General features: G+C 32.9%; 3 protein-coding genes across 4 annotated transcripts; 1 reads left to right on the top strand and 2 right to left on the bottom strand.

Moving 5' to 3' along the window:
* Positions 1 to 9,113: 9,113 nt before the first annotated feature.
* Positions 9,114 to 10,586, top strand: LOC145956413 (uncharacterized). The gene has a single exon (XM_083072008.1). The coding sequence runs from the start codon at positions 9,114 to 9,116 to the stop codon at positions 10,584 to 10,586; it is 1,473 nt and encodes a 490-aa protein (XP_082928134.1).
* Positions 10,587 to 19,916: 9,330 nt separating this feature from the next.
* On the bottom strand, positions 19,917 to 24,780 carry LOC109804832 (auxin efflux carrier component 4). 2 transcript variants are annotated; one of them, XM_020366707.3, is made up of 7 exons: positions 23,482 to 24,780; positions 23,189 to 23,447; positions 22,659 to 22,930; positions 22,440 to 22,525; positions 21,566 to 21,723; positions 20,600 to 20,676; positions 19,917 to 20,511 (listed from the first exon to the last, which is right to left on the bottom strand). In XM_020366707.3, exons 1-7 carry the CDS (start codon positions 24,510 to 24,512, stop codon positions 20,445 to 20,447), a joined length of 1,950 nt encoding a protein of 649 aa, XP_020222296.1. In that variant the 5' UTR covers positions 24,513 to 24,780; the 3' UTR covers positions 19,917 to 20,444. The 2 variants fall into 2 exon arrangements, with proteins under 2 accessions (XP_020222296.1, XP_020222295.1); XM_020366706.3 differs by having other exon boundaries at positions 22,659 to 22,947; positions 23,204 to 24,774.
* A 7,445-nt stretch (positions 24,781 to 32,225) lies between these two features.
* On the bottom strand, positions 32,226 to 34,232 carry LOC145956412 (uncharacterized). The gene has a single exon (XM_083072007.1). It carries the CDS (start codon positions 34,230 to 34,232, stop codon positions 32,226 to 32,228), a length of 2,007 nt encoding a protein of 668 aa, XP_082928133.1.
* Positions 34,233 to 53,186: the final 18,954 nt, after the last annotated feature.

The following is a 53,186-nucleotide window of genomic DNA, read 5'->3' as shown; positions in this document are numbered from 1 at the left end:
ATGGTGTCACATTTACATCAAATTGGACAAGTGAATTGAAGGATTGGATAATAGTTCTCCAATTTTTTCCACATAACCTTTAGCTCTGTGAAATAATTTATAACCAACATGGATCCTTAGTTGAATTGATAAACCTTATATATGTTACAACTTCGCAACACGCACAAGATCTGCTTGAGTGAACTTTTCCCTTAAATCCTTCTAGACATCAACAAATCCAATGTATACAATACTTTGTGCTATCGAAGGAGAAATTGAGTTTAAGATCCATGAATGAAAAATGTTATTACACTTTTCTGAAGCATCTTAAATTGGATCGAATTAATCTGGAACATTTATGAAACCATCAAGAAATTTGTACTTATTCTTGGAAATCATTGATCTCTTCATCCATCTTGCCCACCCATGGTAATTGTTATTGTTAAGCGGAGGATTCACAAGAACTACAGTGAGATTTTTTCCTGGATGAATATAGTATGAACTCATAGGATTTTGTGGGTCCATCAATGCCAACACTAGTGTATTGCTAATCAATCTTGAACCGTTTCTTGTCACAATGAAGAACATGCAACAAAACTCAATGATACCATATTAGAAAGTGGGTTTAGAGCCTAATTCAAATTTACAAAACCGACTTATAAGGTGAGGATTCCTCCTCACTTATATATATTATTATGACCTTATTCCTAAACGATATATAATCTCCAACAATTTTACAACGTGACAAATGAAGAATCATTGCCTACATAGCAATTTCTGAACTTATATAATTATAATTTTAAATAAAATATATTAAAAAATATTGAAAATCATGAAAATGTTATATTTATAATATTAAATATTATAAAATATTCTAACAAAAGTATTAGGAAATTTAGTAGTCTTTAACATGTACAAAATATTAATTTAAATTTTTTTATTATATAAAATTAATTTTGATGTGAAATAATTATGTTTGAATGTTTTCATTTAATAAAATTAGTAGTAAAACACTAAAACACAATATAAATATTTTTATCTACCATAAATATTACATAAATTATTTCAACACCCAAATCATATTTGAATATAAAAATAATTTCTAATTATGTACTATAGTACTAGGCCAAATGTGAGTATTTATCTAAAATACAGTTTATTTTAGCCAACAATTCAACATGATTTTTGTTGGAGATCTTTCCAAACTTCAAAAGTATTGTCAATCTAAATAATGTTGGTAGCAATGTAAGGAGTCATTGAGTTATTCAACCATCAAAGAACAAAAACATTTCATCTTTTCTAAGCAACAAACAAAGGATTTGTGGATTGTGGTGCTAGAAAAGAACCATCAATGAACTCATACTTGTTCTTCATAAGTGATAATTGGAACCTTCTAGGATTAGAGAAAGAAGAACAATAGATGGATTCCCATTAGGGTGAATATAGTAGACAGTTAAAGGATCTTATAAGGAAGAAGATGATGCCATATGGATGACGGAGAGAGAAGAAAAGGTTAGAAGAATTTTAGAGGAAGTTCTAAAACTAATACCATATTAATAAACTAGATTGGATCCTAACTCAACCTTACATAATTGGCTAGTACAGTGAGGATCATTCCTTATTGATATACACTTTGTTGGTCTTATCATTAGTCGATGTCGAATCCCCAATACCTCCCTCCTGTCGAGGACTGGACATCTTGAGTATGAAGTTTGCAAAACTGGACATCTGTAGTTAGTTCAATAACGATCTGATAGTGGATAACTTGATAAGCCCAACAATCACTATGCCAAAAGCGTAAATAGATAGCATTATTTAGAGAGTGCTTAAATAAATAAGCACTCTAAATGAACACATGAAAAAAAAAAGAGCACTTTAGAAAAAAAAAAAAAAAAACCGATGAGTGTAGACAATTTATAGAATTAGAGAGTGCTTGGATAGTTAAGCGCATTGTATTGGGTTTAGAAATAGACAATGCTTAAATAAAAAAAAAACAAAAAAAACACTATCTTTTATTTTTTACATTTAAAAAAAAAATAAAAATCCTAATGCTTTCTTAAAGATAAAGAACACTTGTTTGGCCAAACGGCTTCTATTCATACAAATAACATTACGCGCCTATTCTACACACTCATTATTCACAGTCAAGTTACTTCATCTTCTCTTCTTCTCTTCATCCACAGCAATGGACACCCACTGCATGTGTTTCCTCCAAAATTGTTTGCGACTGATTCTATTGTCCTTGCATATCCTCCACCGTCGTTCGCAACACTACAAGGTTCTTGGGTCTCTTCCACTGTTCGCACCCAGGTTTTTACGACTTCTTTTGCCGTGTAGTATGCCTTTAGCTTCTCACATTATCTTTGTTTAGGTTTTTACATTTTTGTGTTTTTATTATGCCTCACCAATGCACCCAAACTTTGTGAGTGTTACTGTCGAAAAGTTTTTATTTTTTTGTTGCTCTTGGAACTATCATTTGGGTGTTCCATAATCTTGATTCGTTGATGGTTGGAAAAAGCTAACATGGGCTTGATTAGCTGTATTGATTGATTCTTGATATTCCACATAAAGTGATATACATTGTTGAGACTTGCTTAGATGCATTAGTAATTGAATCTTAACAATATTTTAGATGCACCCAAAGCAGGTTAGGTCACACGTGTCCTAGTTTTAAAACCCTAAAAAATGATTGCCCCCAAAATTCATCTAAACCCCCCACCCAATGAGCCTAACCTGGCCCCCTTGTCTGAAACACACTTGTCTTCTTCTAATTTTCTTTTCTCTTTTGTTTGTCCTGCTACTTGAAGGTTGGCTCCTTATTTTTGTTGTTGGTTTGTGGTGTATACTAGTTGGTGAGTTTTCAGCTGCTAGGTTGAAATGTTGGGTTGTGGTGTTCCCTTGTCGGTTTGTGTTGGTCCCTTGTTAGTTCCTTGTTTTTGTGTTGCTGGAACAAAGACAAATGTGAGTCCTAATACCAAGTGGTTTGGATGATGTTAAGGAAATACTTTTCAAACACCTGTGTATATTAAATATAATCTTTAACTTGAGACGAGGAAAAAAAGTAGAGAAGGGAGATTCCTATGATCCCATTTGCTTGTAGGATATTGAATTAGATGACGAATAAATCATTGAAAAGTTGAGTGTTTTAATGTTGATGAGGGAGCCCCAAACAATAAAAGGAAGAGATGTAATTATTTATATTTTGAAGTTAGAAATAAAAGTAGACTTTTATTCTTTTCTTTTAATTATATAGGTTCAAGAAACTTAAATGCCAAGACTGATAAGGAGGAAAAATTCATAATAGTTTATAAGGATGAAATTGAAAACAATGAAGAAGGGGAAGAACTTTTGATATTGGAAGATGAAGATGACTTGGAGTGATGTTGATCTTGGGGATGATGAATGATCTTTGATAGGAGTTTTTTGTTTTTATTTTGAGGTTATACTGCTAAATTTGTGTGGTAGCAACAACCATTATTTGCTGAATTTATGCAAGCAACAACACTAGTTTTTTGGGGTGGATATATTGTTGAATTTGTTTAGAAAAACACCATCATTTTAAGAATTTATGCAGCAACAACACTGGGTTTTTTTAGGCTTTATTGTTGAATTGTGCAATAGTAAATATGTGTGTATGTTTTCATTTTTCATATGTTTCTTTATGTTAAAATGCTCCTAGGTCCTTTTATTATTCATCATGAATCTTATGTTATATATATATATATATATATATATATATATATATATATATATATATATATATATATATATATATGCTATGTTTTATTATTCATCATGAATCTTATGATTCATGGAACAATTTGATTAATTATTTAGAAAATAAGCTTTTCAATACACCATGTGTATCCTGATTCAACTACCATGTTGAGAAGGAAAGACAGTTCATGAAGTGCAGTTTTGTTTGCAAGTTTGCATGTTACGAAGTCTAACTCAACCTTACAAAATTAGTTTGTAACTTGAGGATTACTCCTCACTTATAAACACTATTTTGACCTAATCACTAGTTGATATGGAATATGCAACACACTTCCCTTATGTTGAGGATTAGACATCTTGAGCATAAAATTTATAGGATTGAACATATGCAAGTGGTTCAATGTGGAACCTACCAAAATTTTAGTTTCAATGTAAACCCAAACAAAATCTTAATAATAATGAATTTGATCATTCTATAAGGAGAAGTTCACTTTTAAAATAAAATGATAAACTATAATTCTAAATTTGAAAATTTTTGATTAAGAATATGATAAAATACATGTACATATTTTATAAATTATATATTTATTTAGATCAAGGGTTAATTCCTTACTTTATTCTATAAAGAAAAGTAAATATCTTTTAATCTTAGAAGAGTTAAATTTTACATAATACTTTCATACACACGTTTGTAAGAATTTATATTTGGATATACTCACACACTTTTATTTATTATTTGGTTAAAGCACGTGTTAAAAAAAATAAAGAATTAAGTACTCTTAAAAGCTTATGTTTTAATAACAACAAACAAACATTTTTTAACATATAATACATTAGGCAATTTATATATGAGACATTAAGTTTTCACTAAACAACCAAAAATGGTATGCTTTCAAAGCAAATGAAACATATTGTCTATAAGATGATAACATTTATTACATTATTAAATGTTCCTACAAATACAATTGTATGCCTTTATTGTTTGTATTAACAAATCATTAATCCTCAAACATCTTAGAGATCAACAAAACCTTTAAAGAAGTTGAATGAATTTCAAACAAAATAAGATAAAACTCTCTTTTGAGAAACACATGCTCATAAAAAGATAAAATTAACTCACGTATATGTTTTCCACAAAAGGCATGATTTTCAATTTTGAAAAAAAAAATGAAAAGTAGCTCCAAATATTAGCTAATAAATGACATTTTGGTAAAAAAATTAATACAAACATTAATGACGCTAACAAACACTTCTTTAAAACAAATAAAATAGACTAAATAACCCTACAAGGATAAATTGAACGACTTTCAACAATCCTCTTCTAAAACTATCTATAAATATGAAGTTTGATCAACAGAGAAGTATATAACTATAATTTTCAAAATGCCAAATCTTGTGTTCATTATATATATATACAATGTTTTTTTTTTCAACTGTTGTATTGCGTCTTAAAGAAGATGAAACCTTAGTTACTTACCCTTTATTAAACTTTGTGTTTAGTTGGGAAGTCTAAAAAGGTTTTAAGTTTAAAGAATACTTGGATGCCTGATTAAGTATATTTTTGTGATCCCTAGTGACCATGAGATTATGAAGGATATTTTTCTTTACTTCTTATGATGTATCTCATACCATTTTGTAGCTCAACAATTTTCTGTCGAGATTTTTCATGTTTTTAATATGAACCTATCTAAGTAGGATCTTGCATAATCTTATAATGTATACTACTCTTTCAATTATAAAGAACCTCAATTATGAGAATAGGAGTTACTTATATTGTATGTGCTTCAATAGAATCAATATCTTTGATCTTGCTCACAATAGATTTCTTTCAAATAAGCCTCACTTTGGGAAGCTTTTGGGTGTTTCATAAGTCAAATTTTTTTAGCTCGTTCTACTAAGTTTCTAAGTAGTTTATGCTAATTAATCTTTTGATTAAAGCATAATGATTGTAGTTATTTGATGTCATTCCCTTTAGCATACTTTCATTTTTTTTAATGTGCGTTCTATTAAGAAAACTTAGAAACTAGTTTTAAACCTGATAAAAAAATATTATCAATACTATTAAATATCTAGAAAGTGAAATTGATCATGAAAGTAAAAAGTTAATAAAATCCTAAAAAAGTATCTTAGAAACTTGGGGATAAAGGTCTGCTATTAAGAACTTATGGTCGTAAGTGTCCTTAATCCATATCAATAAAATAAAGATTAAAGTTTTGAATATAAAAAAGAAAGAAAGATGGTTGATCTAAAGTGATGTTAACACATTTAAAAAAAAAATTGTCTTATAGTGACACATATCCTATAATAATATAATACTAGTTGCTAAAAACTTCTTATGTTGGTATATGTTAGTAAATATATTCTCATAAATGTTAAAAAGTGTAAGCACAGGCTATAGTGACACACAATATATGTCATTGAATTGCACTCAATATCAACACTAAAATTGTGTATGGGTAGATGTCAAATTGATTTTGTACATACATATATTGTATCTATAGAAACACTTTGTATGTTACTATAAGTAATATTTTTTGTAGTGATATGCAGAGAAATCTACAAGTTTGTCAAAAACTTTTTTAAGGCCTAATAACTCAAATAATGTGGTAAATGAGATAAATATTGAACTCGACCCATTGTTAGATGCAAAAGAAAAACATATATAAAAAGAAAAAGAAATTCATTATTCGTATTTATTACAAATATCTTAGTGTGTTTGATTACCATTTTGGAGGCTCTAAACAGTCGCTTACATATTCCAATGGAGAAACAAAGAAGTGTGTTGTGTTATATTTAGTTGAATGTTGGTCTACTTCAAAATTAGTTATATTCCAAATACATTGTTAGTGAGATAAATCCTTGTAAGTTATCGAATCAAGCATTTATTGAGCCTATTGACAATTTTTTTTTGTCCTCCTTTCTTACCAAGTTTAGTTGTATGACGCCTAATAAGACCTACATACAAGAACAATTAAAAGAATACTTTGAAGAGACAAGTGTAAAGAATAATTGACTTGAGAGAAATTAGAATTTCCTTATAGCATCTATGTTTCTAGTGAAATTTTTTAATTGAAGTCAAGAAACAAAAATAGTCTATGTTAGGGAAAGAAACCAAAATAAAAATCTTATGTCTAAAACTCTTATCACTTTTTTTCTGTTTTATATTTATTTTATACCAAGCCTTAAAAGAAAAAAATAGTTGAAATTATTTCTTAAATTTTTTTTAAACCGAAGGTTTTAAATAAAATCAAATTTTACACCATCTGACATTCTACATTTAAAATATAAGATAATATTATACATATCATTACATACAAGTTGTTGTATTATTTTAAATAACATTGTATAAATTTTTATACATAAGAAATACTACAAAAATTACAATATAAAAAATATTTGTATTATTTTGACTTCACAAACCACAATATAATTGGTGTTAATATATAACTTTCAGTACTAGATTTTAATCCTTTAGCAACATTTTCTTGTTTACATTTGTTAAAATGTTACTATATATTAAATAAATATGTTATTTTGTAACACTTTTTTGAAAAATGTCATTATAGGTAGAGTAACATTTTTTATTCCAATATTATTCTTTCTAATTGTTTTCAAAATCAAAATCCCATATTGAGTAAAAAAAATTTACATAAGTTATTTTGCAACATTTTTTTGAAAAATGTTACTATAATTGCTTCTAAAGTCAAAGTCCCACATCGAGTAAAAAAAAGTATATTTCTCTTATATCTAATTGTAACTCATAATTAAAGTCCCACATCGAATAGATTAATGACTCATAAAGAGTATATATACTCATATAGTTATTGTACTGACCGTATCGCGAAGCCGAGCTCCAAGCTCGGCATCACAGTACCAGATGATCTTGGGCACGCGTCATACGATGTCAGCTCGGCATCACAGTGCCAGATGATCTCGGGCACGCATCATACGACGTCAGCTCGGCATTCAAGTGAATCACAACTGATTCCCGAGAATCTCGCCCATACGAGATCCATTATCCAATCACTGATCACCGAAGATCTCGCCCCAGACGAGATCCGCTATCATATCTTATCTCAGGCCCAGAGCCCAAAGCAAACCTAATTCACTCCAAGGTACGTGCATTACATATACGAGATTATTACTCATACAAACCCTAACTTTAGCATCGGAGTCTCTTTTACAGGTACCACCCCCATCTTGGAGCATCAAGCGTACCAGCGAAGGAGGCTCACCAATCTTACTTGGAAGATCGTCCCTACGACAAATTTCGGTAAGAACATTTGGCGCCCACCGTGGGGCCGATTGAGACAGCTCTTATCGGCCACCCGTATGGTATTCACCAGAAGCCACAACAGACGTGCAACAAAGGACGCTGAACACTCAGTCACCATGGACGGCGATGCTGCAACCTTGAGAAGGCTGATCGACCAAGTCGAACAGATGCGCCAGCAACATGACATTGACCTGCGCAACATGCGTGCCAAGCACGAAGCCGACCTGGCCGCAATACGAACCACTAATGAAGTTGACCTAGCGGCTCTGCGCGGAAAACAAGAGGGTTCGCGCTCAACCCCAGCGGCAACACTCTGATCGCCCCTCCGGCTCTCAACTCAACCCCGACGGAGCAATGCGAGGCGAGGTAAACCAGGAAGCAGAATCAACTCCCCTGCGGGGAGTAGTCAGTACAATCGCAGGAGGTTTCGCAGGAGGGGGCGCCAGCAGCTCGGCCCGGAAAAAACACCTGCGCAATGTCAACCGCGTAGACTTCACTACCTCTGCTTCACATCAGAGCTCGCCGACGATCACTTTCACCGACGACGACTATGCCGGGGTCAACCCCAACCAGGATGACCCCATGGTTATAGCCGTGACGTTAACTAATTGGGAGGTTCACAAGACCCTGGTCGACCAAGGGAGCTCGGCCGACATCCTATATTGGCCAACATTTCTCAGGTTAGACATTCCCCACTCTCTCATACAACCTCACACAGAACCCCTAGTCGGTTTTGCAGGAAGGAGCGTTCACACCCGGCGATACGTGGACTTACTAACCACTTTCGGAGCACCTCCGGATTCAAGGCGGGTCATGGTTCGGTACCTCCTCGTGGAAGCCGACGCCTCCTATAACATCATCATTGGTAGGCCAACCTTGAATCAGCTCGGAGCGGTGGTGTCTACCCCGCACCTCACCATGAAGTTCCCAGGACATGATGGGAAGATTATCTCCGTCAAAGCAAACCAAAAGGTGGCACAACAATGCTATACTGAAAGCCTGAAAGTTGCCCCACTCGGTGAACAATGCAAGAGCAACACCACCACTACAGCTCACACCAGCCACGAAGAAGTCTCCGACCTTGATCCGAGATCCGATGCTCACGACGAACGAAGTATTCGCCCAGGTCAGGAAGCATAACATGCGCCTCAATCCGGAGAAGTGCGTCTTCGGTGTCCAAGGAGGTAAGTTCCTTGGCTTCATGATTACGAGCAGAGGGATTGAGGCCAACCCCGAGAAATGTAAAGCCATCATCCAGATGCAGAGCCCACAAACGGTGAAAGAGGTCCAACGCCTAGCCGGACGGTTAGTATCGCTGTCCCGATTCATCCCCAAACTCGCGGAGAAGGCAGGACCAATCTTCACCCTGTTAAAAAAACCAAAGGGTTTCCTGTGGACAGATCAGTGCGAAGAGTTCAAATCTTTTCTCACAACCCCACCGATCCTACAGAGGCCAGATCACAACACCGACCTCCTCCTCTACCTGGAAGTAGCCGAAAACGCCATTAGTGCAGTCATCGTACAAGAGCACCAAAAGGTACAGACACCTATCTACTTCATCAGCCGAGTTCTCCAGGACGCGGAAAGAAGATACCAAATGATCGAAAAACTGGAATTGGCGCTTGTCACCGCGGCCCGGCGGCTCCGACCTTACTTCCAGAGCCACCAGGTGGTAGTCAAAACTGATTATCCCATCAAGCAAATCCTGCGAAAGCCCGAACTCGTCGAACGCATGATCGCCTGGTCAGTAGAACTATCCGAGTTCGGCATCCAATACGAAAGTCGCGGACCCCTGAAGGCCCAATGCTTAGCCGACTTCATAGCCGAGCTCACGCCAACTACTGCCGAGGAACCCCAGGTATGGACTTTGAATGTTGACGGGTCCTCCAACTCCAAAGGTGGTGGTGCAGGTATCATCCTAGAAGGGCCAAACCAAGTCGCCTTGGAGAAATCCCTCAAGTTCGGCTTCAAGGTGACTAATAACCAGGCGGAGTACGAGGCACTTCTTGCAGGCCTGAGGCTAGCTCGCAACCTCGGAGCTCGGAGAGTGAGTTGCAATAGCGACTCAAAACTCATGGTGGAGCAGCTTAGTGGGACGTACCAGGCAAAGGATACTATGCTACAGCGGTACTTTCACACTGCGTCCCGCCAGATCTCATCCTTCGACGAATTCACCATAAAACACGTGCCGCGAGAGCAGAACACCCGCGCAGACCTCCTATCGAAGCTCGCCAACACCAAAAGACCCGGGCAGCACTGGACCATCATCCAGGAAACCTTGCACTCGCCCAGCCTAGACGACAAAATCGTTGGTGTCAGCAACAATGAAGTCCTGCCCGAGGATAAAGACGAAGCTCGGAAGATAAGGATGAGATCAGCCAAGTTCATCATTATTGGGGATGAGTTATTCAAGCGTGGCATTTCCTCTCCACTGCTCAAATGCCTGACGGCGTCTCAGGCAGCCTATGTCATCAGGGAAGTTCACCAGGGGATATGCGGCATGCACTCCGGCGCGCGCTCAATGGCGACTAGAGTACTCCGAGCTGGGTACTACTGGCCCACCCTGAAGTCGGACTGCCAAGCCCACGTCCAAAAATGCAAGGAATGCCAGTAATTCGGCAACGCACACCGACAGCCGCCTGAAACTCTCCACCACATGATGTCGGCATGGCCTTTCTCCCAGTGGGGAATGGACATCCTCGGGCCATTCCCCCCCGCGAAGGGCCAACTAAAGTTCCTCTTGGTAGCGATTGATTACTTCACCAAATGGATCGAGGCATGCCCACTCGCCAAGATCACCATCGAGAACGTGCGGAAGTTCACCTGGATAAATATCATTTGCAGGTTCGGAATTCCCCACGCCCTCGTCACTGACAATGGCAGACAGTTCATTGCACAGAATTTCGAGGACTTCCTCCGCGAACTCGGGATCAAACACCTTGCGACCTCGGTGGAACACCCCCAGACCAACGGTCAGGCTGAAGCTGCCAACAAAATCATCCTCCGGGAGCTTAAAAAGCGACTGGGAAACGCCAAAGGGCAGTGGCCCGAGGAACTCCCCAGCATCCTCTGGGCGTATCATTGCACCCCTCAGTCAACCACGCAAGAGACGCCCTACCGGCTGACCTACGGAGCCGACGCAATGATCCCGGTAGAAGTCGGCGAAGCATCCCACAGACGCCAAGTCTTCAACGGCGAACAGAATGCCCAAGAACTGGCAGCCGACCTCGATCTAGTGGACGAGCTCAGAGACGAAGCTCGAATCCACGAGGAAGCTTGCAAGCTCCGACATCCCGACGATATAACACCCGAGTAAAACCTCGATCTTTCCGAGCAGGCGACTTGGTGTGGCGATTGCTAGGCGAAGCACGGAAAGACACGACAGATGGGAAGCTCGCACCCACTTGGGGTAGCCCGTTCCGAGTTACAGAAGTCCTGGAGAATGGGGCCTACCGACTAGAGGAGCTCAGCGAAAAACCTATACTGTGAACTTGGAATGCTACGCATCTCAAGTTTTATTATAGTTGAACTCTGTATGAATGAGATGTGCACTCTTTTCCCACCTCAATCTTTTGTCCCAAAAAATAGAAAGATGGGTTTTGGCTGAGAGGGTTTTTAACGAGGCACATTTACATAATCAATAAAATGACTCATTCCATTCAACTTACATCTTTTTCGCATCATTTTACGCCTAACCTCAAATGAAGGTCGAGTCCGAACCTCGGTTTATTAAGGTCAAGTTTGAACCTTCACGAAAATCTAAGGTCGAGTCTGAACCTCGGTTTATTAAGGTCGAGTTTGAACCTTCACGAAAATCTAAGGTCGAGTCTGAACCTCGGTTTATTAAGGTCGAGTTTGAACCTTCACAAAAATCTAAGGTCGAGTCTGAACCTCGGTTTATTAAGGTCAAGTTTGAACCTTCACGAAAATCTAAGGTCGAGTCCGAACCTCGGTTTATTAAGGTCAAGTTTGAACCTTCACAAAAATCTAAGGTCGAGTCCGAACCTCGGTTTATTAAGGCCAGGTTTGACACTTCACGAAAATCTAAGGTCGAGTCCGAACCTCGGTTTATTAAGGTCAAGTTTGAACCTTCACGAAAATCTAAGGTCGAGTCCGAACCTTGGTTTATTAAGGTCAAACCTTCACGAAAATCTAAGGTCGAGTCCGAACCTCGGTTTATTAAGGTCAAGTTTGAACCTTCACGAAAATCTAAGGTCGAGTCCGAACCTCGATTTATTAAGGTCAAGTTTGAACCTTCACAAAAATCTAAGGTCGAGTCCGAACCTCGGTTTATTAAGGCCAAGTTTGACACTTCACGAAAATCTAAGGTCGAGTCCGAACCTCGGTTTATTAAGGTCAAGTTTGAACCTTCACGAAAATCTAAGGTCGAGTCTGAACCTCGGTTTATTAAGGCCAAGTTTGAACCTTCACGAAAATCTAAGGTCAAGTCTGAACCTCGATTTATTAAGGTCAAGTTTGAACCTTCACAAAAATCTAAGGTCGAGTCCGAACCTCGGCCTCATTACAGTAAAATGTAAACCTTTACGTAACAAATATATATATATATATATACAAGCAAAATTCCCAGGATTCAACACTTGAGTTCAAAGCTGAAATAAATTACGATTACAAAATTAGCCTACACAGAGGCATTATCGCTGGAACTATCCTTAATGTCGTCCTCCTGGACCAGCTTCCCGAAGCGAACTACCTTCTTCACATGCATGCCGGAGAAGTCGAATCCTGGTGCAAGGAGCCTGGCCTAGCGAGCAGCCTTGAGGAAGCCCCTCTTATGCTCCATCACGATGGAGCGCTCGACCTCCTCAAGTCTCCTCTGCAATGCCGCCTTCGCGGCCTCCAGCGACGACAGGTCTACTCTCTAGGCAGCAATCTCCTGCTCTTTGCTGCCAATAATAACCTCGTCGCGGAGACACTCCTCGGTTACCGACACCAGCTCGCCCATCAAAAATGTGACCTCATCTTCCAGAGAGCGAACCTACTCCCGAGAAGACATCATCTCGTCCTGAGACGAGGTAACCAGCTTCTGCAGCTCGGTTCCCTGCATCTTCGCTTCACCGAGGGCAGCAGTCAGAACCTCATTCTCCCCCTTCAGGACTTTATTCTCATCCTTCAGAGACTGAACAAGGCTTTTCAGCTTCGTCATGTCCTCCTACTGCCTCGACCACTTGTGTTTCCAGTAATCCACAATGGTCGTTCCTCGCTGAAGGAAGATCTGGGCAGCATCAAAACTTCCCACTGTCCTGGCCGACTCGATCATCGCCTGATCGGCCGTGCTCAACGACCCCCTCGGAAAGAACTTTTCCGGAGTCACTGCGACGCTCAACAGAGAATCGACCTCCTCCGACGCACTCAAGTGCTCCAGCCACATGGGCGCGCCCTCTTGCGCATAGCGATACGCAAGGTACGGCCGCTTCGGCCTGGGGACCGGACCAGGGGTAGGGAACCCGGGGCTCGATCCCTCCCTACGAACCTCGGCAGAAGAAGGCGCAGATACCCCAGTGCCACTCCCCGCCTGCGAAAAGAAAGAGCACTCTTCTAAGAACAAAAGTATACAGAAGGGTAGAACGCCACATACCACAGAAGGACTAACGACCTACCTCGCCAACAGGAGCAACAGGTATTGCACCCCGGACCACTTCCCCGGCGACATCCCCCGCCTATGGACAACAACCTCAAGTCAAAAATGACGAAAACAGAAACAAGCCTAACAAAAGAAAAATACTCACCACGACAACCCGCCCAACAGCCCGAGCCGGCACCTCGCCGGGTTGAACGACTGGCTCAACAGCCGGCGCCACCTCTTCGGCAGCCACACGATTGACCCCCTCCGACCGCGGACTCCCAGCAAGGTACACCACCCTAGCTTCTACAACCTAGGAAGCAACCCCTATCTCATGAGGGGCAGAGGTCCCCCCGATCTCTCCCCCACCCCTCTTTCGCTTTCGGTTGACTTTTAGAGGGGAAACTTCCTCCTCTAGAGGCTCGGAAACCTTGAGCTCGGTCACGTCGAAGCTGGGCTTCAGCTTGAGCCACAAGTCTTTTCCTATAAGGCCTACAGACAGAAAATAAGGCACGTCAGCAAAGAAAGACTACACGAACCTCAACAAAATACCAAGATGTAAAACACTCACTCTCCAAGCCCCTTTCCCTATGCGCCGAATTCTCGAGCGACAGGATGAGTTTACAGTCCAGCGGCCGGGGAAGTGCCTTAAGACCCTCAATGGCGGCTACCTCCAGAGCCGTCAGCTGCGAAGGGTCCACCCCGTGAAACCCGGACGGGTCGCGGCACCAATAAAAAAGAAATCTTGGCAAACTGCCGATGTGGAACACCTCATCCTCCAGAAGGTCGACGCCGACAAGGGCAACCCGGAAGAATCCCTGCCTGTAATTCTTGTAAGACTGGGAGTACAAGGTGAATAAGCCCCCATCTCTACCCCGTTCAAAGAAAGAACGCCATAAGGCGGAGCACCCGCCTTCAACTGATAGAAGTGGAGAAAGACCCGAAGGGACACCTCTATCCCTAGAACCACACACAAGACTTGAAACGCCCTTAAGAAACCCCAACTGTTGGGATGCAGCTGGCTAGGAGCCACGTTGACGTAATTCAGAAAATCACACTCAAACTGAGTAAAAGGAAGACAGACACCTAAGTCCCTGAAAAACACTGGTAAACGTAGAAATGAGGAGGGTCAGTAGGGCTCCCCATGTACACGTCCTCACCAGCCGGACAAGGCTCCAACCGAATCTTCCGAGAAATAGAGGGGTCACAAATTCTGTGTGTTCTCCAAACCGCGTTGACCTCTAAAACCGATTTGAACACACTCCCGACCTTATCCATCTCACGCTTAACCCAGGCATACCCAAGAATGCCTAGCTCCAAGTCCTCAGACGGAGGCGGGTCTGCCCTCTTTTCGGCGGCGGCCTTCCCGTTAGCCACCTCCTTACCACGCGCCTTGCCCCGAGAAGGCGCAGAAGGACCGGCACCACTTCCCCCAGCCATGGAAAAGACGAGAAAGACTCGAAGAAGGTCGGGGAAGAAGGAAAAAGAAGACTGTAGAAAGGAAACACCTGGTACTCTCCCTCAGAAATTAACCCTAACAACGAAGGGGTTACCAGAAATGGCAGCAGAAACGGAGAAGACAGAGACGGAAGACAAGCAGAAAAGCGAGAGCAACAGCGTGCACAAGAAGCCACAAGAATGGAAAAGAGCAAAGTGAAAAAGGCCAAGAGGCGCGAGTGAAAGAAAAGAAAAAACTCTCCCCCAGAATTTCAAAACGGTCACGACATGTGTCACCCAAGGGACACGCCTGACCACACATTAAATGAGACCCCTTATGACAGAGGAAGCCATCATTGCATAACCGTCATGACCACTAACGTGCGTTTCGAAATACGAAACGACTTTTGCACGCGTGGCATCTTGACAGGCGGACATACGCGAAGGGTCACTTCCCCCTGGTGAACTCGGTCTTAACTCCTCGACCTACGGTCTTCGGAGCTCGGGGGGCTAGTGTACTGACCGTACCGCGAAGCCGAGCTCCAAGCTCGGCATCACAGTACCAGATGATCTCAGGCACGTGTCATACGACGTCAGCTCGGCATCACAATGCCAGATGATCTCGGGCACGCATCATACGACGTCAGCTCGGCATTCAAGTGAATCACAACTGATTCCCGAGAATCTCGCCCATACGAGATCCATTATCCAATCACTGATCACCGAAAATCTCGCCCTAGACGAGATCCGCTATCATATCTTATCTCAGGCCCAGAGCCCAAAGCAAACCTAATTCACTCCAAGGTACGTGCATTACATATACGAGACTATTACTCATACAAACCCTAACTTTAGCATCGGAGTCTCTTTTGCAGGTACCACCCCCATCTTGGAGCATCAAGCGTACCAGCGAAGGAGGCTCACCAATCTTACTTGGAAGATCGTCCCTACGACAAATTCCGGTAAGAACAGTTATACTTAAGATAAATGAAACTTGATATTCTATATATAATTAGTGGTGACTAACTAAAAATGTCTTTCCCTAAAAACTTAAGGAAGGCTAGAAGTTTAGGAGACATAAAAATATAATAATTGGTAATAATATTTAAATTAAAATTAATTATTATTTTATAAGATTATCAAAATCTTGGCAACATCATTAAAATGTTACAAAAAATTATTAAAATGTTACAAGAATACTACTTTGATAACTTTTAAAAAATGTTATTAAAAGTCTTTAGCAACATAGACTATATACAACATTTGATAATATGTTGCTAAAACAAATTAGCAACATTTATACATAATTAAGTAACATTTTTCAAATGTTGCTAAATACCATTTATGTTATAGTGTTCTTTTAATTTATCTGGGAAAGAACAACACTAAACATAATTTTTAGATTAGTTACATGATGAAATCAACAAGTGTTAGGTCTAGTGGGAGAGACTAATCTCCCACAATATGACAAGTTAAGGTTTGCATCATCATTAGGAGAAGTATACACATTTACTATTTGACAGTACTTCCAATAAAAAAAGGAGGATTATAAGTACTAAAGTTACTAATAAGAAAGCATGATTTAAAGTTAGTTAAGTTGGAGTTACTAGATCGATTTTAAAGTCGACGTAGTTGGGGATAATGTTAAAAAACTTACTTTCTACTTGGTTCAATTTTAATCAACTTAGAAGCCTAGAATAAAATAAAAAATTTCAATGACAATACACCTCCATGTGGCACCCTTTTTCCTCCACACACCACACCTTTCTTCATCTTCGTCACCACCAACTAGTAAATCAAAAAATAAAAACACAAAAAACCAATAACTAATTCAAACAAGAGGGTCAAATAAGAAAAAACAAGAGAAAACGAGATCAACAAAAACTAGATCAAACAAGGAATAGAGGATAAAAATTCATACCTAGATTACAAGTAGGCAACAACGATGCAAATAAGATGATCTTACTTAATTTAAATAAACGATAATTATTTATTTATTCATTTATTATTATTAATAAGTAGTAGTATTAAATGTATGTCTACACATATTACAGTGATCTTACTTAGGGGTGTATTGGTTTAGGATTTCATAAGATTTTAAAAGACTTTTTTTGAGTAAAAAAGTCTGTTGGTATTCGATCAGGATTTTATGTCACTTAAAAACAATCCAATGGTATTCAATCAGGATTTTCAAGATGTTTTAAAGAATCCATTAAAATCCATTAGTATTCATTTGATACTTTTTACAACTTAAAAATAATCCATTGGTATTAAAAAATATAGGGATTTTAAAGGATTGTTGTATTAAAGGGATTTTGAAGGAATTTTTAGTGGTATCTATAAATACCAAATTCATAAAACAATCCCATCCAAACTCATAAGATTTTGGAGGATTGTTTGAAGTGACTTTTTAAGTGCTTCAAGAATTTTCAAGTGAGTTTTTCATCTCTTTTATTTTTCTATGCTCATGTCTTCTCCATTTTTTTCTCTTGTTAATAATACTGCACTACTGCTTATAGATAATATTGTACTACTGTTCTCATTTCATTCCCCTATTTGGTGAAACTTCTATAGGTAAATGATATTGTCATTGACTTGCTCTATTTTTCTCCCTGTTCTCTTTAATTGACTTACTCTATTTAGTTGAGATTGTTCCTCAGTTATATAAAATAAAAAATGCTTGAAATTTCAAATTTTAAGTAGTAATTTTTTTATAACATGCGTCAAGAAAAGAAAAAGGTGAAAGCTAAAATTGATATCATGATCTCTATAATGAACTATAGATCTTCGAGATAAGAATGGATCTTAGTTGAGGGAAGAATCCTCTCAGTACAAAAACTACGATCTTTCTCCCTCTCTTGAATTTGTTATTATTATTATTATTATTCCCCTTTTATGACTCAACAATTATTTTATTTTATTTTTATTATGAATTTTTTTTAATTTTTATATTATGAAATTAAGATTTTTTATATTTTAAAAAAGAAAATTAACATAAGACATTGCAGTATCCTAGAATTCAATACTAAAAATATTTCTTCACGAGTGAATAATTGAAAGCAATTAAAAATTAAAAAAATTATTTTGTACCTGTAACAAATTTCAGATATATTTTTTTTCTCCTAACTGATATTTGTAAATTTCTACTTCATTACCGATATAAAATTAAGGGACATATTTAGTTATAAGAGAGTAAGGTAGTTGTCCCACTATTTTTTTTAATCATTTATAAAATTATAAATAAAATATTTTAAATCACAAATTATAAAAAATTTGAAATGTTGTTTAGAATAATTTTTACCATATTCGACACTACATAACTTTCTTCATAAAGAATGTCATTCCGATGAATTTTCGATTGGAGTGATGGATGAACCTTCATCTTCAACATTACCAGTCAATGAAAATCATAATTTTGAGCCTATTATTAAAACCCAGGAGCAAGAGCGAAAAAATACTAATGCTTGGATGACTAATATAGCTATGAATATGTGGGTGAATTCTATTTAGAATGACATGATATTACGGAGAATTATTGTTATTATTATTTATCCAGACATTTTTTTTTTATTTTAATATTTGACTCTTTTTAAATTTGAATGTATAAAAAAAATCTTAAACTCTTATCTATGTAAAAAATTTACGAAATTCTGCAAAGTTCACAAAGTCCCATAGAATCTATTAAAATCCTAATTTAAAAGTCTTGCATAATCCATTAAAATCTTGATTGAAAGTCTTGTGGAATCTTACAAAATCTTAAAAGTCATGAAAATCCTGCAAAGTCTTTTAAAATTCACAGAACTTTTTTCAACTAAAAAAGTCCTTTAAAATCCTAATCCAATACACCCCCTTAATTTAAATAAGATTATATCTAACAAAAAAATATGTAATATAAAAAATGTATATAATGCATAAATATGAAATAACATAATTAATTGTTAGGTCTTCCTTAATAATAAAATGTTTAAGTATAACTCAACATTCTTTATATTTCAATTTAAAATCGGAACTATTCTAAAAAAAAGTTTTAGTTACCTCTTAGTTCTTAAAATTTTTTAATCTTTTAACTTTTAGTTGTTATAATTAAAATTACCTTATTTAAGCTTTTATACATGTTTTTTTAGTATCTATAATTCTATAAATTTTATTTTTAAATTCTTATGAAAATAGACAATTGAAATTAAAAATAATAAAAAAAATTTGACATGTATAGGATAATTAAAAAACAAAATAGAAGTTCAAATTGGCAATGACTTATCATTGATCTTAATGATAAACAGTAGAAAGGGAGGCTCTTCATTCTGCTCATCATAGACCTAGTCTCTTTTTTATGGGCCATCTAAGGTTTGGAACAAGGATTTTTTCTTTTTTGTTGTTTTCCCCTTACAACTGTCACCATATGAATATAATTGAAGGATCCGTAAGGGATGATTGAATTGGACGTGGGATGATATGAGTTTGAAGTGCCATCGTTTTCCTGGTAAAAAAGTTGAGTGCTGACCAACCCACCTCCACTCTCACGCTAGCTAGCTTAACATAATAACTATTGATAAAGCTTATGACTACGAGTTACTAGCTAGTTAGGGTTGTGGCTACATCACTACCCAAAAAGCACAATTAAAAGTTCTGTGCTGCCTCTTGACCCTGCTTTATTTTATTGAAAATTTATAAATATTTATGTATTATTTTCCCTTCCATCAACTTCAGAGGAAAAGTACATAATCCCCACTCAGTAGAAAGACGATGTTCCGAAAGTTCAACTCTCGGTCTCATGGTCCCATCTTTATTTCAGGGTCTGCCTCTCTTTACAACAGAAAAATAAAAAAGATGGCTTTTTGCTCTTTTTACTTCATGGGATAAAAAATGCTTAATAAATAACGTGACTAAGGAAAAACGACAAACGCAAATAATTGCGGGATCCGCGGATGATCAAAGACAAAAACACCCATAGTTTAATAATCAAATTGAAGTAAACAAATGACTTAAAAAACCAATCTTCCTCTTATATTCCAATTTCATTTCCCCTACCCAATTGCTAAGCTGTCTCTGTTACTCGATGACACAAACATGACTTTCTAATTAAAATTTACAATGCAGATACGGAGGGAACCATTTTCTTGATTTCATTGACCCTATTCATGCGAGCTTTCCCCTGTTTTCCTCTGCTATGTCTCCCGTAACTTGTACTTGTTCCTTTCAGCTCTTGAAAATTGCGTGTATTTTGGACTTTTGACAGGAGATTACAATTATGGGGATTTGGGCCAATTGGTCAAATTTTCTAAAATTCCAAAAATTTTGGAAACTCTCAAGGATCTCCTCTGCTTTAAGGATACTATTTTCTGATTTTTGTTCTCCCCACTCACAAAATCCACATCCTCATATGCATGCTAACTCCCAAAGTATAAAAGGTCATTCATTCTGTCCTGGTATGATGGCTACTACTGCATAGATATTTTACAAACCGAGCAGTATGTAGTAGAGTAGAGTAATTGGTAGAGCTATCAACATCCCAAATATAACCCTGCAATTAAATTTACAAATTTCAGGAAAAAAGGGTCAACTTCTTTCTTTAGAGAAACAAAATAAAATAAGAAATTTTAGTCACTTACCCTGTGCTAAGAATTTGTGGATGAACGTTGTATTCCTTGGCAAACACAAATGGCACAATCCCTTGTGGAAGTGCAGCCTATGTTCAACAATAATTACATATCCGTAAGCTATCATTCTATTTTTTCTTTTCTTTAAATCATGCTTAACATGATAACTAAAACTACATTCACATAAAAATCGATTAAAATTTTGTATAAAATAGGGTAAAAGGAAAATGTCAATAATAACACATTATCTAAACACACTATTTATATATTATTTATGTCACTCTAATAAATTTTAACCTATAATTAAATATGTTAGAAGGTAGGGGTTCACTGTTCACTGTTCGAATTACACCTCAGTCATCTCCCATGCAGTCACTGTTCCTAACTACTACTCCTTCTAAAATTATATACACACAAAAAAAAGATTAAAATATAAATAAATTTTAATTAAGTTAATTTTATTTTATATTTAAAAATATTTTTATAATAATAAATAAGAGTACTATTAAATATAAATGTTATTAATAATATTTTAAGAAATGTAGAATATATTTTATATGATATTGTGAAAATTAAATACATTTAATGAACTTTCTCAATCTATATAAAATTAATTATTTTTTTATAAATAAATTTAGAGAAAGTACTATTTAAAAATGTTAATAGTTATTAGACATTAAAAATATATATAGAATATTCTGTTGACACGTTTAATTTTATTTATTTTTGTTTATTTCTTACTTTCTCAAGTATATCAATTACTTTTTCTTTTTCACTTCCTATCTCTCAAGGTCTTCTTATCTGTATGGGGGTGTAGACATGTATTGGGTGTTCAAAAATCTGTTTCCTATTGAAAATAAAAATATCTAACTTTTAGCATTCCAAGATATTAAGGTAATTTGCACACGCAAGTAAGGATAAGAATTAACAGTGTTGAATTAATCACACTCAAACATGATTAGAAGTCAAGGTTAATACCTGAACAATAGCTGCACGTAAGAGGGTGCCACGTAGGCCAACAGCGATGGAAGCTGCTGCCATGACGGCGGGACCTGTGAGGAATCGAACAGCCATGGCAAATGTAGCAACGGAGTTCCCACACGCAATTATCTTGGGTTGAAGAGCCATGAAGAGACCTACAGAAGCAATAGGTAGAGCCTCAATGATTTTTGAGCAGAAAGGGTAAAAGGGGAAAAGAGAAAAAAGGCATCCAAAATTTACAGCCACGGCATAATGGGAAAATGCTTTAAAGTTGTTGTGTATGATAAAGATATTTGCAGTACTGCTTGATTCGTCTAAATCAACTACCTTTGCCTAATTTGGGTCCAAAAATGGTACCGGTCCCCACCACCGCCATGGACCTCATAGCGACGTTGTTCAAGACCAGACCCCACATGTCGGGGACATTACACTATATCACTATGCAATCCCCATACTATCGCCTAGCGAACAACATCATCTGCTTGTGTTATGTGGTAACAAACCCCAATACAATGGACGGTCACAAAATGCTTACTTGCTTTCCCCCAAATCCATGCTTTTCATAGATTCATCTTACCATCGCATTCAACCCATGCCGCTGTACCCCCTTCATCTCATTCTCATTTTACTATTTTTCAACAAACTGCTGTATTTTAATGTAATAAGTACAAGAAAAACATGTGACCAAAAATATTATTAAATATACAATCACATGAACACCAGTTACTCTCTTCAATGTACGTTTTTACACCAGAAAAGGGAGTCGTCTTAAATAATCCTGTTTTCGTTAAAGAAGAAAGGAATTGCAAATAAAGGAAGAATGGAATTATTAGAAGAACAAGAATTTGGAGAAATCATTGTGGCCACTCACCCAAGCTGAACATAGCCATTCCAAGACCAGCATCAGACAGTATGGAGATTGATTTCTCTATTATTTTCGGCATGCTCACATGCCACCTGCAATGAATTAATTAATAATCATATATATCAGAACCACGTCAACACAAAATAACCACCCTACACTACAGTAATACCCAAAACTCAAAAGTCAAAACCATCTAAAAATTTGGCCACAAACTCGTCAATTTACCTAAAAGCCACCAGGGACCAAATGACACCAATGAGACTAGAGTAAGTGTTGGGGTTGCGAATAAGCTTCCGCCACACCATAATCAGTATGAGTCGAGTCATCACATTCGCCGGAGGCATGTGTTTCGCGCCGCCGGCGCCGGCGCCTTTCGGGTGCAGCTCCGCCGTTGAACTTGAACCCAGCTTGTTAAGCCCAGCAGGTCCTGCTTTCTCTCCCTCTTCCTCCGCTTGTTCCCCTTCTTTCCCCGGAAACTTCAACTCTTCCGCAGCAAACTCTCCCTCCGGCGCAGCTTCAACAATAACCAAAATCAAAATCATTTTCACAAAAACAAAAGCACCAAAATTGAAGTTTTATCTATTTGCGGTTTCCAATCATAATATTAGTTTAATGTAAAGACCTTTTAGATATAATCATATATAAGCGTTTTTAAAATTTCACTACTTAAAAAAAAAAAAAAACTTTTAAAGCAACCTTCAAAAGAACTTTTATCTCTTAATAAGAAATTGTATATGGAAAGAAGAATCTAGTACTAGTACTAGTACTACCTTTATTGGTTTCCCCATTTTGAGTATGGTCATCAGCAACCAACATCCTAATCTCCTTGGCACCTTGATCGGAGCGTCCGGACTGATCGGACGCTCCGAAATCGGCTCCACTAAACACATGTAGGCCGCCGGCTTCAGAAACCGGTGACGCGCTGGAGCTCCACACGAACATGTGGAGCTCCTTAGCATCGTGGCTGGCCTTGTTAGCACTGTTGGCTGGTTGAGCAACTTGAGGAGGAGCAGCCTGAGGTTGAACCTGTAGCGCCTGAGGCTGAGACTGAGGCTGAGGCTGAGGCTGAGGCTGTGGCTGTGTTTGTGAGTTCTTGCTGACACTCTTGGTTAAGCCAGAAGAGAATTCCGGGTTCGGAGCCGGGTACGCAGTCTGCACCGCAGGGTAAAACCCGAACCTGGGGGAGCTGATAGCCTGCGGCGCGGGTGCAGCGTTCTCCTCGAAATTGGAGGGGCGCGGCGTGACGCCGCGTGACGTGGACTGCACGGAGTATAAATCCGCAGCGCCGAAGTTAGAATGGCGCGGCGCGTACCCCATCATGGAGTAGAAATCCGCGTGGTTGAAGTTAGAGCCACGTGGCGTGGGGTTACGGGACGAGCTGAGGCTATAAATCTCGGCGCCGGTGAGGTTAGAAGGGCGGGGCGTCATCATAAAGGAGCGTCTGGAGGCGTTGGACTTTCTAACCGTGACGTGGAGCTTGCCGTCGTCGCCGACTTCCGCGTCGGTTTCGAGAAAATCCCTTCCGTCGAGCGAAACGACGTCGGAGTCGACCTTGAAGGAGACGATGGAGGCGGCGGTTTCGGGGAACTGCTCCATGATGAGAAGCTTGGCGCCGCGGTACTCGAAGAGGAAGAGGAGGAGCGTGTACCAGATGATGCACTGGAGAACGACGACCTGGATCATGAGGTTGCCGTAATAGTCGCCGTACATGGCGATGAGGAGCGGGATTCCCATGACGAGCGTGTTCGGCAATGTGGAGAGGGAGAAGATGGTGATCATCCACTCCAGGCTTCCGTTGGCGGTGAAGTTGGTCCAAATCGCCAGCGCGAACAGCATGATGATTTTCTGGAGCGTGTCGGCGGCGATGAACCGGAAGTTCATGGCGTAAATGTTGTTCCTCGAGATGAAGTGGAACGAGAGCAGCGGCACGGCGAAGATCGCCACGAACCGGTTTATGCCGGAGCATTGGTCCGGCGAGAATATCTTCCACCACCGCACCGAACCGTACGCCAGAATCATCGCCACGTACAGCGGAATCATGGCCGTCAACACCGTGTACAGATCGCCCCAGGTAATCATTTTATTTTTCTTTTAATTAATTCTCCCAATAAAATAAAATAAGAAAAAACTAAGAAAACCGTTACTCAACTAACTGTTCTGATTCTGAGAGAGGATATATGTCTCTGCTCTAAACTGCAGTGTTTCTTTCTGATTTTGCTGTGAGAGAGAGAGAATTTTACGAAGACATGGGTTTAACTTAACCTATGAGCCATGAGCCATGAGGGAATAGAGTCATATATAGAAGGGGAAGAGGTGGATATATATGTATATAACTATGTATTTATATACTCACGGCGAGAAAAGATATATAATAAGTAGTTTTTATTTTTATTTGAGTGTTATTGAAAAAGGGGAATGAGTGAGGTGAGTTTAGGGGGATTGGGGGACCACGAGGGAACAGTGTGAGGTTAGGTTAGGAAGTGACCGCCTGCTATGGTTAAGGTGACTCAACGTGGGTTAAGATAAAGGTAAAGTTGCTTGCTATGGAGTATGGAGTATGGACCATGTGGTGGGGAAGAATGCGTATTAATTTGGGTGACGTGGAGGCTTCTGCTTTTTCCTTTTCCGTTTTTCGCTTCACTTTTTACTCTTCTTTCCTTTTCGTTACTCAAATTTCCTTTTCTCTAAGTTGGAAAGCTGTGCAAGGGAACTCAAGGTAGAGCCATGGTGGTAAATAGTTGGATTTGATTGCAGATTTTTATCTACAGTCAACTAGGAGGGTAATAATTTAAATTTTTTGCTCATGTTTTCAGGAACATTTACTCTACCACATTTTTAATCATTACATTTACTCTACGGGATCATTCGTCATAGAAAGTATACTAGGAGAATATAAGGAGTACCATACTATTTTATACGAGGAATAAACTTGAGCAGAAATAAATACACTTAGGTCAAAGAAATTAATGTTAACATGCAAATAATTACGTATACGAGTGAAATTTTTTCTTTTACAAAAGTAGTGATTCAACGTCTAATACTTTAAAATATAATTTTCAATTGCTAGAAGATTCAATTATTAAAAAAAAATAAAGAGTTAAAAATAAGAAATTGGAGAATTTTATCAATCCAATATCAATTATTACAGATGCTACAATGAGTTGGATTTTAATTAGATAGTTTACTTAGTTTTTGGACCTAAAAGTTATTAAAAAAAATTTTATTTTTGTTTTATTTATTTTTATTAAATAAATTAGATAGTTTTCCATATCTTTTAGGTTACTTAGTGGAAAATAAATGATAGTTGAATTTAAATGTTTAGTGGAGACTTAGTAAGAGTTAGAGAAAATTTATTTCAATTAAGTGAGAGGTTGTTATTATACTCTATAAATAGGACCCTCTTGTAAGCATCCAAGGAAGATTTGAAATCAATACATATATGAATTTTCTCTTTATAAGAGTTTTTCTATTGTTTTTGGATTAGAATTTATAATGTTAGTTCTATCGACAAGTCGCGGTTAGGATCACTTTATCCTTAAAAATTTTCTTTGTGAACTTGTTAAAAGTTTGAAGAGACATAGCTAAGAAAGAATGCTTGTGAGTGTTTGTGAGTTTTTCAGGAGAGATAAAGTGAAAACGTGTAGACTTTTGTCCTTTTTGTATGAGTTTTTATGAAGAGGTAAAAATGAAAGAATACTTGTAATAATGTAAAATAGTTCATAGATTACTTGGTGCATGTGAAGAATTGTATATAATCTTATTTAAGAAAAAAACCATTATAAATTTGTGGTGTTGTCTCTCTTATCCTTCTATCAACAATTATTTAAGTTTGGTATATCTTTTTAATAGTATTATTTTATACATTTTTATAAATTGTCTCTATTACTCATAATGCAATCTAATCGGTTAAAATCGAAGCTTGATTTAAAATGAGGATTTTTTTGAATAGATTTAAAAATACAATTCAACTATTTTCTTGTATTTTTTTTTTTAGGTTTTGCAAGTGTCATCATCTATGAGGCTAAAATAAAAAATTAAAAAAAAAAAGATTATTTGTAACAATGTTAAACTATTAGTGGATTACATGAAGAGGCTTGATTTAGCATCAAGAAAAATCATAAAGAGACTTGAGGTGAAAAAGAGCACATGTAACAATTTGAAACGATTAATAATTTACTTGCTAGGAAAGCCAAAAAGTAAATATATAGTTCCGAATTGAGAAAAACATTATGACTTTGTTGTATTAACTCCCTTATCCTTTCTATCCCCATTTATTTGTGTTTGGTATATTTTTTTTATACCATTTTTTTTGTTGGCACTCTTATAATTTGTCTCTATAATTTATAAGACAATCTAGTTTTCAACGCCAAAGCTTGATTTGAAAAAGGGATTCATGAAACAAATTTAAAAATACAATTACCATTTTCTTTTGTTATCTAGGGTTTTATAATATTTACTCATTTTTTTTTATAGATTTCTTTACAAATAAGGTGTCATTAACACGACTTTGTGTGTAGTCAATCAATGTTATTGTGGTATTATTTTTTTAACAGGCCTTAGGTGATTACTTTGTTAAGCATGGGTTTTAAGTTATGTTACTTACACAATGTTTTGGTGAAGACAAAATAAAAAATCAACTTAGTCATATTGAAAGAATCAATACTTTACACAAGGATCTTTTCCTTTATTTTCACCAAAGATGTAAGAACTGGTAAGTTGACTCTTAAAACCCTTCCAACGCTGTCCCACATAAGAAACATATTTATTCCTTAACCAATCGATGTTGGAAATGTCATAAGTGAGCTACCTATGACATATATAACAATTTTATAATTAAGTAAATGTTCAATAATTAATTAACAATCATTACATATACAAAGTAAATGTTTCATATCATGATAGTTTGTCATATCTAGTTTTTCACACTCTCTAGAACATGACCCCAGTTGTCATAGGTAATCAAAGTCTTGTTTCTTCCAATCAAGGCTATAAAGAGCTTGTGTGGATACAATCTAAAAGGACCTTTGAGAGCTTCTTTGTTGAAATTAAAGAATATTTTTCACTAAAATAAGCTCTTAAAAGTCCTTCTAGACTTGTATTTATACATGTTCAAAGCTATGAAACCAATTTTTAGTTAGACCATAACCAACTCCCGTCTTCATGTCAATGTCAATGTTCTTCTTCTCACCTTTGTTTCGGCTAACAGTCAAGTCTTTCAAAGTGGTCGGTTGTCTAACCCTTTTCTTGTTAGGGTGATCTGCTCTACAACTCCTAAATGAGAAAGATGAGGAGAAAAAGGAGGAGAAAGAGAAGGAGTATTGTACATGTTAGATATAGGTTTGTAAAAAGAAAATTCAGTCATGCTAATAATTAAAATAACAATAAATATTATACACATAACAAATAATAACATAATACACATGAACATTATTTATTAATCATATATTTGATTTTAAGTCTAAATATTGACACTTTCTATGTTGGATATGACTTCACTCAACACAAAGAGACACATTTTATAATGGGTTGTGTTTTTTTTTTTAATATTATAATTACTTTTTTGTTAATTTTTCCCCAAATTATAAATAGAAACAGAATTCCCAAGCAATTCAATACAAATAAGACTGTGTAATTCAATGAAACCCTATATAATATATAATATGCCTCAATTTAATTAACACTCAAATAACAATAGTAACATAACCGTATATATAAGATACACTCAAATAATATAATATTGATGATAACTATGTTAATAATGTATACAAGGAAGCTCTATGATAAATAAGTTTAAAAGATTGGAACCTAGAATCCACGATAATCATGCAAAAGTACTCACCTAAATTCAATAAAATATTTTAAGATCGAAGTTGAATTCCTCAACTAGATTTTCAAGCTAAACAAGGTCTCTTTATCTCATTATGGATTGCTCTATGGCACCATTCACATCAAAATGACATTTCTTTTATATCTTTGTAAACATGATATTTGCATATGGAATTAATATCCACATTAAAGCCACCCTAGTTCTAAAAAAAATTGCAGACATGCATAGGGAAGCCTCAATACAACATATCATCCTTGTTACTTGCAACCATTTTCTCCAAGTCTTCGTACACTACAACACAATAAATTTTTAGTAACATTTGAAAATTTTTACTTAATTGTATAAAAATGTTACTAAAAGTATTTAGCAACATATTATCAAATGTTATATATAATCCATGTTGCTAAAGACTTTTAGTAACATTTTTATACAATTAGGCAACATTTTTCAAATGTTATCAAAGTAGTATTTTTGTAACATTTTAATAATGTTGTCAAGTTTTTGTTAACTTTATAAAATGATAATTAATTTTAATTCAGATATTAATCTCAATTATTATATTTTTTATGTCTCCAAAACTCCTAAGGATTCTTTAAGAGAAGATTGAAGACATCCTTAATTAGTCACCACTAATTATATATCAAATATCAAAGTTTATTTATCTTAAGTATAACTATATGATTATATATATTCTTTATGAGTCATTCGTTTATTTGATGTGAGTTTTTAATTATGAATAACATTTAGATATGAGAGAAATATATTTTTTTTTATTCAATATAAGACTTTGATTTTAGAAGCAATTATAGTAACATTTTAAAAAAAAAATGTTACAAAATAACCTATGTGACATTTTTTTACTCGATATGGGACTTTGATTTTGAAAATAATATAAAAGAATAAAATTGAAATAAAAAATATTACTCTATCTAATGACATTTTTCAAAAAAGATGTTGCAAAATAACTTATTTATTCAATATATAGTAACATTTTAACAAATATAAGAAAGAAAATGTTGCTAAAGAGTTAAAATGTAGTAGTGGTGGAACAATAAGGCTTTCTTGTAAGTGCCACTAGTTGTATCATATGGCTGAGCCATTTTCTTAAGATACTAAATTCAACATATAAGAAAAGTGTAAACTACATTCAACATATAAGAAAAGTGTAAGTATGCAATTATACCATTGGATATGGTATCTCTAACATGCAACTCCAACAAGGTCATAACATTCCAACATCAACTACGTGCATATGAATGGATACATCTAGGCATATACATATTTTCTAGTTAAATTGTGAAGCAAGGTTACACACACTACAACATCTTTCATATTTAACAACATTTAAAAAATGTTACTAAATTAAGAAAAATGTTACCAATCATAATTAGCAACATTTTTACAAATGTAGTATAAAGTCCATGTTGCTAAAAGGTTTTAGCAACATTTTAACATACCAATTGTAACATTTTATAAATGTTACAAATTGACATCTTTTGTAACATTTTAGCATATCACTGGTAACATTTTATAAATGTTGTCAATTGATACCTTTTGCCACATTTATCAAATGTTACAAATTTATGTTTTAAACATCTAAATCATAACAACTTTGAATCCATTGCTTCCTTATTAATTCAAATAGTGAATTGAAAACTTACTATATTGTAACACTTGCAAGCATGAAGTTATGCATTTAATGAATTAAAATAAAGATAAACTTTTTATTTAAATCTTTTTTGTCCATCATGGTATCATTCAAAAGGCAACACAAATTTTTCAAGTTTGCAATAACATATAATTTCTTCTTTGTCAAAGATAAAACCAAAATCATCTAAGTGACACTGTTACATTTTTCTATGAATTCTCATTTTGAATTGTGTAACTTCCATATCAAATAGTAAGATGTCTTCAATAAACACACGATCTAAATTGCCACAACCACCACCACCACCACCACCATATTCACTCTAAAACCTGCAACATAAACAAAATAAAGGTATAAAAAATTAAGAACAAGTATAAAAAATGGCTATTAAATATTGTCCTAAACTCTTAACTCATTCCTTAGAAATTAGAATTGGTAGATTCAGCCACTGTCTGTCATCTTTGTTCTGTGAAGTAAACAGCTAGGTCGTTTGAAATTTTTTTTTTTTTGGCTATTAAAGTAAGAATTAGTTAATTAAAATAGGAAAAGTAACCTAGAGATGTGTTGCTAACAGTTTTCTTCTTGCTAAGAAAAATAAAATAAAATAAGAGTATAATTCATATAATTTTATGTTGCCCCACAAGCATGTAATGAGCAGGATAGCAGTATGGTTTTTATAATACTGAAAACACAAAAAAATAAATTAAAATCATTCAGGATTGAAGAAAAGCTTGAGCCTTGATGATATATATGTTCCCCTCCAGTAATTGTAATTGGAATCTTTGTATGACGAATAGAAAATGATAATATCACATGCCATCATCTGTAATTTAACTGATTAAGTTCGGCTAATAGGGCTGGTACGATTCACCTGAGACCTAGATGGGATAGTAAATAATGGTTCTTAATGTACTTGTTAACTGAATCTATATCCATACATGATTATTCCACTTGTTACTCTATCTATTTGAAGTACCGAGATATCCATCTCACTCCTTAACATGAGTTCTTGCCCCATGTAAATCTATTTCTTACCCTTTCTTGACTTAAAGCCCCTAGAACATAACTCAAACCAGCACACTTCCAACTTGTAATCAATCATTTATGTTATTTTTAAAATCTATAACTTCAAGTGCTTTTGTAGTACACATTGTCAGAGGGTTTGGGTTGATCTATTAAAGGGTTTGTGTGTGTGTTTAATTTATTTATAATATCATTTTTCCTGTTTTTTATGTTGTTAAGAATATTCGTAGTTCTCATTTTTTTATTCTTATTTTTATAAGAAAATAATCTTTAATGATAGACTGGAAAACACTCTCTGATGCGAAAAAAGAAATCTCATTAATTTAATTTTTACTCTCATAGTAGTCAATATTCTGCAAAATAGAGGAGGGACCAATCTCAGATCTCATTTCTTTCCTTACTAGATCCTAGGACATTTCATTCCAAAACAGGAAATAAAATTAGAACAAGATACTAACCTGAATGGTTTTAGCAAGATTTTCCTTATTCTGAATGTCTAAAGAAAAAGACAAGAATGAAATAAAATAGAATAAGTTTCTTCATAAGTCAAAATAATATAACAAAATGAAACCACCAAGATGTAACTCTCTCAACTTACTCTTCTTGTGTTGTTTCTTGTGAGTTTTTCCCTCTTTCGACTTACCCAAGTTAGTCATATCAAAATGAACTTTGGGCTTATGTTCTCTTTTTTCCCATTTGTTTTATTTGAAAATCATTGATTGTTCTACTTGTGCCAAGTGGAGTGCATTTACCTATTTAGACCATATATCCATATAAATATGGTAAAAAAAAGAGAAACAAATGTAATTAATCCTTATAACGTATACTAATGCAATTTCTTATTCTAACTCACTTCATTGTTAAAAACTTGATATAAATTAAAAATTAGCAACATACCTATTTGATTAGACTGAGCCAACCTATTTAGAATCAACAAAATCAAAATGAAAAATGTCATAAATCATTATTTATGTGAATAAAAATCATCATAAAATAATAAATTATAAAAATAACCTTTCATTTAATGCAATATGTTGCAATTTCTTAGACTCTGCATTGATTTTAGCTGTTGTATCAAAATAAGTCTTTTTTTCCTGATTCAATTGTCATAAAAAAGTGATTCAATCAACAACAAATTACTTTAAAATGAAACTAAGTCTTAGACTTACCTCATTAGTCATGGACTTCCATGTTTTAACGGCCATTTTATTAACCTATATTTTTCAAAATAAATATTAATTGGTTTATGACTAAATAAAATCAAAAGTAATTATATCAATTTAATAACTTTCACTTACCCTTTCAACATTTTCTGAATCAAGATTTGCTTCATTAATGTAATAAGACTTTTAAGCCCAGAAATATTATGTTGTTCAAGTTGAACACATCTAGAAATATTTGAACCATAATTTTCTGGAACCTTCACTCCTTTTAAAACACCACAAAATATCTCCTTTTCTTTTGAAGAAATTGTAAATCGTGCAGGAGGAAGAAATACCTTATTTGACCCTATGTCTTTAGGATGAATTTCTTCTCTTATACCCATCTCTACTAAGTCAAGGCGGGCTTGGAGATTATCCTTTGATTTCCCCTTTATATTTAGTAATGTTCCAACCAAGTTTTCACATATATTTTTTTCTATATGCATCACATCTAGATTGTGACGATGCAAATTAGTCTCCCAATATGGCAACTGAAAGAATATACTTTTTTTGCTCCATGGATCACCTTTTTGTCTTTTCCTCTTTTGATTATTTCCAAATACATTTTTTCTATCACCTAATATTTCCAATATGTCAGATCCTGTTAATGGCATAGGTGCTACTCCCAATTCTTGTGTACCATCAAAACACTTTTTATATTTTCGCCACCTATGTTTTGAGTCTAAAAATCTTCGATGACCCATATAACACATCTTTTTACTATTCTTCAAGTACCTAGAGCATGTGTGGTAGTTACATATAGGACATGCCAATTTTCCACTTGTACTCCAACCTGATAACATAGCATATGCAGGAAAGTCACTAACTGTCCAAAGTAGTGAAACATATGCCTGAAATAATTGCTTACTATAAGCATCATAAGTTTCAAACCCGTTTTCCCAAGACTCTTTTAACTCATCAATAAGAGGTTCCAAATAGACATCAATACTGCTCTTAGGGGAAGAAGGACTAGGAATAAGTAAAGACAACATCAAGTAAGGTTGTTTCATACAATCCCACGGAGCTAAATTATATGTCATTAGAACTACCGGCCAAACACTATGTTGATTGCCAATATTCTTATATGCATTAAATTCATCACTTGCTAACCCAAGCCTAACATTTCGAGGATCTGATGCAAAATTAGGATGTAAAGAATCAAAGGTTTTCCAAGCAAGTGAATCTGCTGGATGCCTTAGTTTTCCATCCTTGGTTCGACCTTCATCATGCCATGTCATTAATTTAGCAGTTTTTGATGACATAAATAGCTTCTTGATCCTTGGTTCTAAAGGAAAGTATCTCAAAACTTTGGCTGGAATTGGAGATGAAGCTACCTTATGATGAACTTTTATTCTAGAATTGTTAACCTTCATTTTTTTATACCTAGAAGAATGACACTTAGGGCATGTATCTTCATTCTCATACTCCTTTCGAAATAAGATACAATCATTAGGACAAGCATGGATTTTTTCATAACTAAAACCTAAGTCCTTAATGATAAACTTGCAATCTTGGAATGTTGATGGCAAGCAAGAGTTTTCGGGGAGCAACTCTCTTAGCAATTGTAACAACATATTAAATGACACATTACTCCAACCATGAAGATTCTTAATATGAAGTAGACGAACAATGATTGATAACTTGGAGAAATTTTTACAACCAGGGTATACTTCTTGGTGGGCATCATTTACCAATTTGCAAAACCTGGTAGTTTCTTTATCAAGCTCTTCATTATCTTCATCTATAATGTCATCAAATTGATTTTCTCCTAAATCTGTCGACATCATAAAGGTCTCCTCTAATAGGTCATCTAAATCATCATGCATACTAAATTTCTCACATTCATTATCATATGCTTTTTTTGAAGATCCACTTTCTCCATGAAAAATCCACTTCTTATAATTTCTATCAAATCCATCACAAACTAAATGCTCATGCACTTCCTCTCGATTACCCCAAGAACAATTGTTGCAATTCTTGTAAGGACATAAAATTTGATCTCTTTGGGCAACATTTTGAAATGCAAAGTCTAGAAAATTTTTCAATCCATCCAAATACCTACTAGATGATCTAGGTTGTTGTATCCAACTCTTATCCATAATTATTCTCTCATGAAAAAATCAATATACCTAAAAGAAATAAGAAAATTCAATATAGTACAATACAACAATTATTAGAAAACGAAAATTCTTAAAAAGTTGAAGATGCATGAATCTAATAAAATGGTGTAAAATTCATCATACAGGAAAAGAAATAAGAAATTGATTATTTCTCTTATGAAAATCACAATGAACTTACCCTTTAAGAGAAATGCACTAGGTGAGAGTCTAGTAGTTAAAAATCTGTCATTTTCTAAAATGTACCTGCACAAGAAGTTAATATGAGAGAGTTTCTACAAATTGGCTTTCCACTATGTTGGATTATTCTTTTTTTTTTCTATCAGAACACTATGTTGGATTTTCTTGATCAACTAATCAACTAAAAAATACAAGTCTAAACTGAATAATACATTGAATTACTCATATACGTGGAATTGTGATTTAAAAAAATCACCTAAGATGATAAATAAATAGGAACTTTTAACAGAAACGAACATAAAATGAATGGTATTAAATTGAGAAGTCAACAGGAAGCTAGAATCTTGAATGATAAAGAAAGAAAATCTGGTTGACATCAAGAACCAACCATGCGGTAGTGTGCGTGGCTGAAAAATGTGCTACAGTTAGTAGTATGGTACACGAGATGTTATGGTGATTTTCTGAATACTTTTTCTCCATCTCAAGTTTTCCATCCGTGAGTTACCTTTAGAGAGTATATTTCCTTTTCAACCATTTTTATAAAGATCAGACTCCCCTTCTAATTATAGTGACAAGCCATGTGGGATCAATGAGGTATGAATGCCTTTATCATTATTTTGTGTTCTACTTGATTGAATTTCTAATCTCTTCTCAAGAAATTAATTCAAAACTCATTCAAGAATGCAAGTAGAACCTACAATGTGTTAATGTTGTGCACAAAAATTGAGGGTTAAAACTTGCAGATAGTTTAAAAAGGAAAATATATGCATTGTTGTTAGGTACATCATAAAACTTGGAACCCAAACATTATGATATTTCATTCGGTACATAACAAAACTAGAAGCACCCATCAGTGCCAATAATAGCCAAAGGCTGTCTTCAACCAATCAATTGAAATGATTAGTACAAATTCCACATATCAGAGCAAGAATATTGTCACCAACATTAAGAAAAAATACGAAGCCAGGGAGTCACATACAACGGAAGAAAAAAGATTAAAAAACAAAACAAATGTCAAACCAAAAGTCAGAGAAGACAAAGTATGAACACACTTGATTTTGTTCTTCAACTAACCTTCTCACATACAGATAAAGCTCTCTTGCTTTTTTAGGCACTGCAATATTATATATAAAAGTCAGCATACAGTCAACAATGGAGTTTGAACTTGCTGTCATGGAACACATAAAAAACAGAGGAAGAACAGCGCATGTTAAAGAAGTAACTAAAAGGAAATTATCGTGTTGTCAAAAGATGGGCCAAACTAGCTAAACAAATAAATTTAATTAAACTTAAACATGTAGCATAACTTCAATATACTGCCCCACTTCCAAATCATTTGATCATGGGAAATCTAACTTGAAGGCCCCATGTCAAACTATGTTGGGACAATGGTGCAATACCCTACAGTTAATGGGATGAAACAAGAGAAAAGGAGAACCTTGAACAAAAATTATTTCAATTTTATAGAACTACAGTGGATGAATAAAATAAAAAAGAGCATAACATTTATCCACAAACAGGGACATTTCCTACCAGAACCACAAATAATAAATATAGAAACCATTCAAATGACCAATTCATCCATCCTTCATATAACAACAACACTTCATAGATGTATTGTTTATACTTTCTAGCCATTTAACCCTTGCTTAACACAACATTAAATTAAAAATTTAAACTAACATATCAGCCACAATTCATGATCATCTAATTAGATGATTAATCTGAACAGCAATTAAAAGTTCATGTTATCACTCATATTTTAAAGTCCAATATCTATTTTCTCAAGCAACATTTGGATAAACCATCGATTTAGTAGCTCAAGTATTTCTCACTCCTAAATTTGAGACAAAATTGATAGATTTTTCAAAACTTGATGGACTACTTAATGATTTCTAATATCTAAGGATTGGGGGATTAATTATATAATTCTCAGTAGTGGAGAGAGTAATACTTTAGGAATGAAATTGAGGGTTTACTCAATATATTCCTCAACAGAGAACATCCTAAAGGCAACATTCACATTCTTGGGCAGTCTCTTTCAGCTAAAACATGGGAAAACAAGGAAAACATCAAATTAACCATATCATTTCATCATCTGTTATTTCTATTCAGAGGTAAATGTAATACTGAAAATAGATAAAAATACCTTACCACAGAACCAATCCAACTTCTTCCAATAGAGAACAACACACTGATTCTTAACTTCAACACAAGAACTTCTTAGGCGCAGCAGAAATAACTAGACAGCAATTGTATAGAACACTGAACCAATAACATATCTCGCTCACATCCTTAATTCAATGAACAATATGAGAGAATCAAAAGATCCTGGTTACTCAAAATTAAAAATCGTAAAACTTACTTTAACGTTTCGATAACTAGGTCAAGTGATTATGTGGCTTCCGATTTTGAAGAGTAAGAGAGTAGAATGAGAGATGAAAAGAACTAGGTATACGAGTGTTTGTGGCTTCTAAATGTGAAGAATAAGAGAGTAGAATGAGAGAATGTTGCCATTGCTCAGTCTTCCGATTTTCTGATTTTTGTACTCTGTTTTTCTCTCTTGGTGCGGAAAAGAGAAATTGTGTAGAATGAGAGTAGAATAAGAGTCTTCCGATCTTTTGTTTTGAGAAATTGCAGGTTTTTGCCAGATTAAGCAAGTATTTTTTTTTAAATACGAAAATAGATTTTAAATAAAAACTAATTATTATTTAAAATTAGTAAATAAGTAAATAATAGTAATATATGTTATTAAAAATGTTTAAAATGTTAGATAAATTAGTAATATTTAGTGTTAGAAAGTAAAAAATATATATAATTTAAATAAAACAATAACATTTATGATTAAAAATGTTACTAAAGAGTATAATTCAAATTAATTGGTAACATTTATTGTTAAAAATGTTACAAAAATATATAATTAAGAGAAATTAGTAACATTTTATTACATGTTGGCAGATAAATGTTACTAAATGTGATATATGTAGTAGTGACAAGATCATTAAATCAAGTGCATAAGAAGGTCTAGGGTCTTAATTTACACTACTTCCAAACTCCGACTCTAGGAAATTTGACACAATCATACTTGAGATAAAATAGTAACATAATATATTTTAAGGGAAATAACCAGAAAAAGAGGATAAAAAAGAATATGCAACATAAACCAAAAATAAAATGCCCTAGCATCCATGAGATTCCATTATAATGTAGTGCATGCACAAGCTTCAAACAAGATATATAAGCAAGGACAAACCTCACGTGCTATATGCAAAGCCATGTCTGTGCTCAAGTTCAAGTGGGCATCATGTAAATGAGAGAGTAACCAACTAGGCAATTTTGAACGTTTTTCATGGCGACCTTACCTGTAGAGTGTATAAGTTATAACCAACAATATGTATTTATTTTCAAAATTTTGTCAAAGAGAAAACTAGAAGCCAAACCTATCGCATCATAAATTCTAAAGTTAATGGGAGAGAGGACGTGCACAAAAAATGATATTCATTTGCTATTTTACCCAAGCAACAAAATTGTACAATAGGGCATTAATTCATACTGACTTTTGAAGTTGAAATTGGTTATTTCCTATGACCACGACATATGTACCAAATTTTGCATATTACATCGGTATCTAAAATTAAACATGTAATGGCCCTAAACAAACATATTTCTTTCTTTGCTTAACAAACTAGATTATATATGCTGATAGGGGTTCTTTTGGTTTTTCATTCATTATTACAAACATTGAATAACTTCCCATCGATTTCAAGACAAAATTCATAAAGTTACAAAACGACATTTCATTGTGCATTGTGTTTTTTGAATCAAAACTAGAAACTACCAAGTTGAAAACTTTCAAAGGTTAAATCAAATCAAATTGTAAACAACTGGTTAGCTTCAGCATAGAATACCATAAGCAACCCTCATATTTTCCTAAAATGTACTACTGTGTTTATGGAAGTAAGCGGATGTATAGATACTAACCTTTTGCCTACAAAAATCACCATTCCATAATCAACCTTTGAACAAATTACATGACCCACATACTGTATAACTTGTCTTTGTTTAAGCAAAAATTATTTTCACTAAGTTTTAGAAATCTAATGATCAAGTCATAAGAAAAAATTATGAGAGATATTACATCCAATTTTTTTAACAAATAATAAAATAAAATTGTTAAATAATATGTATAAATATAGGCTTAATTAATTTTTTTAATTAAGCTATTATAATGTACATAGAAGTTTTTAATAAATAAAATAAAATAGTAAATAAGTGATGAGTTAGAGGGAAGTCTTTGGGTTGGACTCTTGAATCCAATCTAGAGTCTTATTGTTAAAGTGAGAGGATGAGGATTAGATGAGTTTTGTGTGTATTAGTTTCTAAACCTTAAAAGTGTTTATAGTAGAAATCCTAGAGAGGAATCCCAAAGAGCATGATAAGTAGCTATGAAGACAACGGAAGAGGGTGTCTATGCCTCAAGGATCATCATAGGAGGTAAGAGGGGGACTGAGGATATCTCACTTATGAGAACATATAAGAGGTATGGGTAGTGAGTTGACCTATAAGCCTTATAAAATAATTGGTTGAAATTTATTTGGTGCATGCATTAATTATATGGAGTTGTTATATGAGTATAAGATGTCATGAATTATGAATCTAGGTTATACAATTAAATATGTGAGCATTAGGGTTAACTATATATGTTTTGTGTGTTTTGTGCAACTCAATGGATTCAAATTTTTTTGCATATGCATCAATATTTATGTAATTTTTCTATGTGATTAACCAAATAGGATTTCGTTCATTAGGCTGCAAAATATACATTTGGGACTACAATTTAAACTCGAGAATCACATAAAAATGTTAAAAAAAATATCGAATTATGTGAGTTAGAACATGAGTCTCGTGTTTAGTATTTGAAATATAATAATTGTACCTTGTAGGCCTTTTAAAGGGACTAAAATAATTGAATTAAGTTTGTGATATTTATAAAAGTTATAGCCTTGGATAATCAAGCTATTAGATTTAGATTTAAATATTATGATTTTGTAATTTTAAAAATAGTAGATGGTAAAACTAACTCTTGAGTTCAACATAGAAATTGTAGATAATTATTTTATATTTCTAATAAAATTAGGATCAACATGCTATCATAACTCATAAGTATAACTTTAAATTTCTTGTTTAGACTACACAATATCATAGAAACTTAAGATAAGAAGAGCTAGTTTGTGAGTTGTTTTATTCTTTAAGTGTTTAATCTTAATAATGATTTGAAATACTAATACCGATAGTTAAGAGAAAGTGTGAGAAGGAATATTTGTGGATGAGTAATGAATGAGTTATGATGAAAATGTGAAATTATGTTTAAAGACTTTGTGTTTGAGACTTGCTGCCTATATGTAATGTATGATATAGTTGTGTGTGATGTGATATGAAATTTTGATGTTTTATTCAAGAATGTTGAGTTCAACATTTGAGATGTTGATGAATGATAATAATGTGTTGTATGAGATACTTGTGTGTAATGTGCATGATGAAGTGTGATAAGAGAACACTATGAGATGTATGTGTTGATTTATTTGATTATTCCTAAAACATTATATGACGAGTCTTGACTTATCTACCATAAAAAGAATATTTTATATATATTATATAAATCAATACTTGTCATAAAAAGTTTTGTTATATTTACAATCTTGTGATCACCTCATTTTTTTATGAAGTGTGTGAAATACACTTGACACAAAATCTCCATTATAAAAGGTTGTTTTTCTACACTAGTGTATTCATGTAGGCATTTTTTTAAAATGTGTTTTTATTTTTATTAATAAATTTAAAGACGTGATTTTTATTTCCTAAAGATCAATACAAAATTAATATATATTTTTTCTATATATTAAAAAAAAGCTAATTCACGTAGTTCCATTTCTGTAATTATTAACAAAGTTTCAGGGAAAAAAAACGAAAAACCTAAAAACCAAACATGTATTCATTTTTGCATTTCACATGCTATGATTTTATGTTACACATAGATTGGCTAAATTCTGGTATGAAACTTTCCAACATTCTTCGTCCAATTTAACGGTTCCTAATTTTACTATTGGTTAAATCTCTGTATAATATCATCATAGTCAATTGTTTCAGCTTCGTCCTTTTATGCACCAAAAGAAAGTTTTGTTTCTTTTTTACTCTTAAATGTGTCCTGGAGAGCATTATCTGGAGCTGGTTTGCTTCCATGATAGCGACACGGTAAACGTGAAAAAGTGAGACCATTGGAAGAACAAGAGGGTATCCCACGGGAAAAAGATTCAGAAAGAATGCAATATATGACATGAAGATTGAACCAAGTTCATGCACCTATATTTATGTGTCTTCTCCATATAAACCATAACACACATTTTCTTTTATATATAAAGTTAACATTATTCGAGTAACGTAGGCCAAAAAAGAAAACAACTTAAGTTTGGAATACATTACCTAGTTACGCTATCACATTAGGCACAAGTATAATTCAAGGTCCAAACGAAAAGTAACTTCGTTCAACGCGAGTTGTGTTCACATTAGATTCAAGGACGGCACAAAAAGTAGTCACATTTGCTGTTTCATAGAAGAAAAGCTTACAGTTTCAGTCTTCACCATACCTTTGAAATCCTTTTCGAGTCTCAATCAAATTTCTTTGACCTTTTTATAACTCTCTCCTAAATGAGACTAAGTGTGTGTAACAATGTGTTTAAAGTGGGGGTGCGTTAAAAACACGTTCACACTCACAACATTTTTATCGTTTCTGGTTTTTCGGAGTATATATTAGTTAATAATTAGCACCTTTTTTTTTTTTCTCTTTCTCCTGCCAATCTTTATGTTATTCAAGAAAAGACTTATTTATTCATTATTTTGTTACTGTAAAATTTTACATGTACGTTAATAATTGTTTTATATGTTTAAGGTTCCGCGGTTAATTTCTATAATTAGTTTGTTTATATATATATCCGTAGTTCTCAATTACTTTATACATAAAGATGTGTGATATTTTAATTGCAGAATAATTTATCATCCATGTAATAAAAAATAAAATAAAATAACGTTCTCTAATGTTCTACTCCAAATCCTTCTCTTATATTTGTGTCGATCACAATGTCATAATTGAAAGATATTGAATGCATGAAGGAATAAGAAGGGTGATGTATGGATCAACTCAACCAATTGGACAATGAGTTCGTGGGGTCATGATCATGTGGTTTAGGCTGGTGAACTCATGTCCAGAACAAATACAACAAATGTGAGAAATGATTGAAATGTTGAACAAGTTCACCACAAAGGATTAGGAGATGTCGATGGAGGCAAGGGTATTGTTAAGCTAACTCAAACTATGCAGCCACAAGGTGAGAGAGATAATTGTTGCTTGCAACATGCAGAGGGCTAACTTATTCACACTCATTTTTATTTTTATTTTTATTTTATATTTTATATTTTTATTATTTTCTTTTTATGGGTTGGAAAAATTACTGATAATAATAAAGTTTGAACGAATACTCTGTGCTTGTTATCTTAACTTTTCAAGACTATATATCCTAGTAATTGATTCAATTATCCTTAAACGATGCACTGATCTGTTTTTATTAATAAATAAATAAATTATCTTATTCATCTCTTACTAACTTGTATTGTAATTTATGTATATTTAATATCATTATTTGTTTGTAATAATAATAAATATGAAAAAAATTAAAAACATTTTTTATTTTCTTTTATTCATCAAAATTATAATAACAATAATAAAATTCGAATCAAAATCATGGAACTCTACATTTTTTTATATGGTAATAATAATCGTTTTTTCTTAATTTCTAAAAAGGTAATAAAAATTTAAACTCATTCATGACAGTCCTCAGTCTCACAATAAAATGTTAGCAACGAACTATTATTAATTCTTGACAAAATTATCAATTGTTAATTTGTTATATATTAGTGAATGACTTTTAAATCGGTGGCTAAACAGGTTAGCAACTTAATCTATGGAAACCACATTTCTTTTTTATATTTCAGTCACTAAGGTCTTGTTTGATACGAATATATTAATTTTTTTAAACCAAACTCAAATTTAGTTTTGAATTTTAAATTTCAATTTTTAAAATTTTGATGCAAATTAGAAGTGAGAAAATAAATCTCGTTTTCTTTTCCTTTTTAAGCTTGTTATATCTATCTATCTATATATATATATATATATATATATATATATATATATATATATATATATATATATATATATATATATATATATATATATATTAATCTAGATATAAATGGATTAATAGAAAATAAATTGAAACTCCAAATAAAGCGTTTGTAGGTTTTAGTGCATATATTTTAAACCAAAATCTACTATAATTCGTTTAGATTATAATTGAAGCCCACATTTTAATCAATATTACCTCCTCTAAGTTGTAGATTTACAATGATTTTTTTTGTTCAACTATGAATAGAAGTTGCATTCACCTATTCAAAAAGTAAGAGAGTTGCGGAGAATATTCTGAACTTCCTTCTTGTTTTTTTATTTGGCATTAACCTTTGTAAGAGACTGGGAAAGGTGGGTCTAGGATTCCCTTTCGTGATTCCTTTCAAGCTTACTTAGAAATAATTAAAATAATTTGCACAAGTAATGGACATGGAGTGTCAAAGTTGGAGAGTAAAGAAGCAAATAAAATCATTGAAAAGGTGTATGGTTAAGGCTTCATCCATATTCAATGTCCATGATTGAAGCCTATTTCAAAGTTGTTGAAAAGAGCAATCCACACATTAAATAGAAGAATGTTAAAATTACTTAGAAATTGAATTGATTCTAATTAAGCGAGTTGCTGTGGCGAGAATCCATATTCACTTAAACATTATGCTAGTGGTGAATATGAAAATAAGGATAAGATTATTGGAAAAATGAGTAAGTTTAGTTAATTTAGAGAGTAGTTTGTATTTTTCCTCTAAATTGAAAATAACCCTTTTCTCATAAATTTATAACTTTGTTTATTGTCCACCCAAAGATTACGGCTGCCCAATAATGTGAAAGTTTAAAATAAAATTTAAAGAAGACTTTTTTTTTTTGAAGGGATAAAGAAGACTTTTATACATAAAATAAAAGGGTTATATGTTAGACGTTTTATCAATATATGTAATTTTTTTTATACAAATCTAATAGCAAATAATTTTTAATTGATAAACCTAAATTTTGAACTTTAATAACCTTACTTTTAGATGAGCCTTGCCAAGCTCCCATCTCAAATATGTAAAAATCTGCCATTATGACATGCGGTTGAATAAACATTTTATACTTGATTTCTCGAATCCAAATATTTTTCTAAAATTAATTTGAACAACTAACACTAATCCATTTATAAACAAATCAAAATTTAGTTTTTTTAACTCTCTAGTTGGAAAAAGTTCTAACCACATAGATAAAGTCTTTTTCGATTTTAAGAATATGATTTCTTTTAAAATTCAAAAGACAATATATATCGTTATACAATTTTATTCTATAATGTCTTTTTTTTTTTTAATAGATCTTTAATGGTATTTGACAATTTTAAGAATAATACATTCTACATGATCAGTTGATAAATAAATAAATGTAGAATGTGATATGATTAGTCTAACTTAGTAATATGTACCTAAGTCCAAGTTAGTAATATGTACGTAAGTTTATTTGACTAGGTAGGTACTATAACTTATTAGTCTAATTCGTTTATTAGATTACTAGTTCAATATTAGTTTTAAGTTAGATATAACTTGAGTTATAACTTCCCAAGTAATGTACCTAAATTTTACTTAGTTTTAACTTAAACTAACCAATTAGTTTGTTTAGTATTTAAATTTGAGTTAATCATTCATACACTGTTAATGTAAATTTTTTTATACTGATAATCAATTATATTTTTTAATTATTTTATTTTATTTTTATTTGATTAATTAAATAAGCAAATGACATAGTACTATTAAAAGATATAATTAGTTATTAGTGTAACAAAACTTTACACTGAAAGTGTATGAGTGATTAACTCTTTAAATGTAGCCTTAAATAACTTTTCAGTTTCTGTAAATAGGAAGTTTTTTATTTTAGTCTTTTTAAGTTTTTATTTTTTAATTTTTGTTCTTGTAAATATTTTGTTTTATTTTTGTATTTTCCATCAAATTGATCATTAAATTTAACTAAAAAAGTCTAAAAAGTACAGTGACCAAACTAGAAAAGTAAGAAATTTATAGGGACAAAAATAAAATAAAAAAATAAATTGAAAACAAGTAAAATTTGGAGAGCTAAAACAAAAATAACTTAAATTAAGAGGATTAAAGTAAAAATAATTAGAATTAATAGGATTAAAATTAAAATAATCTTATTTTAAATGACTAAATTTTTATTTAAGCTAAATTTATTAGATTTAAAGTTTAATTTACATTTATTAAAAATAAAAATCTTAAATTTTTACTAATCATATAAACTAATTAAACCTTAAATTTTAAAAGTCGTTCATAAAGTTGTAATCATCTTTAAAGTTCTACTTCTTTATTATTTAATGCACATGTGCTATGGTTCATTTTGTTATTTATAACTTATTTTTATGTTTAATTTTTTTATTAAATTATATTTTTAGTCTCTCTAATTTTATTCACATACAATTTTAGTCTACTTTTTAAAATAGACACTTAGTCCCTCTAATTTATATTTTAAAAATATGAAATCTTGGTCCTTATATCAAATTAACATTTACAAATAATTAAGTTTTAATGTGACATTTAGTAACATGATATTTAAAAATAAATAAATAAACTAAAAAAATGTAAATAAATTTTTTATTAATAAAATAAATATCAATCACTCGTAAAAATAGATAAACACGAAAATCTTTTATATATTATTTTTTTAATTTTTATCTTTATATGTCACATTACTTAAATAGTGATAGATCGTCATACAATATCAAAATTTAACGATCAATGAATATTAAATTGATAGTAAGATCAAAATTTTACTCTTTTTTTTAAATAAAGGTACTTAGCATTTCTATTTTAAAATAATGGAATCAAAATTGTATGTCAACAATATAAATACATTAAAAGTGATTTTTTTTTACTTATTTATTATATTTACTTTTTTTGCATTTATAAGAGTGATTGTGTCATTATATGACCTTTACGTAATTGTATGTTTAACTTTTATAATTTTTTTTTGTCAATTATCAATGAATTTGTTATATTTTTTTTATTATGTATTAGTACATTTATTTTATTTAAAATTTAAAATTTTATAAATCAAATAAATATTTAGTCCTTATAAAATAAGTTTGATTTCATTTTAATCGTTTTAATTTTAATTATTTTTATCTTGATCCCTAGTAATTTTTTTTTTACTTTTTTCCATTAAATTTAACAATTAATTTGACGGTAAGGACAAAAGTGAATTTTATTTTTTTTACAGGAATGAAAATGAAATTTTTTTCAAAGGACTAAAATAAAAAAAATTCTATTTTACATAGACTAGAAAGTCATTTAAACCTTAAATTTGTAAATACTAAACAAACCAATTATTCAGTTAAACTTGTAAATATTTATATGTTAAAGTTAACACATTAATTTTAATTAGTATATATGTTGTAAAATAATAATTATTGAGTAAAAAATATGAGTTTAGTTAATAATTAAACCATATTATGGTTTAATTAGGTATAATCCTATATATTAGTGAAACTAAAATATTAAAACTTAGCCTAAATTAAAAGTTAGGAGCTAAAATATTATAAAATTAGGTGACATTAAATTAAATTGATTTTATTATATTTATAAGTGGTAGAGAGATAAACAAAAAAATTAATGTTGTACAAATTATTATAAAAAATTATTTTGCACATATATAATTACTCTATTGTAAAAGTGAATAAACTTATCTTATATAAAAGTTTATGATTCTATAATTATATAAAAAATATTTTATACTTTCATTGCACAGTGCAACTTTAATTTTAAACAAGGGTCTAATAATATGAATTGTCGGTATAAAAAAATTTTGCAAAATTGTTGATATAACTTTTAATATAATAATTATAAAAGCCAATAAACTTAAAAAGAATGTTACCACACATTTTTACATTAATATTGGATGAAAGTTTGATCTCTAATTTAGAAAAGAAAAAATAAAATCAAAGACGTGCAACTTCGCTTAAAATAGCAATTTAACTGTAACAAACTTAAACAGTAAAGTAGAAACCCAAGTAGAATAATAGGGTATGCCCAAATTTAGAAAGGGCATATAGGTGTAGGAAAAAACTTGCTTTGAACAGAAAACAACAGGAAATTAAAAACAAAGGAGAAAAGTCAGTTAGAGGAACAGCAACAATCTAGACACTGTAGTTGTATAGATGAAGAGTGACTATCAGTAAGTTGAATAGTGACCCACAGATTGAGTCACCCAAATGGTTAGGCCAGTTAGAGGGTCAAAGAAGGGTTTAGAGACATGTGAAGGCAAAAAGGAAAGGGTCAAAAGTCTTTCCATAAGCACAAAATATATGGTCCCCTACCCCTATTTGATTGAGTGGTTCAAAGTGGCTCTCCCTTTTCAATTTTCCTTTTCTTTTTTCAAGTAACCAAGTACTACATAGTTACCAAAGTTAGGGCATGTGTATATCCCGGCCCAATGGGTCCTCCCCCAAACACTCCCACCACCATATACATACTCTTCACAAGCTAGCTAGTTCCACTCATTGGCCCCATACCCATTCACAATGCCAACCCACAACAAATTAATTAATATCATTATGCCGTTTATGATGCAATTAATGGAAACTTTATAGGTTTTGCACTCCTACAAGAGCCGTGTATTAATTGAAAGAGTTAATCATTTATACATTGTCAGTATAAAGTTTTTTTACACTGACAACCAATTATATCTTTTAATTGTGTCATGTCACTGTCAAAAGTAAATGTGTTTACAGTAACATGACACAATTAAAGGATATAAATGGTTAGTGTAAAAAATTTTTACACTGACAATGTATAGGTGATTAACTCTAATTAAAATAACTTCAACCAACTTGACTCAAGTGATACTGAATTATATATCTTTAAGTAATGTCTTAAATTAGTGTCTTATAGATAAAAAAAAATTTATATTAAAATTGGTCAGCCAATTTTTTTTTGACAGAAATAAACTATCAATGAAATTAGTGAATATCAATAACATAATTATAAAAATAATATAAAAAAAATTCTAGAGTAGCCTCAATTTTGGTAATGGCATATTACAACTATTAAGTGGGTATAAGGAGTCCCACCCACTCCTTTTTCCAATAAATTCTAAGACCCTTTTTCTTGCTTCTTTTTTCTTGGCTCCCCTTTTTGAGATGGGAAAGATGCACAATTTCAGAGACCCACTTCATGATTTAGTTGTAAGAAGGCTTTGCAAAACCTAATTGTTCAAGAATCTAGGACCATAACGCATGGGAAGGAATAGTGGTGTGGGGGGTGGGACAATAATGTTGGGAAGCCCAGTCTCATCAACAATGTGGTAGGGTTTCTGAGTTTGGATCATCACGCTTCTAAGAACAATTTGCAATAGTATGTCAAAAGAATGGAAGTCATTAGGGAACTGATTGAAGAGTGTGGTCTATTGCCAGAATGACATACCCTAAGTAGCAGGAATGCCAATGCATAATGAAGGTGTTGCATATTGTTGGTTATGGAAAAGTGCAAGCTTCTAAATAATTGTGTGTTGGGTTCTTCTAAATTTTCAACATCCTTAGCTATTCAAATGATATTATTGGTAACATGTGATGTTTTTTATAATATACCTCACAATTACTTGCAGCAGCGTGTGTTACCTTCCAAGAAACTTTTACACATTTTGACACCAAAATTGTGTACTTATATGACTGTAATTTGTAATATAAATTAAGGGGGGGAAACGATTTTGGTACAAAATTATAGAGAATAAAAATTGACAAAAGTAAATAAGTCGAAGATATGGACACTTGTTTCAAGTTATTTTCCTTTATTTCTAGAATTATAAAACTCTGAATATTTATTCATACGTTTGTTAGAAGGTCATACAATAATTTAATGGACAATGGACATCTTTTATTTTTTTGGAAAAGTTTCATTTTCATAAATAAGAGAATTTTACTCCCATGCATGGTTGAGAGGTAGGCATGTGATATCGTCATGAAAATATTGAAAATTATTTTTTATAATTATTATAACCTTTTATTTTTATTTAAATTATTTTAAATTTAAAAAATGGTCCCAAAAGTATTAAATTGAACCAAACACATTTCCTCATTCTCAAGAATAATATCTCAGACAATATTAATTTTAGGAATGTAATTCACAAGAATACAATATCATTATGTGAAACAAACATCTCTAAAATTGTTACTCCCTCTAAAATTATATATAAACAAAAAATACTAAAAAAATTTAAACCAAAATATAAATAAATATCAATCAAGTTGATCTTATTTAATGTTCTTAATTCAAAATATCCCTATAATAATAAATAAGAATATTAGTTTCATATAAAATTATGAAAATTAAATATATTTAACATTTTTTTAATTTATAAAATTAATTATTTTTATTTATATATTAGTTATGTAGGGTGAATATTTTCATGGTATGTAGACACAAGAATGGGTGTGTTGCATGTTTTGGGATGCAATACAATGCAATTAGTCGAACCCCATGTTCCTCGTGTGTGCTACTGACCAACGTGTCCATCAAGGATTGCTACTCTCCCCTTTATTGGGCCCATGGAAATTTTCTGGATCAAGATCAACTTCTTTTGGTCCAGCTTTACTCAAATATTAATTTTACAGAGAGAGTGCAATGAACACATGTAACCAAAATGCATAATAAGATAGCCAAATTATACTGTTTTAACCGGAAGTAAAAAATTTAAAAACTCATTAAATATAATACTAAATATGAAAATTATGATAATTGAGTACTAAATATGTCTTTCAGATGACAAATCAAATCTTAAAGTTTATTAAAGTATTTGTACTTTTTTTATAAATAAAAAAGTTTAGATTAAAATAACACACGACTTCATGTAATATTAGAGTTAAATACTCGTCTCTTTAGAAATTTTCAATGAGAATTATAGTAATCAGACGTAGGTTGGCAAGAAATTTTTATTCAGATATTTCTGAAAATCAATTGTTTAAGTGTAATTATAATTACAAGCTAAATCCTAGGTTGAAAAGGGCATAAAGTATTAGGGAAAAAACAATATATCATGTCACAAAAAGGGAGTAAGGCGATTGAGCATAATTAAATGTTTTAACATAATCCCAAATCCTCATAACCCAATCCATGCCAACTTTTATGAGATTGGTATCTAGATTTATGGATCCTGATTGAGTTTGACTTGAATATAGTCTCATATATTCTATTTCTAGATTCTTTGAATTAATCTTATTCATACCACTTAATTACTTGAAATTTGAAAATCTTTGCTAGGGACCCCGAAATCCGAACCATGGGAAGGAACATTCTAGGAACTGTAGAAGGTTCCTCTCATGGACTCATTCCTCGTCCCATTCCATGCTAAAACTTGGCCATTCCCATCTTGTATTAACTTTTAGAACAATTCCTCTAAAAATTCCTCCAAAAGAAGGAGCAATTCCAAAATACAGCTAAGACATTGTTCCACCTTCTCATGACCTCTTTGGTTTTGCTAGCTAGCTAGCTCTATCTTGTTAAATGGTTGGGGATCAAAATCATGGACATATTCAATGGGTCTCCTAGACATGTTGGGCATATGTTTATTGGACACAAATTTTGGTTGTAAAGAAAACTTGGCGCCAAAAATCTCCTAATGTTTCATATGCATACATAATTTATCTGTGGCCATTCATTTTTTGGAATAAAGCACAAGATGTGAGCCCATGTGGTATTGCTTGAGTGCCTTTAAGTCAATTTATTCTACTTGTTCGGTAGGGAGGGTGATTATATTAACTGCTTGATTACAATTCCTTGCTTGTTTTCTTCCTCTTGATTTTCTTCTTAGTGATTCCTCTCCCAACCAAAAGAAATTAAAAGGGGAAGATCTTATTCGAATTCCTTTTAATTGTTGCTTCTTCTCATTTTTTAAATATTTATTTTCCTAGCATTTGATTTCGAATTTCTTCCCCTCACCTCGACCACATACTTTCTGAGATCATTTTTTCAGCCATCAAATTCCATTATAATTTAATCCAAAAATCACACTTAAAAGAATTTCGAGAATTTCTCTATCAAAAAAGTTTTTTATTTTATGTAAAAAACTCTAAAAAAATCTTAAACTTATATTCAAACGTAATTTAAATAACAACACCAAAAAAAAACGTAATTTAAATACTAAAAGTCGTTAGTTAGTTAAGAGGGTTCGATAAAAAAAAATAAAATTAAAAATAGAACAAGAAGTCACCAAACAAACACGGAAGGCTACATCATGATCCATAAGGGCAGGAACTTTGGTAAGTGTTGGCTATGTCAAATCAAACATAATTCATTTGTCACTTGTACATCATTGTAGAACCACACACCTATGTGTTATATTTTCAAAACACTAGTTTTTTTTTTTAATAACTGTTCAAAAATTGTCATTTGTATATGTCTATGTATATGGACAAAGCTTGTGATACAATTATACAAATGACGATTTTTAAGCTTTCGATATTATGATAAAAGCTTTTGAAAATGTTCGTGCAAAAAAGAAAATCAAGTACCATTCCAATTTACAAACAAACGAGTTGTTATTATCTCATAGATTTGACACAATTATGTTCTCACGTGGTAGGATCTCTCTATGGAACTGGACCATAGTGTGTCCCCTGGGCCTTGTTGGTTTGGGTTCCTCTTTTTATGAATTTTTGGAACTAATTTTTTCTAATTTTTTATTGAGAAACAGATTGTGATCTCTCATGAATGTCCTGTTGGGTGTGTCGTGCTCTTGTTCACACACCACACATCAGGGAGCAAACAGACTGATCCTACTTACACACGGTTTGAAATGATTTTGGGCTTTCAGTGATTTGATTTTGGGCTTTTGGATATTTCTTTTTGTTGTGGCATATCTCAAGTGATTTATTTCTTCACCGACCAAAAATAATGTTATTTCTGCCACATTGCTTTCTTTTAACATTGATTAGAGAACAAGATTGTCTTCTACAATACTGGCAAATAATCATTGATGTTACTTACATAGCTTCATCAAAGTGATGGAAGTGGATTTGGGTTTGGAAATGTGATAATTGATAATGAGGAGAGAATAATATGCTTGCTAGATAAGATGATTAAAGGGGACGCGATGAAATTCGAGTAGCTATAATTTGCATTGTGTTTTCCATTTTAATCCTACATTGGGATCAAAAATGTGTGAACGTGCAAGGTGAATTGTCATTTCCTACGCTTTATTCCTCTTTCATTGATCAAACATTTTCGATTACAGAAATTGGGTTTATTTGTTTAATATTTAAAAATTATTCTAAAAAAGGATTATTAAAAAAGAATTAAACCAATGGCCCATTATCAATTATGTTGGCGAGTCACTATAACGATCTTCCAAATAAAATGAATGACTCTTTGAGGATTTATTGTCTCCTATCTATTAAATTTAATGGTGTAAAAAAACTATTCAATTTAATCAATTATTATCGCTAACAACATATCACATCATTCCTTATCTTTATCTATAATCTATAACATATATAAATATAATATTATTTGATATACATAATTTTTAGACAATTTTATTCTTAATTTTTTAAATAATAAAAAATAATATTAAAAATTAATTATCTTGACAAATATAAAACTCGAACTCAAAATCTTAAGATTTAAAGATCAAATAACATTAATTAATTTGATAAACATTGATAATTTTTAAATACTTTTATTAAATAAAATATAGATGCACAAAGTATTTCAACTTTACTAATTTTAAAATAATTGCAATTTTATAGGTTTTATGAGTTTGACAAATAGTGGTATAGAAATATAAGTTAAAAAATAAATAATTATTAAAAACTATCATTGGATAATATTGGAAATCATGATAGAATATGGTAGAAATACATTTATTTATATTTATGAGAATAATTAATTTCAACCTATAGATTAAATTAGATGACTATGATCCCACTTAAACATTCACATGACTTATATTTAATAGGATTCTTAATTCATCCAAAAAAATAAGTTTACCGCACTTGTCCTTCAACTTCGTTCAACAACCTTTATCTCAGGGTACCTACTTAGAAGAAATCACTTTTAATAAGTGAATTCTAAAAATAATTTCTTCTTCTTCACTTCAAGTCACACACTACTATTAAATAAGTCAATTTCTTTTTTCTCATTGACAATTACCTTTTTCCTCTGAATCATAGTCATTAATTCTTAGTAACTCAAAATCATTCCATTGAATGATATTTGCACACTGATTCCTTACTATTCAATTAGTTTGGATCAATAGGAAGAATCATGGAAGGGTTTGCAATTTCGGTAAAGGGATTGGAAGACACATACACGATGTATGTGGTGGAGGGAAAAATTGTTGCATTGGACTAAGTAGCACATAAACCATTAGAATGCACTCGTCATTAAAGGATTTCTACTCATGATTATTGAATCGAGTTTTGAATTGTGGATCGTTTTACCAATCTTTGAATTGGAAATTGAATTGTACTATGAAAATCGCAAGACACATGATGAATAAAATAACATTTTTAAGTAAAAATA

This window comes from Cajanus cajan, chromosome 3, assembly GCF_000230855.2.
Source record: "Cajanus cajan strain Asha chromosome 3, NIPB_CcT2T_4, whole genome shotgun sequence".
Classification (NCBI taxonomy): domain Eukaryota; kingdom Viridiplantae; phylum Streptophyta; class Magnoliopsida; order Fabales; family Fabaceae; genus Cajanus; species Cajanus cajan.
Note: the sequence above shows the minus strand (reverse complement) of the source record. Positions and strands in the feature narration are given on the sequence as shown.

What these genes read in the sequence shown, in the direction of transcription:
- LOC145956413 (XM_083072008.1), top strand. Translation starts at nt 9,114, where the DNA reads ATGCGCCTCAATCCGGAGAAGTGCGTCTTCGGTGTCCAAGGAGGTAAG.
- LOC109804832 (XM_020366706.3), bottom strand. Translation starts at nt 24,512, where the DNA reads ATGATTACCTGGGGCGATCTGTACACGGTGTTGACGGCCATGATTCCG. An exon ending in AATGGCTATGTTCAGCTTGG is followed by an intron (nt 21,724 to 22,439) that starts GTGAGTGGCCAC and finishes TTGCTTCTGTAG; the next exon opens with GTCTCTTCATGGCTCTTCAA. An exon ending in CCACAAATTCTTAGCACAGG is followed by an intron (nt 20,512 to 20,599) that starts GTAAGTGACTAA and finishes ATTTAATTGCAG; the next exon opens with GGTTATATTTGGGATGTTGA.
- LOC145956412 (XM_083072007.1), bottom strand. Translation starts at nt 34,232, where the DNA reads ATGGATAAGAGTTGGATACAACAACCTAGATCATCTAGTAGGTATTTG.